This window comes from Nilaparvata lugens, chromosome 7 (assembly GCF_014356525.2).
Source record: "Nilaparvata lugens isolate BPH chromosome 7, ASM1435652v1, whole genome shotgun sequence".
In the NCBI taxonomy this organism is placed as follows: Eukaryota; Metazoa; Arthropoda; class Insecta; order Hemiptera; family Delphacidae; genus Nilaparvata; species Nilaparvata lugens.
In genome coordinates, this window is record NC_052510.1 from 32,187,506 (window position 1) to 32,259,594 (window position 72,089).

Genomic DNA, 72,089 nt, shown 5'->3' on the forward strand with positions numbered 1-72,089 from the left:
TCTTCTGAAATTTATAGCTGGTGTAAAGTATCAATTGAATCTTTTAATTCTAGAACCATCATATAGGCATAACTAAATAAAAACTAATTGACAATTATTATTGTTTTGCCAATTGGCATAGTTTAAACCTGGCATAAATGTCAAGTAAAAATTTAGATGATCTATATTATTTGCTAGAAAGAATTGAGCTATTTTTGCTCACCACAGATAAAATTATCATACTAAAAATTCAAGATTTTTAAACAACTGCTGAATTCTTGAAATAATAGTTTTAATTTATGTTTCTTACAGACATAAAATGTTTTTGAGCTTGGCAGAGTATATTAAATTACCATGGTAATTTGGTTGTAACCATCTTAGTTCTTTAAACAACCTTTCATCATACTATTTTTGTGGATCAAAATTGAAGTAATATGGAAATAGAAAGAAAAATAAAAGTCTCAGTATCCTTTTTGAATCATTTAAATAATGATTAATAATAGTGATTAAATAATTCAAAAAGGATACTGAGATTTTTATTTTCCTTTCTATTTCTATAAAAAGTAGCCCTATACAGAAAAGAGATGAATATGGTTTTTATTGTGTGTTTTTAATGTCAACTTACCAATGTACCGCATTGCAGGGTAATATTTCTGTTACATGAAATCATATGTAAATAAATGGAAATATGATTTCGTATTTTCATCTCTTTTCAAATGATTTTAGAAATATTACCATGTAATTGATAAGGTACCGGTTCAAAAGTATGGCTAATTCAACGTCTATTTATAGTTGAAAATAATGGTTGTCACAACGTGCTTTCAACGTCTATTTATGGTTGAAAATAATGGTTGTCACGACGTGCTTTCAACGTCTATTTATAGTTGAAAATAATGGTTGTTACAATGTTTTTTCAACTATTATTCAACGTTCAAAATAATGTGGAAACGGCGGACATTTTCTCGTGTTTTCAACGTTGAATTTAAACGTCTTTTCAACGTTAAGGTATTACGTGTTTCTAACTTTCTAGTTGAAAAATAACACACATAGTGAAAGATTATTCAATTGCTCTATCGATATCATACATGAGAATTGAATAATTTATTATTAAATATGTGAAATGAAATACAAGCGAATGAAAATTCATAATGATTCTAGTGATTCGAGCTGTGTGAAGTTGCATGGTGAAACCATGTTGAGTTGAGTTGTGTTTTTCTATTGTGAAAAACATTTCCAAATAAAAACAAATATTTACTCGGCAATTTTGATTGTTATTCAGGTTGTAGAAAAAAGTATACTGTGTATCCGTATCATCTCTAGAATACAAAACAGTACATCACCGTCACCGGATCACTGCACTTAGTTGTAAGCTCACATCAACGTACCGGTATATGACTCGCTAGCTTCATTCATTCCATCTGAGAAATATCATCACGAATTCTTGTTCCATCAAAGCGCAAGATTTGCATAATCCAGTGGCTGGTCACAGACAGCGCATCAAAACTGAATAGCTTCAGTCAGCATGAGAGGAGAGTTCTGAGCTCTGACCCTGAGCCAGCTTATTATGTTGATGAAGGTGGGGGCTTGCTGCTCTTTTCAGAGCGAGGCGGCATGTTCCAAAGTTATCTGCATGCAATGGCGGTTTGTATTCATGTTATTGATAGCCGAACTGAAATTCATCTCAAATTTAACTTCAACTGAAAGTTATGTACAACTGGTCAGTGTAGCAGGGAAATTGAACAGCTAGGATTTCCTCGCAACAATTTTTTTGTAGCCCAACTTCACCCGACTACTCCACTGTTATTCAAATGACTCGTTTGTTCCACAAAGCGCATACATATTCCACACTACTACCTGTTATGATTTATTCGCATATGGAAATGTGAGAGGGCTATCAGGGTTGGTTAGGATAATATTGTTGCAATATATCACACAGATGGAACCCTTCTACTATTATAAGCATAGAGAATGGTAGGGTTATAAACAGTCAAATAGTACAGTTAAGGTTCTGATACTACTTCAAATACGGTACTTATTGGCTGATAACTGCTCAAATACAGTTCATTGTTTTAATTACTTCAGTCACACATAATTCATAGAATACTTCTTCGTTTCAATATTTTGAAACAATAAAATACGATTCAATGTTTCAATCAGTGATACAAAAAAATAATATATCAATGGATGATAGTGGTTTATTTGATCAGCCAGGATAGCTTCTCTATTAAATGTGTTATTTTAAGGTTATGACAGAATATTCTTGCTCACGCAAGAACTTAGCTGTCATGGGCTAGTATAGACTTTGAACATTTGAAAATTTTTATGTACCACTTGTATATTCACTTGTTGAGTAGCTGTTTTCAAACTTTAATATTATTCTGTGAGTTGGACGAAAAAGCCAAATTCGCTCTTATATCCCGCCCTTTAAGGTTTTTGTGGAGCAGAACACAACTGACAAGAGTGCAGTTCATCCCATTCTGTCATGTGTCAATTAGGTCTTGTCACTAGCGAGAGATATTCAACCGCTCTGTCAATCAAATTGCCTGGAGATTAGAATAGACACATTTTGTACCACAATGTTGTACAATTTTCACCTGAACAAACTCCTCTCTCCAAATTCATTCAATTTCTCATATCTTTCATATAATTCAATAAATCTCATAATTATCTGACTATTGTATTGGCAAAATAATCTAATATAATGGAAGAAGAAACATAATATTATAGGGTCTTTCAGTAAAACGGTAAGATTTTAATAGGTGACTAATGGAATGGAATGAAATCTTTATTGACAAAAAAACATTATCCAATACAATATTATATTCTTTAATCACTTAACTATCCAAGAAAATTCATTCTTCTAATTCAATAGTCATGGATGTTAAGTGAAGATGTTAAGAATAGCTATTTTTTATCACAGCATCTGCTAAATGTCTTCCATTGAAATCTATATGTAATTCTCAATTTACAAGTTGTTCATGGAATTGTCCAGTATTCAATAAAATTCATACTTGTTGTTTTTGGGCTGGAAAGTTCAGATGTGGCTTGTTGCTCCGTAAACAGATTGCAACACTACAAGAGTTGCCATGAACGCTATGAATCCTTTGTTTCCAGATGGCGTAGTTTCCTGAGAAAAGGATAAACCAGTCTCCGCCCCGCACCGAAGAATTGACAACCTGTAACCTTATTCTAGATGGTTACTTTGAAGCAAGAATTTTTCTCCTCCCAGAACTATCGTAGCCCAAAAACAACGAGATCAGTATGAATTTGATAGAGTATGCTGCAAAATGTCATGGCAAAGTTGAGAATCATTGTATGGTATGGATTTCGATAGAGAATATTCATCAGATGCTATATTGAAAAAAATTTTTTCATCTATTGTTCAGTGAATGGCAATCTTTTTTCTTTACATTTATAACCATTGAATTGGAAAAGAAGATTTTCTCGAAGAATAAGTCCCTATTGGAATCTTACCGGTTCACTGAAAGACCCCACATTCATATATTTATAAATAATTGATCATTCATGAATTCTTCAATATTGTATCAATTAACCATCAATAAGCTCTATTAGAACATGGAATGACATAAGAAACAGCATGAATATCTCAGTACAGCCCAGTGTGGGCTTTTACTTCCTCCACAACATTACTTCCTCTCTGTCTCCAATCAATCTTCAACATCCTCTATAACTCATCCTTTATTAAATCATCTCTGATCTCATCTCCCAATCGAATTCTCGGACTGCTCCTTTTCCTTATCGAGTGAAGCTTCTCTTTAAGCACCATTTTTGGAATTCTGTTTCCATTTCTTCTGTAAACATGTCCGAACCATCTCAGTCTCTGTGCATTCATAAGCATACTATACTACATTCCCTTAGTATAAGTACTGTTTCAAGTTCAGCATTAGTTCTTCTTCTCCTTCTGTAACGGGAACATTCATTTTTCTAAGCACGTTTAATTCAAATACACTTATAGAACATAATGCATAATAATACAGTGAACTACTGATAGTTTTGCACTCTGTTCAGTGATCAGACAATCACTACAAATCAGTTAACTAGACTTTGACAGGGGAAAATTGGAATTAAGATCCTTGACAAATGTTCCATTGAAGATCATGTTCAGCCTCACAGAAAGCGGAACGGTATTTGAATTCAACGAAATTCTAGGAAGCCTTCAGTGCATACTTGAAAGCATACATTCGCCTCTACACAAAGGCCAGGATAAGGCCTCAAACCATAGAATGCAGTGGGATCAAGTTCAACGAGCATCATGCTACATCAAAACAGTTTGATAGGGAGCTACTAGGATTCATGACATTTGAAGTTTCAGCCTTAATGCCAAACATGAGAGCCTCAACCACACCCTTCCCACAATCCCACATGCCGCAACAGATCAAGAGTCGCACAACCATTCAACCATGTCAATGGATCGGTAGAAGTCTAGTTGGATGTATCAGCTGAAGCATCATCATTTCTCAATAACGCCAAAATGGACAGAAAAATGCTAATTCAAACGTGGTTATTTCTGTTATAGCTCCGCTGGGTCGAATGTACTTCTATGCTTTCAATCGACTATGACAATGTTTCGTTGTACATTACTTTCTCGAGTGACTATATTACAAAAATCTGGTGTGGCGCACTCACACAACTTTCCTTGCCATTATGAAAATTGATCACCTGACGCTAGTGCTCCCGCGCATCTCAAGTCTACTATTCAAAGATTTGAGCGAGCTGGTGACAGGGCAATAACGCTGGAGATACACGAGGTTTGCTACCTCTTCATAGTGAATCATTTAATAGAATCAACAGTTGCCAACAGTTTGCAATAATTGGATAATCACATTCTCTCGAATTTCGAGCTTATTTTCAATTTTAGGTGAAAATTTTACTGAACATTAATTGTAGAGATTCTCATGCTCAATCTTTTCCACTCAAAACTTTTTGTTTAAATTGTATCTGAAGCCTGATAATTGAGAATCTAAAATCAAACTTTGCATAGATGGGGCGGAACTCCTGAAATTTTCGGATCCTTATAGTGTAAGGACCTTAAGTTCCGTATTACAAGTCATTCCGTCAATTGGGAGATGAGATATAGTGTACACAGACGCACACACATTCATACACACACACACACACACACACACACACACACACACACACACACACACCACACACACACACACACACACACACACACACACACACACACACACAACACACACACACACTGTCACGATGTATATCGTAACTAGAGAAAGGAATTGAATTTAGGGCTCATTTATTTGACGCTCGGCTATCTTTCATAGAATCTGAGGGGTCAACGTTCAAGCCAGCCACTGGCCTACCGCTCAGCGGTGCTGCGCATCCTCTCTCCCCTCCCTCTCGGTCACTGAGGGAGGCTCGAGAAAGGCTAGCAGGAGGCAGTCGAGTTCGGAGAGCCAGGTCGAGCGGTCGAGAGAGGTGAGAAGGAAGCAGCGAGCAGCTAGCAACGTCACAGTACGTCTTGTACTAAAGTGAACTCCGATTTCTTCAGCGACCGGGAGTTGTGTTGAGGCTAAAGACGATTAGCCTCCAACACGGTGAACACCACTGCTCTACACTCGTTTGGGCGAGTGTTGAACGACATTTAACCTGTTTAGACGACGGGCTACCAGTTTCGACCAACGGCGACACGTCAGGTTTGGTCGAAACCTGACTCCCCATTGGTAGGCCACCAGTGGGACATCGAGGCGAGAAAGGACATCTGGGAAGGTGTGGAAAAACCTTTCCCGCAACTCCGCGGCCGATCCGGACCCCAGGAGGACAGCTGGTGCCCGGCAAGTGGGACTTAGGAAAGTCCAGAGTGCTGACCGCCGCAGCGCACTAATCCAGTGCGGGATCGAGAAAGGACATCTAGGAAGGTGTGGAAAAACCTTTCCCGCAACTCCGCGGCCGATCCGGACCCCAGGAGGACAGCTGGTGCCCGGCAAGTGGGACTTAGGAAAGTCCAGAGTGCTGGCCGCCGCAGCGCACCAATCCAGTGCGGGATCGAGGAAGGACATCTAGGAAGGTGTGGAAAAACCTTTCCCGCAACTCCGCGGCCGATCCGGACCCCAGGAGGACAGCTGGTGCCCGGCAAGTGGGACTTAGGAAAGTCCAGAGTGCTGGCCGCCGCAGCGCACTAATCCAGTGCGGGATCGAGAAAGGACATCTAGGAAGGTGTGGAAAAACCTTTCCCGCAACTCCGCGGCCGATCCGGACACCAGGAGGACAGCTGGTGCCCGGCAAGTGGGACTTAGGAAAGTCCAGAGTGCTGGCCGCCGCAGCGCACCAATCCAGTGCGGGATCGAGAAAGGACATCTAGGAAGGTGTGGAAAAACCTTTACCGCAACTCCGCGGCCGATCCGGACCCCAGGAGGACAGCTGGTGCCCGGCAAGTGGGACTTAGGAAAGTCCAGAGTGCTGGCCGCCGCAGCGCACTAATCCAGTGCGGGATCGAGAAAGGACATGAAAAAAATGAAAATGAAAATGAAATTTATTCTCCTTTTTCTTATACAAACAAAAAATTATAATATTTTATCTTAGAATTAAACTGACAGCAATTGTTTATAGGCGCTGCCAGTATCATATATTATAATTACATATTTCGAATATTATATAGTTGCTATTTCAAAAAGTCTAAGCAAAGTATTTTCGGCCATTGCGGTACAAATGTGCATATAATGTGCAACAACAGCTATAAAAATTTATTCAGAAAAACAAAGCAGAAGCGCAGTGTTGAATTTTGTAATATTAAAACAATACTATAACTTAATAAGAAAAATATGAGCTAAGTGGAAATATAAATCACAAAGTACAAAAAGTTTGGGAATTTATGGAGTATAAATACATGGCATTGTACCGGTAGCTGAAACAGTGTATGATTTTCAGGATAGAATTGAAAAAAAGTTTTCTATATCTTGATATTGGAATAGCCAGTCTTTAATTATTGTTGAGAATTCTTTCCAAGTTCTAGTTCTTCTACCAGCATGTGGTATAGCGTTGAAGAGTTTTGGGCCTAGGTATACAAAAGATTTAGAAAAGAAGCTAAAATTTATTCTTGGTAGTCTTGATACCAGGTCAAGTCTTCTTCTTTCAGAAAAGCTGGGCCTGAAAAATCCATCGTTTCCACTTCGCATAAAGAAAATTCTTAAGACTTTGAAAACAAAAAGATGGCGAATTGGGAGAATACGTAATCTCTTGTATAAAGGAAACGAATTCTCTCTTCGATTTTTGAATAGTATTAGTCTGATGAAATGTTTTTGCAATTTGTGTAGTGGACTAAAGTGCACTTTTGCAGCTCCACCCCAACATACAATGCCGTATTCTAATTTTGAATTTATTAAGGCATAATATACTGTGCGTAGTGTGTTTGTATCACACAGCTCTCTCAAGTGATAGAATTTACAAAGATAGGTATTGATACTTTTCTTGAGATTAGATATATGTGTTTTCCAATTTAAGGCTGAATCAATAAAAATACCAAGGTATTTAATCTCTTCGACCTGCTCTATAGGAGGACATTGGCATAATAAGTCATATGTACAGTTATTTAGATGGAAAATAATAGGTTGATTGTGAATTTTTGGTGCGCGCAAAGAGAAATTAATAAATTTGGTTTTTTCGACATTGATTGCTAATCTATTCCTAAGATACCATTGTTGAAGAAATTTACAGTCATGGTTTACTCTATTGTACAGTTCATCCCATGATTTCCCTGAACTAACTAATACCGTGTCATCTGCATAACAAAATATTTTTCCATTTAAATTGGCATCACATAGGTCGTTTACAAAAATTATAAAGAGAATAGAAGAAAGAACTGATCCCTGTGGAAGTCCTGAAGTTACTGTTGAAAAAGAACTACAGGTATTATTAATTTTTGTACATTGAACTCTATCATTTAAAAAAGATTTAAACCATTGTAGGGCCACGCCCCTTACCCCTGTAGATTCTAACTTATTTAATAGAAGACCATGCTCAACCGTATCAAAAGCTTTTTTTACATCTAAAAATAAAGCATTTACATTCAACCCATCGTTTACATTATTATATATAATTCTCATAAAGTCGACTAGTGCACGCTCAGTATCAAAACCTTCACGGAAGCCGTATTGGTTTTTACTAAAAAATTCATATCTATTCAGGAATTTCAATAATCTTGTTTTCATCAGTTTCTCTAATATTTTAGAAAAGATAGAGAGCAGCGCTATGGGTCTATAATTATTCAATAGTAATTTATCTCCACCTTTGAAAACTGGTACCACCACTGCTCTTTTCAAGACTTGTGGGAATACTCCTTGCGACAAACTAGCATTACACAGGTAACATAAAATAGGCAGTATAAAAGGAATAATGTGTTTCAAAATATCGCTTGTGAGTGAGTCATATCCTGTCGATCTTTTTGAGGGCATTAATCTAATCAGTTGGAGAATTTCTTCTTCCGTAGCAGGGTGTAAGAAGATAGAATTTTCAGAGATATTGTATTTAAAAACCCTATTGTAATCTTCTGGTGAGAATTGATGATTCGGGTCTATATTCCTAAGTAGGTCATCCCTGACATTATTGGGAACACTTATAAAATATTCATTAAACTCCTTGGCAATAGTCGGTGAATCAGTAACAACAGTATTGTTATTCATTGTATAGATACTTTCAAAAGTTTTATTCTTTCTTTTTCTACCTGTTATATCATTGATTATTCCCCACTGAGCAGCTTTGTTATTATGATTTTTCTCAAATAATTGACTGTAGTAGTTTATCTTTGTAGTTTTTATGTCGTCAGCTAACTTGAGTTTAAAGGCGTTAAAATAATTTTTTAGTTGCAAATCGAAAGGACGATTTTTAACTTTGTGGTATAGTTTATTTCTTTTTAGCAATCGCCTATGAATATTACTTGTTATCCAAGGACTAATATTTTTTGCTCTAGTTAAAGAATTGACATGCATAGTGACCACAGAACCACTCCTACATTCCTCTATGATTTTTAAGAATTCATTCCAAGCACTATCAACACTTGGTGCATTGTAAACTATTGACCAGTCACAAAGATTTAATTTATCATTAAATTTCATAAAGCATATTTTTTCATTTACCACTAACTGATCTCCATTTCTATCTTGCTGAGTACTATCTCTTATCTTTGATTTTTTAAACATGACGCCTAAAGTGCTGTGATCAGTAATGTCGGTTGTGAACAATGCACTTTGATACTCTAAAAGTGGACTGGATCTTACAAAGAGGTGATCAAGGCATGTTAACGATGCAGGTCTAGTTATTTCTCTTATACTACATGTATAACCCAATGAAGCTAGCAGATTCAAGTAATCATTTACATCATCGTTATCAACGAGAGTGTTCAGGTTTATATCTCCACAGAAAACTGAATTGATGCTGGAATTTTGTTCAAGCCAACTCTTGAGTTCATTTATGAATATACTTGGTGTGCTATTATGGTGCCGATAAGCGGCAAGAAGAACTATACAAAAATTTTCAAATTTAAAATTCAAAGAGATACAGTCAGCAGTTGTAAATTCGTTTTTCAGCTCAGTACAAGAGACCTCTTTATTAACATAAACCATTACACCACCTGATCTATTCAAGTAGTTACATTTATAAAAGCATTTATAGTGGTCTATCTTGTAAAGATCAATCTCATTATCTTTAATCCAAACTTCTGTAAGGATAATTATTTTAGGTTTTTCTGCAATATTTAACATAACTAAGAACTGGTCAAAATTCTTCCGTACACTCCTAATATTTTGAACGATAATTCCTAAACTATAGTAATTAGCCTCAGGCAAAAAGAAATCGGGTTGAAAATAATCAAATGTGATGTTAGTATTACCTAGATCTAGATTATCTTCTTCCATTAATCATAGGAGTGTAAAATGCAATTGATTATTATTTTAAATAAGTACACATTATGTGTAATGTAATACGCACGTATATAGTTGAATTCTAATAGAGCAGGCAATAATCTAATAATCTCATTCAACCAGGCATAGGAAAATAAAATTAATAATATCCTAAAAGTAAATAACATGAGAATAAATTTACAGTTCTTCATTAAAACCAAAATAATGCAGTGTAATAACAGTGGATCTCTATGAAAAATACCTGTAATGAGAATTGGGGATTTCTTAAACAAGTTTTTGTAACCCATCATGAGTAAAAATTCTAACTGCTTTGCTGTTGTGCTCCTTCCGAACGTAGATTTTTGCTTGCCGCACCCATACGAACTGGTAGCCTCGCTCCTTGGCCACAGCTTTGGTTGCCGCCAACAAAGTTTTATTTTCCCTCGTCAGATGCTCGTTGATATAGATGTTGGTTTTTGGTTGGAGGACAGGGTTGAGATCCGTAGAAGTAACATCTCGTTTTTTGCGGTATGCTTCCAGCCACTTTCTTCTCTGCATAGGGTTTGAGAACTGCACAATAATTGGTTGACACTTCTTAGCGTTAATTGACGGTACACGGTGCATAGAAAGTACACTTTCAATCGGAGAAGCAACTTCTAAAAGATTTCCCAACTTCTCGACGATATCGTCCACCTTTTCACCCTGTGTAACCGGTATACCATCGATCTGAATGTTCATACGCCTAGAATATTGTTCCATCTCGTTTATTTTATTTTCAAGAACTGAAACTCTTGTCTTCAAATTTGCATTATCCGCTTCAATACTAGCAAAGTTTTTAATAAGTTTCTTATTTTCGTTTTGAAGATCGGTTATGTTTTTTAACGCCTCGTCCAACAGCCCAGACATACCTGCCACATCACCTTGCAATTCCCTCATTTGTTTTGACAGAGAGCCGAATTTTTCATCAAATAATTGCTTCATGAAATCCTGGGTAACTGCACCACTAGTATCGTCCTTATTTTCCAATTTCTTATTAGCTTTACAGATGTCACATAACCAAGTTTCTTTACGAACGCCCATTTTCCTGTAGTTCTCACCAGTTTTTACACTACAACAAGATGGATGAAAAGTTCCATTACACACACCACTGCACTTCACAACTTCTTTTTCAGAAATTTCCTTATTACATGTACCGCAAGAAGCCATGTTCAGACGAATCTAATCATACGAAAAAACTTATGTTTAGAAAATAAAATTGATTTTGGTAGACTCAGTCGAAAATTAATTAGAAACTAGCCGTTCGAAATAACAGATAAGACGGAGCAGAGTAGCACGTCCGGCCGCTATCTCGTCCTGATAGCAACTCATGTTCTGGGAAGGTGTGGAAAAACCTTTCCCGCAACTCCGCGGCCGATCCGGACCCCAGGAGGACAGCTGGTGCCCGGCAAGTGGGACTTAGGAAAGTCCAGAGTGCTGGCCGCCGCAGCACACTAATCCAGTGCGGGATCGAGAAAGGACATCTAGGAAGGTGTGGAAAAACCTTTCCCGCAACTCCGCGGTCGATCCGGACCCCAGGAGGACAGCTGGTGCCCTGCAAGTGGGACTTAGGAAAGTCCGGAGCGCGAGCCGCCGCAGCGCACTGATCCAGTGCGGAACCGAAAGAGGACCTCTGGGAAGACCAGGGAAGGCCTTTACCAGAGCTCCGCGTCCAACCCGGACCCCGGGAAGACACCCGGTGCCCAAGGACTAAGACTTAGTCCCGACACGAAGCCCTTTCTCGCGACTGGCACCGCAAGGTTCCGATTCCCTTCATTCCGCGACCAACCCTGTTTGGCAGTGCGAAAGCACGGCCCCTCTTTCCTAAAAGAGGGAAACATTTCTCCAAAACACTCAAAACCCTGTTTCAACCCCCAACTCGAACGAGGGTGGTTGACGCCCCACCAAGACTCCCGTCCCCTGCCGCGGCCCTCCCCAGTCGCCGACTGAGTTTAGCCGGCCCAGAGCGACACTGGGAACTCTGATAGAGAAAGGTGTGGGCAATAATAGAACTCAGAAGATTGGCACACGAACGTGGGGCCCAAGGCAGGAGGAGTAGAACAGTGATGAGTGCTAGAGAGGAGAATAATTGCAGAGGCGAGGAAGGAGACAAGGAGGATACAGGAGACAACAGCAGTGATCCAAGAGTGGCCTGGATCTACAGGCTTCACAGGGATGAAGCAGTGAAATTCTCGGCTGCAGCAGGGCTACCTACAACTGGAACCATGGCAGAGCTCAGGAGAGCTCTTGTCGAAAACCACCGGAGGACAATGGTGGAGGCCGCCGGTCTAAACAGGATCGGTGGCGGAGCTGGCACATGTCAGGAAGAGGAAAGAGCTGCAGCTCTGTGGCCATCAATCGCGGAGGCCACTGCATGTTCCAGACTGGAAGAAATACCCAAGGAGACGTCTCCAGAGTTTGATGGAGACTCCAGCAACTCCTGGGTGTACAGAGTGCACGATCAGGGCTTGATTGATCTAATACTCGACTCAGTGCTGACAGAAGGCACAAGTACGAGCCTGAGGAGGGCTCTACTGGAGCAATGACAGCGGATTGTTGCGATGCTCCCCGTTCTGGATAATAGGGAGGAGGCGCTTCGTCGAGGAGCGCGAAGGCCAGCACCAGTTAGCGAGGAGGCAGAGCCTGCGCTGGTGAGGCCGGAGATGCCGGAGAGGCATAATAACATGCCTAGGCATGTGTTGAGGTCACCTGCCAGGTCAGCGGTGCCTGCTACATCCTGTATGGACCCGGGTGCCGTGTGTGACAAGGTTCGAGGGTGGCGGCTCTCATATGATGGGAGTGGAGATGCTCCAAGTTTTATGGAGCGGCTCGAGGAGCTGCAACAAGCATATGGCTTGTCTGGCAGACAGTTATTTCCAGCGCTACCTGAAATGTTAGCGGGGAAATGTTCCTTATGGATGAGGAATAGGAGAGAACAGTGGAGACACTGGGACGATTTCCTGAGAGACTTTCGGTCTCGTTACTATCCACCTACTTATGTGGAGGATCTTGAGAATGAAATTCTCGACAGGCGGCAGAAAGAAGGCGAGCTCATAGACGACTATGTTGAAGAGCTGCTAACGCTGATGAGGAGAAGAGGTGGTTTTTCAGAGAGTAGCCAGGTACAGAGATTGTACAAAAATCTTTTACCACGCTACAAGCTCTACATCAGGGAGGCTGAAGTGTACACCACCGACGACTTGCTACACTTAGCGAGGCAATATGAACGAATTAAATTCGAGGAGAAGAGTGCTCAACAGAGACAACGAGCTGTGAAGCAGGAGGAGGTGAGGAAGCAGACCAAGCCTCGACAGGAGACGACTACTACACAGCGCCGGAGTGAACAGCCTACAGAAGGACCCTTGTGTTGGCAGTGCAAGAAGGTGGGACACTGGAGATCAGAGTGTCCGGAGGTTTCACTCTGCTCAAAGTGCGGGAAGCCACGACTAAATTGTTCCTGTGAGAGAGAGCAGAAGAAGACTTCTGATAAAACAGCTGTGGTTAAAACAAGACTTCAAATCCGGCTAGAGCCGGAGCTCCAGGATGACAGCCGTCTCTTCACTACGGTGGAAATAGGAGACAGACAGTATCGTGCTCTTCTCGACACCGGAGCAGAGTCCAACTATATTAGCTCTAAAGCTTTTAATAGTTTGGAAGCAGTGGAACGAGAGCCTGTGCAGCGCGGCGCTGTTATGGCTAACGGAGCGGCTGCACGTCTGCGAGGTGGTGTTATAACCAACCTGAAAATTGGCAGAATATCCCTATCAACAACACTCACAATAATGGATGGGCTTTCTCCAGATGTTCTGCTTGGGATGGAGTTTCTTCGTGAGCACCGGGTGAAAATAGACCCCTATTCCCGGTCAGTGGAATGGGATCCTCATCTTGTCAAAGCACACATTGGAGACGATATTTCCACTCCAAAAGTGGGAAAAGAAGCTGTCAACTCGAGGCTGGCTACTGTTAAAACCCAGCCTGACATAGGGAGGCCAAGGAAGCCACCTGGAATTATTCCTGTGAAGAAGCAGGAGAAGAAGAAATTTCCTCAAGTCCAGGAACACGTAGGAGCTGTGTGGAAGGCTGGAAAAGAGGAATTTCTTTCTCAGAAAATTTCTCCAGCCCGTGGAAAGTTCATTTGCTGGCACTGTAAACGAGCTGGGCACTGGAGGTACAACTGTCCGGAAAAGCTGTACCGGAGGCAGAAGATGGAGGATAATTTTCAGCAAGGAGCTGGAAATAATCTTCGAGCAGTGCAGTCTAGAAGACTGCCGGTGCTGGAAACTACACAGGAAGTAGTTTCTGATATTGGAGACAAGAATTATAATGCCAACCGGTATTATAATTGGAAAAGGAGGACAAGGAAGGTGAACCCTGGACAGCTAGTCTACAGGAAGGAGTGTCACCTGTCCTCGGGTGCTAATCAGCTTGCCGCGAAGTTAGCGCCGGAATTTTCTGGCCCATATGAGGTCGAGGAAATGTTGAGTGCCGGTAAGAGGTTTACTGTGCACGAGAAGGGCACCAAGCTCCAGCCACACCTGCCCGAAGATGAGGAAGAGGATGGTGATGGAGCAGTTGCGGAAAAGGTGGACGGAATTCGAGCGGATGGACAGCAGGAGGCCGAGCGAGTCTATAGAGGGTCGCTGCCTATCCGGAGGATGGGATACCAGAGAGGTGTCACGCGCCGCCAATAAGGAGGTAAGAGGCGAGAAGGGGTGAATATCATAAGAGTTCAATCATATCACAGCTTTAGAGCTATTTTTGATTCATGAATTATCCCATTTAAAATGAGGAAATTAAATTTTGTTGTCAAAGACAAAATTGCATAGAAATCGAAGAAAATTAATTCAGAATTATTAGCACGAATTTATCAGCCGAATTTTGAAAATTAATACCATTAGCACGATTCCGAAAATAATGAAAATATTAATAGACTGACATAATTTATTGTTGTTGAAAGAAATTCGTCAATGATATATTGAAAGAGAGAGGAGGAAAAAGCATATTCCGTTTTATTTTTCCTATAAAATAGAGTCCTACTTAAACTAAATGGCAACTAAACCATTACAGTTTAATTATTATAATCAGTCATAAGCACTGGCTGAATTAGATGGAAAAAATTATTATTGTGGGATAAAAGTGAATTACGTTGCAATTAATTATTCATGTGGAATGAATAAATTGCGTTTGATTGTGAGTCGAGATGTACTACAATCGGGGGTTTTTTAGCTTCAGATTATGATTAACATTTTCTAATATTTCACTTGAAAATAAAGTCGGAGGACTTACTATAAATTGGAATAAAATAATTATTATTTCAATTGGAATTAATTCTATGTTGGATCGAAAAGTTGTTTGTGCTGTGCTGTGAAGATAAGATAAACGTTATCTCAACTGGCTAACTGCTATCGCCAAGCTTCTAGTCTGTAGAAGAGAATTACTTCTCCTTTTCAATAACAATTTATAAAATAGAATTCATGTGAATTCTAGTTTTTCCAGATATTCTATATTCTACGGTTATTGAGTCAGTCTGTGTTAGATAGTGCTATTGTTAGTTTGGAATTAGATCACGTCTCGAGAGTGAATCTAATTCTTACTCAGCCTACCATCATGAGTTATTATTGACGGTGCATTAATTCATTCAATTATTACTATTTGTGCTGATTGTTGTGATTATTTTTCGGAAAATCAATATTTACTGAGTGTGAATTGATTAACAGCTGTGGTGTCATTATACACGCCTTGTGTGAATAATTACTTTGAAAAAGTAAATTAAGATTTATTTCGGGGTGAAATAAGTCTTGAAGTGAGAAAGAGAGATTGAGCAATAAATGTTCACTGATTGTGAATTAATTAGCAGATTTTGTCTGTTATAATAAATACACTGTCATTCATTCTTAATTGAGACGCCGAGTAGTAAACATCGTTGTTTAGAGCTGCGGAACATAATAACAATTGTGTTGTGATTATTGCAAAAGTGAGTTATAGCTGATAGACTAGTGAATCCATCCGTTACGTTACGTATGAGATCACCGGTCAGGGCGCCATATGGATTAATTCCGGAATTCGAGGAAGTGGGAGAAGAGCAGGAGCAATCATCATCTTCAGGACAAGTCCAGGAGTCCCCTACAATGGAGAAACCAGCAGAGCAATCTACATCAAAGGTAATCAGCAATGAATTTTCAAAGGATTATGAACTTTTAAAGCAGATAAAGCACGAACTTAATCTATGGGCGGAAGCGGAATTTGAAAAAAGAAAAGTTCTGAGGGCTGATTTCGACAGATTTATTTCAATAACTAATGAATTGTCGGAAACAATCGTCAAACTAGAAACAAGGTCAGTGACAATTTCACAGCTAGCGGCAGGGCTCGGAAACACTAATAAGGGTATTCAGGAGTCCCTTAAAAATATAAATAAGGCGGTAGACACTATGAAACAAAGTGAAAGTAGGCCTATGTTAAGCTATGCTGATATGGTGCAGTTGCCAGGAAAATTGAAGGACAATAAAGTTGCAGGGAACAATGTTAGGAAACTACAACCACAGGAGCATATAGTTATGTTGCAGCCAGTCAAACCAGTCCTGAACGAAGTGGAAAACAGTAGAATTATTAAAAATGTATTGCGGGAGAATATCAAAAACAAAGACGATATTAGAGTTAAAAAGACCGTGAATGTTAGAGGAGGTGGCCTCATGATTTTTCTGAATTCGGAAGAGGACAAGAAGAAAATCATTGAAAATGAGGCGTTGAAGACTGGAAATATGAAAAATTTGAAAATAGTTGAACCACAGAATAGGAAGTCACGTTTAATAATTTACGATGTCCCTAGTGATTTAAGCAAAGAGGAACTAGCCGAGAGTATTTTCAACAAAAACTTTGCTATCTCTGAACTAGGAAAAGAATCATTTTTAAACGGATGTAAGCCTCTCTACAAGGTTGGACCAAAGAACAAGGAAGTAGTTCATTGGATCATTGAATGTGAGCCCGAGATAAGAAGAATTCTAATAAATAGGAAACGAGTCTTTGTCGACATGACTTCTTGCAGGTTAAATGACTTTATTTCGGTTCAACGGTGCTTCAAGTGCCAGTGCTTTGGTCACGTTTCAAAGTATTGCAAAAAAGAAAGTGAAGTCTGCGGTCACTGTGCTGAAGATCATAGTACTAAAGATTGTCCAAATACCGCCAAGGAAGCAATATGTAGCAATTGTAAGAAGAACAAAAAGCCATCAAATCATAAAGTTCACGATCCACAATGTCCTAGCCACCAGAAATCATTGCAGCAATTGATTGAAAAGACTAATTATGGGATTGTTTAAAAATATATATTGTTCTCAAAAAATAATAAATCAGACTGGAAATATTGTGATGGATATTAATGAAATTTTAGGTAATTTGAATTATACATGTAGAGTTCAACAAAGATCAAAAAGTAGGACATCACTCGTATTTAATTTTGGAGGTTACACTGACCTGATATTTCCTTCGCCAGCGTAAAAAACGGAAAAGTAAATATTTCCAAGGGCATTGCTACCATAGTAAATAGGAAATGTATGAGCATTGATTACTTCAATAGTCTAACTACTATATTTCCACAAACAAAGCAAATTGATGCGTCGGTGAAATTCGACGAGACATTGAAAATACTCAATTTGTTTTTATTGACAGATAATAGTAACTTGCTTTCCAATCTAGAAATATTACTATCTATGATCGATGAATGGGCTTCAGATAAACAAGCTCTGAACCTAGCTCCGCAGTGCAGGCTGGTTTGCTTGGCTGAATCGGACTAGGCGCTGAGACAGCAAATAATAGCAGCGTTGGTGGGAATGCGAGCGGCCGCAGTAACACCTCCCACCCAGCAATGGTCGGCGTAGTTACGCCTAGCGGACAGACGAAAGAACAAACCAGTCGGTTATTTGATCCCTCCAGCCAGGCTCAGCCAAGCAGCCGAGACAATAGAACAATGGAGTGACGGTCTTATTCGCGTTCATCAGCAGTTTTCTTTCTCACGACTATTTTTATTTTTGTGTGTCAATAATAACTCCAGTCACCAGTAAAAAGTTTCCAGAAACGTGGTGTACTACCATATTAATGACTTTTTATGATGATTTTTAATTATTTAAAAACATTGTTGACATTCTGAGCCTTTAGGCTAAACTTGGGGTCGCTGAGAACGAATCTGCAATCAGAATTTCTCTATCACCAAAAATAACGAAAAAAATCCAGCTGTTGATCTTCCGGCAACCGTTAACAGTCATCCTGCAATGCGGCCGAAACACTTCCAAGCCAGACACCCATCTCGAATGACAACAACGCCAAGCTGTAAGAAACCATCCTGCACTGCGGCGCTAGGTTTGACAGTTGGAATTGATTTTTTTTGGAACCATGGCTGATGTATCTTGTATTGATCTCTTAAGTACTGTCTTGGCAACAAAACATATTAAATATGTGTTTTACTACAAGGGTATAAATAATCTTACATTTTTTAATATTCCAGAAGAGAAAAACAATGAGAAACCATGTCCAACGGGATACTTACCTGAAAAACCACCCAAACATGAATTTATAAATAGTATGCTGGAGCTCAGAAATCTTCTGAGTCAACATGATCAGATAAATTCTATTATTTACTATGAAATTCTGACTAACATTACAAAAAAAAACTTATTGAGCTCTTATTCGTACCTAATAGAGATAAAGCGTAAAGAGATGAATATTTATGATAATAATCTAAGAACATTTCTATGGCCAACTAGGAAAAGTTATAGAATGGGCTTCTGCTTGGATAACGAAGGAACCTACGTGGAATTCAACGAGAGTAATAGAAGATTCTTAACAAAAGAAAAATACATTCTTGTTAGTAGAGATACACAACTCATGTTAAACGGTGAGCTGTATCAGAAAATATCATCAATTGACATTTCTGCTTCAAGTCTTCCTAATATTACGTGGATAGATGGTGTGCCAGGGTGTGGAAAGACGTTTGAAATACTGAACCAGCATAAACCAGGAATAGATTTAGTTCTCAGTCAAACAAGAGCAGGAATCAAAGACATCAGAGAGGCTGTCATTCATAAGTACGGTAAGGATTACTGTAGAAAGATAATAAGATCAGATTACAGAACCGTTTCATCTTTCATTATAAATGGAGTGGGCAAGAAATATCATCGTGTCTTTATAGATGAGGCTGTACTGATGCATGCTGGCTACATTGGTTTCATTGCGAAATTATCAGGATGCTCCGAAGTTTTCCTACTTGGTGATTCTAAACAGATTCCTTACATCGAGAGGAGTGGACTGAAAGTTAGATGGTCTCATCCTTCAGTTTTTTGTGAGCCCACACGGAAAGTGACTTTAACTAGAAGATGTCCGATCGATGTATGCTGCGCACTATCCAAATTCTATGGTAAAATTGAAACAACTAGTGGAACTCTTCGCTCAATTAGGAAGACCATCTTTAACGGCGGTCTTCCACAGCTTGATCCAGAAACACTTGTATTAACATACACGCAGAATGAGAAAAAAATTATTCAAGAGTTACTAGGTGACAGGATTGATAAAACAATAAAAATTCACACGATACACGAAGCACAAGGTCTTACTTATAGAAATGTTATTCTAGTGAGGACAAATTCAAAGGATCTAGAGATCTATAACAGTGAAAGTCATGTGATTGTAGCACTCAGTAGGCACACTCATAGTTTCAACTATCTAACAACAGCGGAGAATGATCTCATATCATTGCTTATAAAAAACACATTAAGCTTTGATGATAAATATATAATGAGATGGCAGAGGAAAATAGAGGAGAACAAGCATGGAGGGGTGCGTATGAATAAGCATGATGATGAGTAATAATACTAACAGAATGCTGGATCAAAAGAGATTATACACAGAAGCAACTGAAGGACTACAATATTTTTCACTCTTTGAATAATCGTACTCAAAATGATGGAGTAATTGTATATGCAAAGGAAAATCTCAATGTACAATCGGTAGAACTAAATATCAGACAGGCCAACGTTCTTCATCTACGACTTCAAACATCAAAGGAGAGATATAATATATTAGCAGTGTACAGATCACCTTCCTACGCCAGCATAACAGAGTTTTTAGAGGACTTTGAAACAGTGCTTGGTAGACTGAGAGGTCAACTTATTATTTGCGCAGGAGACTTCAACATTAATACGCTACAGCCACATCAGCATTATCAACTTGATGATTATTACGACTTATTGAGTGAACACGGTTTGAAGAACTGCATTAAAAAGGCTACCAGAGTAACCGCGGGAACGTCTTCTTGTTTGGATCATATGTTGACCAACTGTAAAAGTAAAATCCATCCAATCGTGTATCACTCGAGTATCACAGACCACTTCATTACAATTCTTGGACTGGAAGAACATCAGTTAGACAGAACAAATGGGGATGAACAGAGCTCAACTAACTGTCAACTCTCATCTAACTGTAAATCTGTCAACTTGAACGGCTTGAGGAGAGGACTGCGAGTGGAACAATGGACGGAGGTTTTTGAGTCAAATAACACAGACTCAGCTTACGAAAAGTTCCTAGAAATTCTACAAAAACATATGGAGAGCAATACACATCATTACAGACAAAAGAAGAGGATCAAGAGCATAAAACCATGGATAACACGAGGACTTATCTCAGCTATAAGAACAAGGGATTCTCTAAATAGAAGAAGGAAACTGGACCCAGAGAACGGAGAACTCGCTAACTACTACCGAAGATACAGAAATACACTGACGTCACTCATCCAAACTACAAAAGAAAATTATTTCAAGATGCAACTAAATGAAGCAAACAATGATGTAAGAAAGACATGGAAAATAATCAAGGATGCTACAGATTCAGATCAGAAAAAGGATATACAACTGAATGCTTTGAAAATAATGGTGACATAGTCACACTGAAAGATAATCCTAGAGAACTATTGAGTCATGTAAATAATTTCTTTGTTAATATTGGAGAGAGTATGGCTAACAAAATATCTGAGAGTCTGAATAAAAATATTAACGAAATTATAGCAGATAATGTACCAGAATTGCATGTACAGAGTAATATGTTTCTTTTCCCCATAGATGAAAAGGAAATAATAAACACAATTGATTCTTTACACATCAATAGTGCACCAGGCCTAGATGGATTAGATAACAGGACCTTGAAAGGAATAAAAGATTTAATTTCTAAGCCTTTAACTCATATTTTTAATCTGAGCTTGTTATATGGTACTTTTCCAAGAGCAATGAAGCAAATCTGTGTCAGACCTATACATAAAGCAGGCGATAAACTAATTATTAGTAATTATAGACCTATTTCACTGATTAGCAATGTATCAAAAATTTTAGAAAAACTAGTTAAATCAAGATTAATAAGCTTTTTAGAAATTAATAATATTCTTTCTCCTAACCAATTTGGCTTCCGCAAAGGTATAAGTACAGAATAGCTGTACTAGAATTATCAAAATTTGTAACTAGCAATTTAGAGGAAAAGAATAAATGTCTAGCAGTATTTTTAGATTTAGCAAAGGCCTTCGACTCTGTTTCCCATGACTTATTAATAAAAAAGCTTGAGGCAATAGGTATAAGAGGAGTGCCACTTGAATGGTTCAGATCCTACCTCAGCAATCGACAGCAAAAAACAAAGGTTGAGAACCATATGAGTGCAGAGGGTTCCATGAAGTTTGGAATACCTCAAGGAACAGTTTTAGGACCAATTTTGTATTCGATCTTTGCAAATGAGTTGTGCTCCATTCAAATTCAAGGTAGAGTTATAGCCTTTGCTGACGATACAGCACTCCTTTTTCAAGGAAAAAACTGGGAAGAAGTGTTCCAAACAGCAGAGATAGAACTCACAAAAATCACTAGTTGGTTAAGAAATAACTTATTGTCATTGAATTCAGAAAAAACAAAATTTTTAGCTTTTTCTTTAACAAATAGCACAAAACCACACATGACAACAATGAAGCTCCATAATTGTGATAGAAATTGTAACAATAATTGTAATTGCCCACTAATAGAACGCTCTGACAATATAAAGTATTTAGGAATAATAGTAGATGATTCATTGAAATGGAACAAACACATAACATATACAACTGCCAAAATAAGGAAGCTTATATACAAATTCTATCAATTAAGGCGTATCATAGACAAAGAAATGTTAAAAACTGTATACTTAACATTAGTTGAATCTCTTTTAAGGTACGGTCTGTTAGTTTGGGGTGCAGCTAACTTCAGTTTTATAGATCCATTATTTAAAACTCAAAAACGCATTTTGAAAATAATGGGAAACAGGGAAATCCAGTTTTCAACTGTAGAATTATTTATAGAAAATAGAGTACTCAGCGTTAGGCAATTGTATATATTGTTTATTAGGGTATATGAAAAAACATCAAAATAGGAACCATATCATAAATCATAGCCATAATACTAGAATAAGAGAACGTTACAATCAAGAAGTACCAAGAATGAATACAGCGTTTGGGCAAAGATCACTAGGATATTTAGGGCCTAACAATATCTAATAGAATACCATTAGAAATCAAAGGAGAGGAAAATTTCAATAGGTTCAAAAGAAAAATAGACATTGGTTATTCAGTATGGGATACAAAGTAGTGAGGAACTAATAGTAAGTAGGATTTAGATTTAAGCAGTATTCTTTTTAAATAAGGTAATTTATATGTAGAAAATAGTACCTCGGTTTAGTATCTTGTACTAGGTGATGCTTAGGGTAATAGATATAGTTTTAGATTTTTGGAATTTTTGTATTATCTGTTGTAGCATAAATTAGTATTAATTTGATGATAACCTCGACACATATATTATATAGTGAGGTATCATTTTTGTAAACACTGAATATTGTTATATTATTGAAAATATATGAAAAAAATATGTAATGTATGAATTTATGAATAAACTCCTCTGGATGTGTCGTCCAACATCCAGAGAAATTATTATATTATTATTATTATTATTATTATTATTTATATCCAATGGATGGTTACTTTGCATAAGTAATCATGTGATTGTTTCATTATTGAAATGAACAGTGAGAAGTGGAATATTGAGTTGAATCTATATTTTCGATTTATATTGTAGGTATAGTGAGAAGGCTGAGATCCTCATAACAGATCGAAAATGAATTATTATTTCGACCACTTTAATTGTGATATAGAATCGAAATATGTGGTGTAACATCACAACTAGTGGCTTCATGTCAACCATATAATTCAGTATTCCTCATCATATTATCATCTCTCATATTTTATTGTGACAATAAGTGCTATACACTGAACTAACTGAGAGTATCCATCACTCTGACACTTGGTAATTTTCCTGGACTCCAATCACTCTATACAACTTCTGCCTCCTGTGAAGTGTTACATTGTTGTGTATCACGTTTCTTCTTGAGGAGGGGGACTGCAACTTGAGTCTACCTCCTCGATGGGCTCCTGGTATTATTGGAGCTGTATCTCAGCTGACTATTGCTGAGACCACGACGAGTTCCTGGTCGTGGTGGAGATTCATCCCAGCTGTCTGATGCTGAAAAATTAGGCAGTGCGAGAGCACGGCCATGCAGGGCGAAAGCCCGGCACATGCAGTGCACAAGCACGGCGAAGCAAGGCAGTGCGAAAGCACGGCCATGCAGGGCAAAAGCCCGGCACTTGCAGTGCGCAAGCACGGCACGCAGTGCGCAAGCACGGCACGCAGTGCGCAAGCACGGCACGCAGTGCGCAAGCACGGCACGCAGTGCGCAAGCACGGCACGCAGAGTGAAAACACGGCACGCAGTGCGCAAGCACGGCACGCAGTGCGCAAGCACGGCATGCAGGGCGAAAGCCCGGCCCGCAGGGCGAAAGCCCGGCAAAGGTAGTGCGCGAGCTTGACCAAGGCAGTGTGGGAACACTGCAGCCAGATTGCGAGCTCGTCCGAACGTCGTGCGCAAGCATGACACATCGGTCAGTGAGTGTCTGGATTGTCATTACGCGGACGCACACCTTCGCGGTGTGGGAACACCGCGGCAGTGTGAAAACACGGCACGCAGTGCGCAAGCACGGCCTGCAGGGCGAAAGCCCGGCGATATGTTCCTGTGTTTTTGTGTTTCTGTGTTTTTGTGTTTTTTTTGTGTTTTGTGTGTTTTGTGTGCCCTGTGTTGTCCCTCCTGGCAGTGCGAGAGCACTGCGACTCTTACCTGCAGTGCGAAAGCACGGCGTCCTTTTGCAGTGTGAAAACATGGCGACTCGGCAGTGCGAAAGCACGGCGTCCATTTATGTACAGTGCGAAGCACGACACTTCCCGGCAGTGTCCTGCAAGTGTGACACGGCGTTCCCCGGCAGTGCGAAAGCACGGCGCTCTCACCTGCAGTGCGGAAGCACGGCGTCCTGGGCAGTGCGGAAGCACGGCGACTCGGCAGTGCGAAAGCACCGCGTCCTTATTTTTGCAGTGCGACAGCACGGCGACTCATTGCAGTGCAGAAGCACGGCGTTCCCCTTGCAATGCTACTTAGGTTCTCAGAACCTGTCTGAGGTGTTGTCCACCTCGTTTCTTGTGTTACCCGCCCCTCCTGGCAGTGCGAGAGCACCGCGACTCTCATCTGCAGTGCGGAAGCACGGCGTCCTCGGCAGTGTGGAAACACGGCAACTCTGCAGTGCTGGAGCACAGCGTCCTTATCGCGATGCGGAAGCATGGCGTTCCTGGCAGTGCGGAAGCACGGCGCCCCGGGCAGTGCGAAAGCACGGCGTTCCTTTTGCAGTGCGAAAGCACTGCGTCCTTATTTTTGCAGTGCGAGAGCACGGCGACTCATTGCAGTGCGGAAGCACGGCGTCCCCCATCGCAGTGCAGAAGCATTGCGGTCTCTTGCAGTGTGCAAACACGGCGTCCCCCATTGCAGTGCGGAAGCACGGCGGTCTTTTGCAGTGCGAAAGCACGGCGCTTCTTGCAGTGCGAAAGCACGGCGTCCCCCATCGCAGTGCGGAAGCACGGCGGTCTCTTGCAGTGTGCAAACACGGCGTCCCCCATTGCAGTGCGGAAGCACGGCGGTCTTTTGCAGTGCAAAAACACGGCGCTTCTTGCAGTGCGAAAGCATGGCGTCCCCCATCGCAGTGCGGAAGCATGGCGGTCTCTTGCAGTGTGCGAACACTGCGTCTCAACACAGTGCGAAAGAACGGCGCAGATCTTCAAGATCTTCTCTGAAGCTAGGCCTAGGATCCGGCCAGATAGCTTGCTCATTTCTTCGGATGGTGCCGACGCACCACCACCGGTTGGCGAGGAGCCAACCTGGCGCCCAGTTTGTGTTCGGTCTATGATGACCGGCGGAGAGGCGACAGAATGTACTCAGGCATTTGGGACATTCTGTCTGCCATTTACCCCTTCCATCCTCACCCCCCCTCTCCTCCCCCTCTCTTTCCCCCCCCCCTTCCCTTAGTAGGAACAGTGTGTCATGATGTATATCGTAACTAGAGAAAGGAATTGAATTTAGGGCTCATTTATTTGACGCTCAGCTATCTTTCATAGAATCTGAGGGGTCAACGTTCAAGCCAGCCACTGGCCTACCGCTCAGCGGTGCTGCGCATCCTCTCTCCCCTCCCTCTCGGTCACTGAGGGAGGCTCGAGAAAGGCTAGCAGGAGGCAGTCAAGTTCGGAGAGCCAGGTCGAGCGGTCGAGAGAGGTGAGAAGGAAGCAGCGAGCAGCTAGCAACGTCACAGTACGTCTTGTACTAAAGTGAACTCCGATTTCTTCAGCGACCGGGAGTTGTGTTGAGGCTAAAGACGATTAGCCTCCAACACGGTGAACTCCACTGCTCTACACTCGTTTGGGCGAGTGTTGAATGACATTTAACCTGTTTAGACGACGGGCTACCAGTTTCGACCAATGGCGACACGTCAGGTTTGGTCGAAACCTGACTCCCCATTGGTAGGCCACCAGTGGGACATCGAGGCGAGAAAGGACATCTGGGAAGGTTGGAAACATCCACACCTTTCCCGCAACTCCGCGGCCGATCCGGACCCCAGGAGGACAGCTGGTGCCCGGCAAGTGGGACTTAGGAAAGTCCAGAGTGCTGGCCGCCGCAGCGCACTAATCCAGTGCGGGATCGAGAAAGGACATCTAGGAAGGTGTGGAAAAACTTTCCCGCAACTCCGCGGCCGATCCGGACACCAGGAGGACAGCTGGTGCCCGGCAAGTGGGACTTAGGAAAGTCCAGAGTGCTGGCCGCCGCAGCGCACCAATCCAGTGCGGTATCGAGAAAGGACATCTAGGAAGGTGTAGAAAAACCTTTCCCGCAACTCCGCGGCCGATCCGGACCCCAGGAGGACAGCTGGTGCCCGGCAAGCGGGACTTAGGAAAGTCCAGAGTGCTGGCCGCCGCAGCACACTAATCCAGTGCGGGATCGAGAAAGGACATCTAGGAAGGTGTGGAAAAACCTTCCCGCAACTCCGCGGTCGATCCGGACCCCAGGAGGACAGCTGGTGCCCGGCAAGTGGGACTTAGGAAAGTCCGGAGCGCGAGCCGCCGCAGCGCACTGATCCAGTGCGGAACCGAAAGAGGACCTCTGGGAAGACCAGGGAAGGCCTTTACCAGAGCTCCACGTCCAACCCGGACCCCGGGAAGACACCGGTGCCCAAGGACTAAGACTTAGTCCGACACGAAGCCCTTTCTCGTGACTGGCACCGCAAGGTTCCTATTCCCTTCATTCCGCGACAACCCTGTTGGCAGTGCGAAAGCACGGCCCCTCTTTCCTAAAAGAGGGAAACATTTCTCCAAAACACTCAAAACCCTGTTTCAACCCCCTACTCGAACGAGGGTGGTTGACGGACGCCCCACCAAGACTCCCGTCCCCTGCCGCGGCCCTCCCCAGTCGCCGACTGAGTTTAGCCAGCCCAGAGCGACACTGGGTACTCTGATAGAGAAAGGTGTGGGCAATAATAGAACACACACACCACACACACCACACACACACACACACACCACACACACACACACACACCACACAACACACACCCACACAACACACACACCACACACCCACCCACACACACACCACACACCCACCACACACACACACACACACCACACACCACACACACACCACACACACCACACACCACACACACCACACACACACACACACACACACACAACACACACACACACACACCACACAACACACACACACACACACACACACACACACACCACACACACACACACACCACACACACACACACACACCACACACACACACAACACACACACACAACACACACACCCACCACACACACACACCACACACCCAACACACACAACACACACACACACACACACACACACCACACACACACACACACACAACACACACACACCACACACACACCACACACACACACACACACCACACACACACACACACACACACCACACACCACACCACACACACACACACACACACACACACACACACACACACACACACACACACACCACACACACAACACACACACACACACCACACACACACACACACAAACACACATACACTGTAACGTATCAAAATCGGATGGGTAAACAAAATCCCTATTTGGAAGAATTTTATAGGTCTGAAGTGGAATAATACTCAAGTATCGCCAAATGCGATAACCTATTAGAAGATTAGATAATATCAGGTATCACAGCTAAAATTAGAACAGCCGAATAGAAATAGAAGTTATTTGCTACCTATATTATATTATATAAAGTATTGGAAGATTTGAGGTTAGGCTCAAAATATCTACTAATCGGCGACATAATGATTGATCAACTCACATAATGTAAAATCTAGCCAGACACCTTGGCAGAAATTTATTGTAACTAAATGGTATGCAACTAGAGGACTTTAAAAAAGCACATGGCTAATTGTTATAAAGGGAGAAACAACTTATAAACCTTATAAAAATATACTATATGTAATAAATGTACTTAAACCACCAAATAAAAATAAATTAGAGTATTAAGGAAGTAGGAGGTTCATAGGCGCATGTATACCATAGTGAATTGCATGAACCAATCAAATTGTAGTAATTGATGGGTGCAATAGAGAGCCGATTCAAATGTATTATAAATATTCCTATGAATGATAAGATTTGTAAATTTTCACTATTCTGTTTATGTATTGGATATGGCCTGAGGAAATATAAAATATCATATATATGATATAGGTAATAATTTGATAGATTGGCACAAACTATTTGAACCTTTAAATGGCATAGTAACAAATTTTTTAAATTTATGTAAATTTGCAAGTTGGAAATGAAAATTGTAGAAATGAAAGTAGAACCTGCCCACTTGCCTGTGAGACACCACTATGGAAGGACACTAAAATTTGTAGAGCACAAAACCCTTTATTATATTGTACTTTTTAAAGACTTAAAGTTCAAATTCATTTATATTTTTCTATAAGACTTAGTGATGCTGCATTAAAGTGAAAGTGTTTCTGCTGCTTTACCAATAATATAATGTTCATGCTATGACCTAGTTAGTTACAATAATACTTGACATTATGATATAATTTTTTAAGTAATAAATAAGTTCAACAATAATACATACATTTTATTTTTTATTCGAAATTCTTGGTCCTTTATTGATAGTTTTTACTTTTTAGAAATAATATTATAGCTTGCATGAATCTGGCATGACATTTTAAAATACGTTGAATCAGTCAGCTGTGTTTGAGCTGCTTTAAAACATCTGATCAATAGTAAACAAAGTGTAACCTCAAAATTCAATGAGCGATTCATGAATGGTTCGTGCTTTATTTGCAGAATAATTATAATTTTATTAAATAATTCTTTAGAAAATATGCAGTACAGAATGGTACTCTTATCTGATATACAGTTACTGATAAGGAAGCTTTATCGCTCGGTCGCTAACTATTCCTTTAGCAAATTCTTTCATTTTAAGAAGGTTAATCACAATTCTTCTCTCTTCTCATGAGATTTATTTAAAAAATTCATCACACAAAAGCCCCCAGGATATTTTAAATAGGTAATTGGGAGATGAGTCGAAACAATGACTATTTGAAAAATCCGATATTGTGATGAATACACCATTTCATCTCCTTACTTCTACAAAAACTCCACACTTAACATTAAAAACAATATATCGTGCACTTTTGGCTACGAGAAAAAATAAATAATTGATTGTTTCCTTCCATTGGATACAATTGAAATACAATAATTAATGAGGTCTCTTTGGATCCTTCATTAAAACAACTCCACAACTTCCATTTATGGGTGGCTTATGAGCAGACCCATAACTATAACAAATATAACAAAATTTCACATATCATCCTCTTAGGATTCAAACAGTATTCGCAACAAATATAGATTTTCATCATTTTTCATTATTATTACAAGTTTTGACTCTTGGTTTTGGCTTTTACATAAATTGGGTGAGAATGTGATTAACTTCGGTGACTTGACAATTGTCTACCGCTTGATTCGAGCAATTCCTTTTTTACGCTTAGTACGTTGTATATAAACAGGGTTACACTTGAAGTGATTTTTGACTTTTATCAATGCTGGCTACAAATACTATGTTTTCAAGATTATTTCATTGATTTGAATTACAATTCATGTTCTTTTTAATGCAACAATAATAAATTTCATATTTGAAGGTAAGAATTTCGTTTTCCTTTTGAGCTTTTTAGAGATACATTCATACAATATATGTATCAAAATTTTTATGGTGTACCATTCATTTCATTCCCCAATACCACAGAGTACAAATCTCATATCTATTTATTAATTATCAGTATTAAATTATTAAGAGAGTTACCATCAATCTATCAGTAATAGGATAAACTGGTTTTCACAGCCATATACTGTATTGTTAATTAAATCTCTGGAAATAATACTTTCCAGAAATTTCTATAAATTGTTCAAAAGCAGTAAACTGCAGGAACTCCTGAGCGAGCCTATAAGGATTTTTATCGAAATTGTATTCTAAAAAACCACGACCAGACTTATATATTTTAAACTCTCATGCTTTACGATTGCAGCCAAGCCGAGGTAAATCGTTATTCATTAAAAAAATAACGTCAGATAAACATGTCACCCAATGTGAATGGCCACGGATGCGCCACAAAACATGTCGCATTCAATGTGGGACTGGTGATGAGAACAGAGCTCATTAAATCATTATTGAGAGTAAATCAAGACTATATATTGCTGATAACAACTAAAGACAAGTCTATGCATAATGAGATTTGTCATGAATGGACGATAGATAGTAAGAGTGTATTGGGGAAATCAGGCAAGAAAAAACTACTTTTTGGGAATCAATAGCTTTGAACAAAAAGAAATTATTTTATAAAATTTTTATTATTACTGTTGAAACTATATTTTAGAGAGAGCTATATCATTTTATGGGCCTAAACTGCTGAAATTTGTCTAGTCATTAATATTTTATATATAAGCCGGTTGGAGAATAATATAAACCACAGTCTGTAAGCTAGTCAGGAATCAATATTTCAATACATGAATAATTATTTATTATAAGAGCTTAAGTAATAAACACCTGACTTGTAATATCCATGTCACACTAAATACTTTGTTAGCCAAAACTTTCACTTTTTTACAAACTTTTGACACTTTATCCTTTTTAAAATGAGTCTCTTTTCGTCCGCGCAAAGTGAGGTAGCAGACACACTGCCGACAGCGGTAGTAACAGTGGTCGACGCTGAGGGGGGCGCAATGGAGTTCACCACCCAGATATCTCCAATCACCGCCAAGAATCCTGGGAACAGTAATAAATCATTAAATGTTTCCCAAGAAACAATAAGGAGGGTTATAGTAGATGATCAAGTCATTTTCTAACAGTTTAGAAAAAACAATGGCAATAGTAATGAAGGACTTAAAGGTGGAAATGAAGGAAATGCAGGAATCATTGAAGGATACGTCGGTAAGGATGGGTAAGGAAACTGTGGACACCATACCAGCGGTAGAATATAAGTTGGACACTATTGATAGCAAGGTAGAAAATCATAGGGAAGAGTTAAAGGTTATGATAGATTTGCAAAATGAAAATCAGGAAATAATTACAACCGACTTAGCAGCAAAAATAGATACAGTTACTTGTGAGTTAAACGGAAGAATAGATAACCTAACAGTACAAAACACCTCGCAAATTCAAAAAATAGCAACAAACATTAAAGCCAATTGTCAAAAAGAAATTCAAGAGCAAGTAGTAATTAAAACACAGGACATAAACTCGACAGTAAATAGGAACAATAGTCAACTTATTTCCATACATAAACAACAGAATAGTAAATCTACACAAATAGCTCACCTAAACTCTGATATCAATCAAAACAAAGTACTACTTAATTTATTGGAGACAGCCATTGAAGAACAGCAATTATTTTTATCTAAATTAAATGCCAAAGTTGTAGATAAAGAAACGGAAGCTACTAGTCATTGAAAACAGGCCCAAGAGCAGTTAGTACATCTCGAGAGTCAAGTACATCAATTTCCGCATGAGAATGTAGAGCCTATCCCCATAGCAACGTTTGATTTACTGCACAGTTTCAATGAATTAGGCTGTTTTGACAATACAAACCGCTATCTTCAACCTAAAGAATTTATAGATCAGATGAAATTGGTACAATCCCTAACACCCACCTCTTGGAGTATGTGGCATCTTCGGTTATCCAGCTTGTTAAGTGGTGAACCTCTGATTTTTCTCCAGATCCATAATCACAAATTCAGGACGTTAGACGAATTGAGTGCAGCTTTCCTGGAACAATACTGGAGTAAAAATAGACAAATGGATGCACTGGCCAATATCATTGCTTGTGAATATAATCCTAGGACACATGACACATACATCAATTTTGTTACTACAATTAAATTGAAAAATGCTCAGTTAGATGAGCCAATAAGTGATTCTGCTTTGGCAAATATAATCGTAAAAAAGCTACCTTTCCGAGTCAGAACAGCATTGGCTACACACCCAATAACTGGTTGCAAACATCTAATAGATCATTTATACAGCATACAATCTGTGATGGCAGTACCAATCACCGATCAGATCAATCGTATTCACAAATCCAATACAATTCAAATGCTAATCAGTATGCCAGGCAAGTTTATGAATAGGTACCATATGATCGCTCCCAACCTACTCCTCAATTTGAACACCACAATGATCAGAAACGAAATAATAACTGGAATAATAAAAGTTTTCAAAATCGTCCAACAAACCATTATCCACAGCAAGCCAATCGAGGAAATTATTATGATGGCCATGATTGATTGAACACTAATAATGGTTATATTCACAATAATTACAATAGAAGCTATAACCCACCACCACAACAAGCTAGCACAAATCACACCACCGAACATGCAACTATAATAAACCCACAACAAGAGCATACTGATCATAGAGGCAATATATCACCAAACATAGAGAAGACTACATCTAAACAATTACAAATATACAATAACCCCAATACAACCCACATGAGCTCAGAGAAAATAGATAAAGAAAATAAAGATACCTCAGCCATCACCCACCATGCAATTAAAACACACCACTAAAAACAGCCCATATTAAGTATCCTGTTCCCCGCCGAAGATCCATCACCGCAGGAAGAGCAACCCGCCACCGAGGAACACCAGAATGGAGGACAAGGGACCACCACCATGCATCTGCGCACAGAATCTATGCACCCGCATCATTGGACACCACTGAGGCAGACTAAGGACCCCAAGATGGAAGACCGAGAGGACGGCATTCGGGAGAAGAGGAGCGCCCATCGCAAGGCCCGGAGATGGAAGCACCCAAGAAGGACACCGGACAACCAACATCAGGATAGGGAGGACGGACTACAGGACCGGAGGAGCATGAATTGCAAGGCCCGGAGGCAGAAGCAACAAAGGAGGAACCACGTGTGTGCATACCGGCCGCATGCACATTTCAAACCCAAGGAGGACACCGGACTGACACCAGGATGGAGGACAGAGGATTGATGTCATGCATCCGCGGCACATACGCTTTAAGGGAGCTGCTCAGCGATGTGACCGGAAAAATGGGCCAAAGAAATGTGATAAAAATGGAGCTACTAGGAGGACTACTATCAATTCATGCGCGGATAATATTGAAATGGATTACTTATAGGGACTAATGAAGAATGGAAAGTGTCTAATAAGATCAAAGGAAATAATGAATTATACAAAGAAAGTGAAAGTACCTGGCTATTATATGATGAGAGGTTATATTATTAAAGAAATTATAAGTGTTCTGATTTATTGTATTGTATGGATTAACATGGCTGTGATATTAATGAAAGACTATGACGTGAATATGATGAAAAAGATTGTAAGTTATTGTGATTGGGAGTCCTATATTATTGAATTGTTATTATGATGATGAAGACTAATAATGAATTTAAGTGGAAAGTACCGGATGAAGATAATTGGAAGCTTTATATTATAAAGTTCTTTGTTGGTGTAGTTAGAATTGTAAACAATGCCACTAAAGTGAAAATATTGAGACTCAGTGAAAGAGAAATGAAACCCAATGGAATAAATAGAAATAATAAGGAAGAGAGCAGAACCAGATCAACGAATTGTTTGAAAATGTATACAAGATAGCAGGGTTCTAAATTTATGATGGATGAATTATCATCAGGACAGCCTCATCTATCAATAACAAACGGATAGCAGACAGATAACCTAACGGCCTACAGCAATAGCAACAAGCAGAAATGCAAGAAGATGCAAGAAACCCACGAAAGTTCTACATGCCATATCATGGAATTTGAAAGGTAATATGATAAGAAGTCAAATGAAAACATTATTATCAATGTATTACTGACCTGTCTTGATAAATTCAATATTGGTAGAACCTTGTGTCAACAAATCCGATTTTTGATTCCTTCCAACTGTTAGAGGCCTGGAACAAACGAAAGAACAATTTTTAAATATGTATTTTCTTACCCAGTGTAAAGCGGTTTTTTACACACCTCACATACGTAGAGTGAATCTTGTACTGAATCAACGGTGTTGAGGTTATAAATTTTGTAACTGCGTGCGTGGACGCTAAGCATACACCAGACTGATTGGTTCACTACAAGATTCAATACAATTGTCGTAATTGCAGGAGGCCTAAACACTTGCTCACCCTTGATTCTTCTTGTGACAGATTGTATGGTGATGAAATTTTTATAAGTAGTGTAGCAGTCGCTAAACACTGAATACTGAAGTCTTAAACTATTACCTGTGATGAAACATTTCTCCAAAACACTCAAAACCCTGTTTCAACACCCAACTCGAACGAGGGTGGTTGACGGACGCCCCACCAAGACTCCTGTCCCCTGCCGCGGCCCTCCCAGTCGCCGACTGAGTTTAGCCGGCCCAGAGCGACACTGGGAACTCTGATAGAGAAAGGTGTGGGCAATAATAGAACTCAGAACACACACACACCACACACACACACACAACACACACACACACACACACACACACACACACACACACACACACACACCACACACACACACACACACAACACACACACACACACACACACACACACACACACACACACACACACACACACCACACACACACACACACACCACACACACACACACACACACACACACACACACACCACACACACACACACACACACACCACACACACACACACAACACACACACACACACCACACACACACACACACACAACACACATACACTGTAACGTATCAAAATCGGATGGGTAAACAAAATCCCTATTTGGAAGAATTTTATAGGTCTGAAGTGGAATAATAGTCAAGTATCGCCAAATGCGATAACCTATTAGAAGATTAGATAATATCAGGTATCACAGCTAAAATTAGAACAGCCGAATAGAAATAGAAGTTATTTGCTACCTATATTATATTATATAAAGTATTGGAAGATTTGAGGTTAGGCTCATGTAAAATCTAGCCAGACACCTTGGCAGAAATTTATTGTAACTAAATGGTATGCAACTAGAGGACTTTAAAAAAGCACATGGCTAATTGTTATAAAGGGAGAAACAACTTATAAACCTTATAAAAATATACTATATGTAATAAATGTACTTAAACCACCAAATAAAAATAAATTAGAGTATTAACGAAGTAGGAGGTTCATAGGTACATGTATACCATAGTGAATTTGCATGAACCAATCAAAGTTTAGTAATTGATGGGTGGCAATAGAGAGCCGATTCAAATGTATTTATAAATATTCCTATGAATGATAAGATTTGTAAATTTTCACTATTCTGTTTATGTATTGGATATGGCCTGAGGAAATATAAAATATCATATATATGATATAGGTAATAATTTATAGATTGGCACAAACTATTTGAACCTTTAAATGGCATAGTAACAAATTTTTTAAATTTATGTAAATTTGCAAGTTGGAAATGAAAATTGTAGAAATGAAAGTAGAACCTGCCCACTTGCCTGTGAGACACCACTATGGAAGGACACTAAATTTGTAGAGCACAAAACCCTTTATTATATTGTACTTTTTAAAGACTTAAAGTTCAAATTCATTTATATTTTTCTATAAGACTTAGTGATGCTGCATTAAAGTGAAAGTGTTTCTGCTGCTTTACCAATAATATAATGTTCATGCTATGACCTAGTTAGTTACAATAATACTTGACATTATGATATAATTTTTCAAGTAATAAATAAGTTCAACAATAATACATACATTTTATTTTTTATTCGAAATTCTTGGTCCTTTATTGATAGTTTTTACTTTTTTAGAAATAATATTATAGCTTGCATGAATCTGGCATGACATTTTAAAATACGTTGAATCAGTCAGCTGTGTTTGAGCTGCTTTAAAACATCTGATCAATAGTAAACAAAGTGTAACCTCAAAATTCAATGAGCAATTCATGAATGGTTCGTGCTTTATTTGCAGAATAATTATAATTTTATTAAATAATTCTTTAGAAAATATGCAGTACAGAATGGTACTCCTATCTGATATACAGTTACTGATAAGGAAGCTTTATCGCTCGGTCGCTAACTATTCCTTTAGCAAATTCTTTCATTTTAAGAAGGTTAATCACAATTCTTCTCTCTTCTCATGAGATTTATTTAAAAATTCATCACACAAAAGCCCCCAGGATATTTTAAATAGGTAATTGGGAGATGAGTCGAAACAATGACTATTTGAAAAATCCGATATTGTGATGAATACACCATTTCATCTCCTTACTTCTACAAAAACTCCACACTTAACATTAAAAACAATATATCGTGCACTTTTGGCTACGAGAAAAAATAAATAATTGATTGTTTCTTCCATTGGATACAATTGAAATACAATAATTAATGAGGTCTCTTTGGATCCTTCATTAAAACAACTCCACAACTTCCATTTATGGGTGGCTTATGAGCAGACCCATAACTATAACAAATATAACAAAATTTCACATATCATCCTCTTAGGATTCAAACAGTATTTGCAACAAATATAGATTTTCATCATTTTTCATTATTATTACAAGTTTCGACTCTTGGTTTTGGCTTTTACATAAATTGGGTGGGAATGTGATTAACTTCGGTGACTTGTCAATTGTCTACCGCTTGATTCGAGCAATTCCTTTTTTACGCTTAGTACGTTGTATATAAACAGGGTTACACTTGAAGTGATTTTTGACTTTTATCAATGCTGGCTACAAATACTATGTTTTCAAGATTATTTCATTGATTTGAATTACAATTCATGATCTTTTTAATGCAACAATAATAAATTTCATATTTGAAGGTAAGAATTTCTTTTTCCTTTTGAGCTTTTTAGAGATACATTTATACAACATAGAACATGCACATTTCGTGTAATTTAACATAAATAATACATATTTTTGGTTGCGTTTTTTATTTATATTTTCACATTAAATAATAGATTATAATAATTTATAATGATATTGCTTTGATTCATTACAATTATCTGTGATCTCGCACACATTGGCTAGTATGATGAAAAAATTATCGAACAGGCTTTGGTTCTGAATAGATTTCTTGATCGATTCTGTATTTCGAGGTTATATTTACACATTTATTCAAATAAACTTTGTTTATTTTCTTTCCTCCTATTCACTATTAATTTCATCTGATTTCTAATTTACGAATATTTTCTGTTGATAATATAATTCTTGTTTCTGTTTTTCAGTTGTGTGGATTGTACCGGGCGATTTTTCCTGTGATGACTGTAACACAAGGTGGATGGCTTGATCAGGTTGGTAATTTTTAAAGTTGTTTTCAGTTTTATTTTCTTGACTTAAAGTTGATTTCAATTTCTTCTTTTGAAGTAGATTGATAGTATTTCCTTATTAGCTGAGATGCGGCGAAGTTTAGGTTATGTTGATTAGGCTGCAGTAGAAAGATACTAGTCTGCAAAGATATGATTCGATGGGTAGGCTGTGATTATGAAAAGTTTGATGATTGATATAATCCATGAACGTAGTTTCCAGTTAATTAAAACATTATTTTTTCCTTGAGCCCCCATCTAAATTAGATTTCGGTATTATTCAAGGTCCAATTCCGATTTGCAACTATCCGTTTTACTAAACTTTGCTTAAAACGAATGTGCCTACAGTGTAAATCAATTCTTACAAACGTATTTCCTCTTTGTCCGCCAGTAACATGCAGTTTGATCTTTTCAAACCTGACATGTCGGTGGTGTCTGTATGTTTTTCCAAATGATATTTTTCTTTCATGCATGCTGGTGTAAAGTCTGTTTGATTTTAACCGGACATGACTGCGGTGGTTGTAGGTCCTTCCTAATACTGTCTTCCTTTTTCCTTGCATTTTGGTATAAGATTTGAGGTAGGATTTCAGCCTTATATGACGGCGGTGTAGATAGATTCTTCTTGAGACCATTTTTCCTTTCTGCATGGCGGGGAGAAATTTGATATTCAATTTTAGCCTAACATGACGGCGGTGTAAATGAACTCTATTAGATGGTTTTCTTCTTTGACGTATTGCAATCCTTCTTGTTTGCTGTTTTGATTCATAGGTTTTTACTTTCACTTGTGATTTTGATTTGTTGTGGGTTTTTGTTTTATGTCTATTGTTTTGTGGATGATCTTCATGAGTACTGGGTTTATATGTTGCAGGTGCTTTCCTCAGTGGATGGGAGATATGGGCGGTCGGCGGTCCGGGCTGCTCTTCAACTTGGTTGGCAATGTCCTTGGACTCCTGATGTCCGGCGCGCGGGGGTACGGGCTGTTCCTCTACCTGATGTCATCCTCAGCTTGGCGGGTGATGTCGTCCGGGTTGTCTTGGCATTCTGCGGGGTGCAGTGTGACTTCAGTCTTGACATTCTCGGTAGGTTGGTCCTCCATACTCGTGTCACGTTTGCTTGCCTGTTTGACTTCCTCCTCAATTTGCCGTGTTACCGTCCTGCTTTCCTCTGCTGCTTCCTTCAACCTTTGTTCTGGTTTATCGAAACTCTGTTCATATACTTTCTTTAGTTCTTCATTTGCTTGTTTGGTTTCTTCAATCATATTGTTCAGTGTTTCATTTGCTTGTTTCTTTTCTTTCCTTGGTTCTTCACTTGCTTGCTTGTTTTCTTCCATCATATTGTTTAATGTTCCATTTATTTGTTCCTTTCCTTTAATTATATTGTTTAGTGTCTCATGCATTTGTTTTACTCCTCCTTCAAATCTTTTAATGCTTCATTTCTACTGAAGAACCTTGTCTTATTGCTTCCAGGATGATGCTCAGATCTTGCTGGGAAATGGGTACAAGGCGTTTGGTTGGCGGCAATGGTTCCTCCCACACAAACTCCTCCGTCTTTGAAGTCGCTGATGTGGGCTCCAGGATGCTGTGTGGTTCTTCCATGATTTACTGGATGGTATAATGATGCAAGTGTAGTGAAACGATCGTGAACATGTGATGTTATGTGAATGATTATAAATGAATGATCACAAGTTGAAATAGTGTAAAGAATTTGTTCAAATGAAAAAAATACAAAAGTGTGATTCAATAATGTGTTCAGTGATGAAGTGAATCAAATTAGCAATATCGTTAACATAAAGGATACACAATGGATAATTATGTGGTAACGCAGGTACGCCTATTATAATTTATTATTATAAATATTTTACTCTTATAATTTCTTGCCGCAATTATATATAGGGCTAGTATTCTTTGCAAAATTTTATATAAAAGCAGCAGTGTTCTGCTTGAATTATTCCCCAATATATCCGTGATTTAATTTTACTTCCCTCTTTATGCCTTAAAAAATTCTAAAAAATGTAAATAACTTCAATCCTCTTTTCCGTGAATTTTTTATTAATTGTTTTGATATAGACCTAATGTTCTTAAAATAATATGACCTTTCTTATGGTATTTCTTATACCTATGACTTTGGATATGACCAATTTTCGAATAACACAATAATGAAATTCTGAGTCCGATTCTTTCTCTAAAAATTCATCAATCGATAAATTTCTTTTGTTCAAAAATTGTGTATGGCACGTCTTGCTGTTTTATATAACTTAGTAAACAGTTGATATTAAATTTTAAGAAATTCACAACCATGAATTTTTCAAAAAAATTTCCTGTTGTCAGCGCTATAGTATACTGAGCAACTTAATAATCCTTGTAGTCGATTATCCACCTCTTCAATGCCTATCACTTTTGGGTGCCAAATCATGTAAGGCTTTTCCTGGGGGAGTCACTCTCACCTACAAGGATAAGTCGATACACATATAAAGAATCAGATGTGGAATGTAAATAGTCCCACGTTACTGGCCAAATCATGTAGTGCTGTTTTTAAATGCCACACGTTGGGTCGGCAAATCATGTAAAGCGGTTTTTTACTCGCCTCACATACGTAGAGTGAACCTTGCACTGAATCAACGGTGTCGAGGTTATAAATTTTATAACGGCGTGCGTGGACGCTAAGTGTACACCAGACTGATTGATTCACTACAAGATTCAATACAATTGTCAGAATCGTGGGAGGCCTAAACACTCACTCACCCTTGATTCTTCTTATGACAGATTGTATGGTGATGAAATTTTTATAAGTAGTGTAACGGTCGCTAAACACTATATAATTACATATTATACTATATAATTACTATATAATTACAAAACATTGGGGCGCCCAACGTGTGATGAATTTTTTAAATAAATCTCATGAGAAGCGAGAAAAATTGTGATTAACCTTCTTAGAATGAAAGAATTTGCTAAAGGAATAGTTAGCGACCGAGCAATAAAGCTTCCTTATCAGTAACTGTATATCAGATAAGAGTACCGTTCTGTACTGCATATTTTCCAAAGAATTATTTAATGAAATTATAATTATTCTGCAAATAAAGCATGAACCATTTATGAATTGCTCATTGAATTTTGAGGTTACACTTTGTTTACTATTGATCAGATGTTTTAAAGCAGCTCAAACACAGCTGACTGATTCAACGTATTTTAAAATGTCATGCCAGATTCATGCAAGCTATAATATTATTTCTAAAAAAGTGAAAACTATCAATAAAGGACCAAGAATTTCGAATAAAAAATAAAATGTATGTATTATTGTTGAACTTATTTATTACTTGAAAAATTATATCATAATGTCAAGTATTATTGTAACTAACTAGGTCATAGCATGAACATTATATTATTGGTAAAGCAGCAGAAATTAATTATAACAGTCTCAAACATAATAAGAATTGTATGAGAATATTCATTTATTAATTATTATTTCAACTGAACCACATGGTGATTGAATCTCTTTGGCAAGTCTAAGCCAATCATAGTGCATAGAAATAGCACCAAAAAGGTAATCATTTGAAAACAACATATGTTAATCTGCTATCAGACAACAAACCTGCCTTATCATATATGCTAGCACATGTACACTATATAAGAGGAACTATGTCTAGGAGATTAAGCAGTTTCAAGAATTATATAAATTGGATTATTATCATAATTAAAGGAATTATATTCTATTGCTTGCCACTGACGTCACGTCCACGTCACAATCGTTCTACCAATGGCAAATTTTCATGCAAATTTATTACACCGAAATTCTCTGAAAGAAAGTTCTAGCCAAGAAGCTGAGCAAAAGACTTCACTTCCCTTTTGAAATCCTCACCGTTCAGACCTCGTTAAAGTTACCAAGACCTATTCACAGAATTTTCGTTCGATTTTATATGTTTTATTTGTGAGCCAATATTTTAGGCTATTCTAATTGTTATTTGTAAATCTATTTTCATCAATCGATAAATCAAAAATTAAAAGTTAAATTATCCCTTAATTAATTTGGTGAAGGAGATATTTAAATTAAAATTCCCCACGTGCTGAGACCGAAGCCTGGACCCGCTGCCGATCAAACGATTTCGATCTAAAGAAGAAAACCATGACTGCCAAGGAGTTTCACGTGAGTTGTAAAATTTAAAGGGGCCCCAAGCTATGCTTCGAAAAGTATTACAGTGCAGAAAATATAAATTTTTCTTCGTTAAATTATTGGCCACGCCGACAAGCGCTTATTAGTCGTTAAGAGCCTAGAATTTATTTGATTTAGAATTTATAAGAACTTGTAGTTGATTAACTGTCCTCCACTGCCAGAACCACGACCCAGAGCAAATCTTTTAAAATATTTTATAATTTATTTTCACCATTTTTCACAAACTGTTAAATTTTATCAATTGTAAAATTCTGTTGAATCCTGCATGATGTCATGCAAGCACAAGAAAATTGCTAATCATTTTTGTCAATGTTAAACCACCTTCAATCTGTAAATCAAATTCTGAATCTGCACTGTGAAATCATATATTTTATTATAATATATTTCAATTTTGTTAATTCGTCTTCTGAGTTCGATTATTTCTTGAGCCTTTCAATTATTGTGTCTGATACGTTCTATACTATCAAGAACCGATTGAATACGATCATTGAAATAATTGAATTAAGCTGGATATTGGAACAGGTCTAAGTGGATGTAGTGAGTGGGGTCAGATCGAGATATTTATTCTTTGTCCTTACCTGCTCATATATCAGCTTTTATCTGTTACCAACCTCGACTTAGGAGCGAATACATCAACTGTACAGCAGATGCAGCCGGAGATCATATAATTTCCTACAATAGAGCTTAAAGCCCGACAAGACTCTGTTCTCGAAGTATATTCCGAACGATATCTGGTACTTGTACCCTATCTTAATCTTCGGAACTTATTAGAGACGCAGTCCTGTAAATTATCTACATCGGGATTTTTGCTTGACCTGTATGATTTTGTATGTTGTTTCATCACAGGTAATAGTTTTAAGACTTCAATATTCAGTGTTTAGCAACCGTTACACTACTTATAAAAATTTCATCACCATACAATCTGTCATAAGAAGAATCAAGGGTGAGCGAGTGTTTAGGCCTCCCGCGATTCCGACAATTGTATTGAATCTTGTAGTGAATCAATCAGTCTGGTGTACACTTAGCGTCCACGCACGTCGTTATAAAATTTATAACCTCGACACCGTTGATTCAGTGCAAGGTTCACTCTACGTATGTGAGGCGAGTAAAAAACCGCTTTACATGATTTGCCGACCCAACATGCAGCATTTAAAAACAGTACTACATGATTTGGCCAGTAACGTGGGACTATTTACATTCCACATCTGATTCTTTATATGTGTATCGACTTATCCTTGAAGGTGAGAGTGACTCCCCCAGGAACAGCCTTACATGATTTGGCGCCCCACGTTGGGCACCAAATCATGTAAAGCGGTTTTTTACACGCCTCACATACGTAGAGTGAATCTTGTACTGAATCAACGGTGTTGAGGTTATAAATTTTGTAACTGTGTGCGTGGACGCTAAGCATACACCAGACTGATTGGTTCACTACAAGATTCAATACAATTGTCGTAATCGCAGGAGGCCTAAACACTCGCTCACCCTTGATTCTTCTTGTGACAGATTGTATGGTGATGAAATTTTTATAAATAGTGTAGCGGTCGCTAAACACTGTATACTGAAGTCTTAAAACTATTACCTGTGATGAAACAACACATAAAATCATACAGGTCGAGCAAAAATCCCAATGTAGATCATTTACGGGACTGCGTCTCTAATAAGTTCCGAAGATTAAGATAGGGTGCAAGGACCAGATATCGTTCGGAATATATTTCGAGAACAGAGTCTTGTCGGGTTTTAAGCTCTATTGTAGGAAATTATATGATCTCCGGTTGCATCTGCTGTACAGTTGATGTATTCGCTCCTAAGTCGAGGTCGGTAACAGATAAAAGCTGATATATGAGCAGGTAAGGACAAAGAATAAATATCTCGATCTGACCCCACTCACTACATCCACTTAGACCTGTTCCAATATCCAGCTTAATTCAATTATTTCAATGATCGTATTCGATCGGTTCTTGATAATATAGAACGTATCAGACACAATAATTGACAGGCTTAAGAAATAATCGAACTCAGAAGACGAATTAATAAAATTAAAATATATTAAAATGAAATATATGATCTCACAGTGCAGATTCAGAATGTGATTTACAGATTGGAAGTAATTTAACATTAACAAAAGAGTTAGAAATGTTCTTGTGCTTGTATGACACCATGCATGATTCAACAGAATTTTACAATTGATAAGATTTAACAGTTTGTGAAAAAATGGTGAAAATAAATTGTAAAATATTTTTAAAAAATTGCTCAGGGTCTTGGTTCTGGCAGTGGAGGACAGTTAATCAACTACAAGTTCTTACAAATTCTAAATCAAATAAATTCTAGGCTCTTAACGACTAATAAGCGCTTGTCGGCGTGGCCAATAATTTAATGAAGAAAAATTTATATTTTCTGCACTGTAATATTTTTCGAAGCATAGATCGGGGCCCCTTTAAATTTTACAACTCACGTGAAACTCCTTGGCGGTCGTGGTTTTCTTCTTTAGATCAAAATCGTTTGATCGGCAGCGGGTCCAGGCTTCGGTCTCAGCACGTGGGGAATTTTAATTTAAATATCTCCTTCACCAAATTAATTAAGGGATAATTTTACTTAAAACTTTTGATTTATTGATTGATGGAAATAGATTTACAAATAACAATTAGAATAGCCTAAAATATTGGCTCACAAATGAAACATATAAAATCGAACGAAAATTCTATGAATAGGTCTTGGTAACTTTAACGAGGTCTGAACGGTGAGGATTTCAAAAGGGAAGTGAAGTCTTTTGCTCAGCTTCTTGGCTAGAACTTTCTTTCTGAGAATCTCGGTGTAATAAATTTGCATGAAAATTTGCCATTGGTAGAACGATTGTGACGTAGACGTGACGTCAGTGGCAAGCAATAGAATATAATTCCTTTAATTATGATAATAATCCAATTTATATAATTCTTAAAACTGCTTAATCTCCTAGACATAGTTCCTCTTATATAGTGTACATGTGCTAGCATATATGATAAGGCAGGTTTGTTGTCTGATAGTAGATTAACATGTGTTGTTTTCAAACGATCACCTTTTTGGTGCTATTTCTATGCACTATGATTGGCTTAGACTTGCCAAAGAGATTCAATCACCATGTGGTTCAGTTGAAATAATAATTAATAAATAAATATTCTTATACAATTTTTATTATGTCTGAGACTGTTATAATTAATTTCTGCTGTTTTTATCAATAATACAATGTTCATGCTATGACCTAGTTAGTTACAATAATACTTGACATTATAATATAATTTTTTAAGTAATAAATAAGTTCAACGATAATACATACATTTCATTTTTCATTCGAAATTCTTGGTCCTTTATTGATAGTTTTTACTTTTTTAGAGATAATATTATAGCTTGCATGAATCTGGCATGACATTTTACAATATGTTGAATCGGTCAGCTGTGTTTGAGCTGCTTTAAAACATCTGATCAATAGTAAACAAAGTGTAACCTCAAAATTCAATGAGTAATTCATAAATGGTTCGTGCTTTATTTGCAGAATAATTATAATTTCATTGAATAATTCTTTAGAAAATATGCAGTACAGAACGGTACTCTTATCTGATATACAGTTACTGATAAGGAAGCTTTATTGCTCGGTCGCTAACTACTCCTTTAGCAAATTCTTTCATTCTAAGAAGGGTAATCACAATTTTTCTCTCTTCTCATGAGGTCTATTTAAAAAATTCATCACACCAGCATCGCATAAAAAAGGGCACAAGAGGGGATATGAAGAATAAAATTTGTTAATTATCTGTAAAAGGAAAAAATGCAGCAGTCAGGTTAGTTATGAGATTCGACAGCAAATTCTGATGTAAGAAGTGGTAAGAAGTATGAAATCTGAAAATCGTAGACTAGCAATGCCCACTAAATCAAAGCACAAAGGGCCTGTTAAACATATGTTATATAAAGCGCCTGTTACACGCATGTCAATAAAAGAAATTGTTCCCAAAAAAGCTATTAATATATGTTATTTAATGTATCTATTAATGTTAATATATTTATTTATATGTTCCATACTATTATTACCATTATTTATACCATGTTGTTACCAAGAAACCTCAATTGAAACGAGTTACCATAAAAGCCTAAACCAATGTATAGCAAAAAGAAGAATTTGTACCTGATTTGAAGAACATTGTTAATATTAGAGACCTAGGAATTGTAATGAAGTATGAGCCCCAAAAATTGTTAATCAAAACTATTCTTGGAAGAAAATTATTGTATGGGAATCAGATGTTTATTGTATGAAGATAAGTTGGTACCACTGCAAGCAGAAGATTTGAAAGTATTGTATTATGTTGTAGAGGAGGAAATGTATTTAAGATGTTGTATTTGTGATATTTTTTGTGTTAATAAGGAGGAATTTGTTATTGTTTTGATGGTGATTTGAGGGGGGCATAAGCAGATAAGGTCTGTGAATTATTATGTTATTTGAAAGCGTATTTGATGGATATTTATAGTTTATGTAGTAAAAATATACTATATGTAATAAATGTACTTGAACCACCAAATAAAAATAAATTAGAGTATTAAGGAAGTAGGTGGTTCATGGGCACATGTATACCGTAGTGAATTTGCATGAACCAATCAAATTGTAGTAATCGATGGGCGGCAATAGAGAGCCGATTCAAATGTATTTATAAATATTTCTATAAATGATAAGATTTTGTAAATTTTTACTATTCAGTTTATGTATTGGATATGGCCTGAGGAAATATAAAATATCATATATATGATATAGGTAATAATTCAATAGATTGGCACAAACTATTTGAACCTTTAAATGGCGTAGCAACAAATTATTTAAATTTATGTAAATTTGCAAGTCAGAAATGAAAATTGTAGAAATGAAAGTAGAATCTGCCCACTTGCCTGCGAGACACCACTATGGAAGGACACTAAAATTTGTAGAGCACAAAACCCTTTATTATATTGTACTTTTTAAAGACTTAAAGTTTAAATCCATTTATTAATTTCTAAGACTTAGTCTTAAGAAGGTATAAGAAATATTTTATTGAATAAGAATAAGTCAATATTTACATATCCAAAGGTACACAAATTCAAATTCAAATTCAAATTCAAATTTATTCACACTCATAAATACATATACAGAAACCAAATAGAGTCTAGCTTGACAAATACAACAATAATCCATCTAAAATTTAATAATAGATTGTAAGTAATAGTATATAATATATAATATGATAATATATAATATAATATTAATGTGAACAATAACTGCTCACAAAGTGCTTCATTAAGCACTTGTCCGTGAGCAGGAGTTGAGGTTCAATTGGATATAGGAGGAGAAAAAAGCCTACACACACACACACACAAACACACACACATTCAATCACCATCATCAAGTAATTTTATTGATTGATTGTAGCATTTCCTCTCTTCAAATATACTTATATTATGAAATGTAGTTAAAACTGCGAAAAAATGGGAGGAAGAATCACCAGTATAATTTTTTTCAACATACTTCATGACAAGAGAGGGGAAAAAATGAAAAATGAAAGATGAGACATAACAGCGATAAATAGAACAATGTTTGCAGATCAAAGCTCAAAGCAAAGGTTAAACTTTAAAGGATACAGAAGTAACTACAGTAAAAAGACCATACTACACTGAAATTCATATTCAATAATGGATTAGATATTAGCACTATGTGTTTCTCAGCTTACTACTTTGAATAAGTCTTCTACTTCCAATGGTGAATGAAGCCATAGCCAACTCTTCGTTTGTTTTAGGAATTTCTTGAGATTCTGTAGCTTTCTAATCTCATCTGGGAGAATATTGAAGAATTTAGGTCCAAGGAATGAAAAGCATCTCTGGAAGGTAGTGCTGTTTGGTTTGGGGAGTCTGATTAGCATCCTTGTAGTTTGCCTAGTTATCTGCTGATTTAGTTCAAGATTCCCCATTTGATTCCTATCCCCACTCATTTTATAAAACAAAGATAAAACTTTCAGTACATACATGTATCTGAAAGGTAGAATTCCAAAAAACCTGAATATTGGGAAAGTATGCGTTCATCTATTAGCTCCAAACATTATTCTAACAATTGATTTTTGTAGGACAATAAGATTTTTAAAATGAGACATGAAGGTAGATGCATAACATGAGATTCCGTATTCCAGCCTACTATTGAAGAAAGAGAAATACATTACACGAAGAATATTTACAGGGAAGAATTGACACAGTTGATAGAAAGTCCTAACCAAGTATAAGAGGTACCCTTTTACTTTATTCACATGCAAATCCCAATTTAGACTTTGATCCAATATTAGCCCAAGATATTTAATAGAGTCAGATTGTTGAATTACCTCACAGTCACAACTCACAGATCTGCATCCGACCTGATGATACCTGACAGGATCAGTGAAACTAAATGGTGATGATAATGAAAAGTTTATATAGGAAGTCTTGCTCGCATTTAGTGCTAGTTTGTTACAGTTGAACCAGCATCGCAAATCAAACAAATCCAGCTGCATCATTTCATGCAGTTCTTCTTCATTTTTAGCAGAATACGCTAGGGCTGTGTCATCGGCAAAAGATGTAATTGATCAAAAAAATGTGTGGGAAAACAAATCATTTATGTAGACTAAAAACAATATAGGGCCCAAAACGGATCCTTGTGGAACGCCGTATTTAACTGTTGTCAGCTCACTATCACAACCCGAAATAGACACATACTGCTTTCTATCCATCAAGTATGATTTTAACCACATGTTGGTAACACCACGGACACCAGCAGCATGAAGCTTATTCAACAAGGTGTTGTGTTCAACTGTGTCGAAAGCCTTTCGGATGTCCAAGAATAGACCAGATGTTCTATTTTTATGTGGTGTGTTGATGCTGTGATAAATATCTGACATAAACTTATATAATGCCTGTTCTGTGTTCAAGCCATCCTGAAATCCAAATTGGTTTCTATTAAAATAGTTCACTTTATTGAAAAAGCTCATTAATCTTTTCTTAAAAAGTTTCTCTAGAATTTTTGAGAACACTGAAAGCAGTGAGATGGGTCTATAATTTGAAATTTCTCTATTCGATCCACTCTTAAAAATAGGTATTACCTTAGCTGTTTTTAGATTTGATGGGAAATGGCCATTCAAAAAGCTGGCATTAAAAATGTGACAAAGAACAGGAACAATAGCATAAGCTATAGATTTTATTAAACTGGAGGAAATATTATCAGGACCTGGAGATTTTCCATTTTTCAATTTATTTATTTCAGTTAGTAGTTCTTGAAAGCTAATAGGATTTAAGAAAAAAGAATTTTGGATAAAATCACTTTTAAATTTTCTATCATGATTTTCTCTCATGGATTCATCTGGGTCATGTATTGAAGAAACTATTTCATCAGATATATTTATGAAGTATTCATTGAATTTGTTAGCCAGAACGTTTCCATCTGTTATTAGATTATCTCCACAATGCAGATGGATCGACTTTCGTTTGGAAACTGATTTACTGCAATGATTATTTATAATTTCCCATTGTTTTTTTACAGGAAAGGTATTCAAGTTGGAATAAAATTTAATCTTTTGATTTTTTATTAATTTATTTATGTTATTTTTTGCAGCCAAGTACTTAGCTTCTAATCTCTCATTTTGGGGAGATTTTCTATGCGCTTTATAGAGTTTATCTCTATGCTTAATTGCGAGGCAGAGCCCATCTGTCATCCACGGTTTTAGACGCTTAACATTTTTGACAAGCCTCTGGCTTGAACGAGTGCACTGCTTTATATACGCCAGCAGTCCATCCATGAACACAGAAAACTTATCATCAACACTGTCGCAACCATATAAGTCAGACCAATTATGCTCCATCAACAAGTCCGTCAATTTTTTGACGTCGATGATATCTTTAACTATGGGAGTAGCATGACCGGTCCGGTCTCCAGACACAGACAATGAAGCCGATATAGCTCTATGATCAGTAATCAGCGATTCAATGACTGAACTCTGAATTATTTTCCTGTTAAACTTGGATTTATAAAAGATGTGATCAATGCAGCTTGAGCTAAGGTTTGTTACACGAGTATCTACATCTATCAGTGATTGGTAGCCATTGAAATGCATGATTTCCATGTAATCAAAAGCCCCAGCACTACTCAAGTAATTTATATTAATGTTAATGTCTCCAAGAATCATTGAGTCACCTTCACATCCTAGATTCTCCAGAAAATGGCTCAAACTATTCAGGAAAACATCTAATCCAACAGAGTGCCATCTGTACAAACTCAATAATCTAAATTTGAAGTTGGATTTTTTCAGAGTGAGTAAAATAGAATCGGCTCCATCAATCCGTGATTCATCTCGCGAACAAGCAAAACCTCTGCTAGACGAAACAAATATCATGATACCTGATGCTCTACTTATATCACTGCCAGTGGAGTAATTATCATATCCGTCAATACTATAAGGGTTCGCATCATTTATCGGTTGGAACCATGTTTCTGATAGGACAATTATATCAGGCTTCACTTTCCAACAGTTTATGTACAGTAAAAAGGAATCAAAGTTTCTGTTCAGACTACGAATATTTTGATACAAATTAAAGGAATATTAAATTTTAATCTTGTAATACAAACGCTCACTCAATCATTGATTCTATTTAATAATTTGTAATGATATAATGTAGCTCTTGTTCACTGGATAAATTGATTTATCTATTCCCATCAGAGGCCGAATCTTATACCCTGAGAGATACATATATTATTGAGAAATATACTGAAAAAACTGCAGAAATTAATATATTTATAATCTTTGATTTATCAATTTATTATTCTATGATTTTTGGAATAAGATATAAAGTGAGATTGCCTAAATCGACAAGCAACAGCAAGTCAATACCATAAGCTGCATACAAATAAATGTGTATTATCAATGAATTAAAAAAGCACATGGTAATATTTCGTGCTAAAGAGCTATAGAATAGTGTACTAGCCTGTGATATTTTATCTTGATATATTTGTTCTTATTTTGTTGTATATGTTTTGTTGCTCTATATATTTTCCATATTTATCTGACTTTAATATTATTCATACAATATAATATGTATCAAAATTTTTATGGTGTACCTTTTATTTTATTCCCCAATAACACAGAGTACAAATCTCATATCTATTTATTAATTATCAGTATTAAACTATTAAGAAAGTTACCATCCAATTTTATCAGTAATAGGATAAACTGGTTTTCACAGCCATAAACTGTATTGTAATTAAATCTCTGGAAATAATACTTTCCAGAAATTTCTATAAATTGTTCAAAAGCAGTAAACTGCAGGAACTCCTGAGCGAGCCTATAAGGATTTTTATCAAAATTGTATTCTAAAGAACCACGACCAGACTTATATATTTTAACTCTCATGCTTTACCGATTGTAGCCAAGCTGAGGCAAATCGTTATTCATTAAAAAATAACGACAGAGCACACACACACACACACACACACACACACACACACACACACACACACACACACACAACACACACACACACACACATACATACAGACCAATACCCAAAAACCACTTTTTTGGAGAAACCAGTTACTCTTCCATATTTTCGCTCTTTCAAGTCTTATAACATTTCAACAATTGATGAAACAAGAATGTGCTAATCACGAGAATGTAGAGCATTCAATTATCTCTCATTTCATGTATAATTCGACTATTTCACGCATTTCCATAGGACTGTTGCAGCAGTTTTAGTTTTGAGTGTCAATCTCAAGATTTGCAACAAGTGAATTTCTACGAATATCACACTATTCTGACATCATAAATTGGCAGTGTGCTTCAGTATGAACATTCATATTGAGTACCTATTAGAACGTCTGTGGAACAAAACACAGGGGGTGTTTTTAACTTCCTACCAAACAAAGAGCATTGATATCATTCACGAGGTATGTTGACATTCAACCAAGCTGCTCTATAGTGAGATTCACTCTATAATGTCAGCATTAGTTGAACGTGACGAGCTTCGATGTTATTTATTAGGTACGCTGACACACAACCAAGCAGCTTTACACTGAGACAGTGTCAGCATTAGTTTAAAGTGAAACATTGGTGCTATTCACTAGCAATACTGACTGTTGAAAGTGAACTACCCTTTAGAGTACCCAAGTCGGTCAGCATTAGTTGAATGGGAAGCATTGATGTTATTCATGAGGATTGCTGACAGAAGAAAGTGGATCTTCTCACAGTAAGTGGCTAGCCTCTTCAAGAGGCTTCAAGGGCCAAGAACATTTTCAGGCCAGTCTACAACAATCAATTAGTTACGGGAGCCTGCAACTGTGAATAGATTTTTTCGTTGGGGGTGAGTTCTTTCATGAAAGACTTACTATTTCGAATGCCTTCTTTTTCGAGGGGAAGTGGTCTGGTGGTAAAGTGGGGGAAGAGAGAGATTGCATTGCAAGCTTCACTACACTGAGCGCTATGAGTGTCAAACTCACACACACACACACACACACACACACACACACACACACACACACACACACACACACACACACACACATACATACAGACCAATACCCAAAAACCACTTTTTTGGACTCAGGGGACCTTGAAACGTATAGATTACCTATGGTAATAGGGCAAGGAAAGTAGAAATTAAAATATGAGTCGTTTATGGAAGTGAACAACTTTTCCAATGCGAAATATTATGACAACCACAAATAATTTACAACAAAAGGTTTTCCACTAACTCTCAATGATCAATGATCTAGGATGTATTGTAATGTCTAATAAATGATATAATGAGAATAATCTTGCATATTTTTTTCCTAGAATTTACAACAGTATCACACTTTTCGACTCATTAACGGCGAGCCAATCAAATCTTTGTAATATTCTCAATGATCTAATTATTTGTAAATATTTGTGCTAGTGAAAATAAATTTGAATTTGTTGAAAGCGATTCACTAAAATAATAATAATAATTCCATTGTACAAGAGACCTGCATTCTTTCATTACAGATACCATCCAAGTTATCCATTTTCAAATGATGTTGTGCTATGAGAGACCAAGTCTGATTTATTAAATGGAGAAAAGTGACATTATTCTTGTCTCTTTTTTCACTTAAAATTAAATTCGAAGCCAATACAAGTTTGAAAAAAATGAATAGACAAAAATAGATCAAATTAACGGTTCTACTGCAGCAATAATCAGTGACTCAAGAAAGTGGAACTTGGTCAAATTTATATTACTATCATGCATTACTGTCCATAATTTTATATGTTTGTAGGTCAGTAATGACATAGACAGAAGAAGGAAACTTAACATGTCAACACATTTTATACTTACTTCAATGGGAGGTAGATCTACCTTTGGAACATTCACTACGATGTCCTTTTACGATGACCAGCATTTCAAAAATAGTCCTTTCCCGGATTTAACACAAGGCTACAAGTCCCAAAGGTCAGAGAGCGAATGGTGATATGGAAGCCTGATTAAACTGATGCCCAGCCAAAGGTTTATTTTGTTTTTGGGTTATAAAGGGTGGTTTCATGATCTATTCGTCCTGTTTCTGAACTACTTTCAAGCAGATATGAAAGCGGTGCCTTTAAACAGGCCACATATTTGACAGTTTGGTTTGACCCCCAATAAGGGATGGGGGCCTCAGCCGTTGGCAGAAGCTTATCGGCATAAAGCAGGCGAACAAACTCAAAGGCTGGCCGGCTTGATAGGTGACGGCTAAACACAGTGATTAATGCTTCAGACTTATTCGGCTTGAACCAGCCGTGGTTGTGTGATGAGATGTATGGCGAATGAATGTCGATTATAATTACTCTTCGAGATTATCCCATCTCTGACCCATCTCATCTATGCTTTCATATGGGAAACTCATCCCTTGTCTGTGCTTCAACTGTCATGATCTTTAGAGAGTGCAAAATCAATGAATTTGTAATGCTTACACTAGTTCATTTGTAGCTTGTACAAATTAATCATAAAAATGGGAGTTCAACCCAAGTGAATGTGGAATTAGCTACATAGTTTCAAAACTTCAAAAGTACATGCTATAACTCGAACTATTATCATCATCATCTTACGTACAAGGATTAGATTAATGCCTGTTCCGACTTACAAACAGCTTAATAATATCTATATTTCAATTACAAAATTATGCTATAATATATACAAGTAGTGTATTCATTGCCATCTCTTCTGTGGCCTACCTATAGATCTTTTCCCTGCCGGTTTATAATTCAATATCTGTAGTGGACGCCTTTCTGCCGGCATTCTTTCCACATGGTCTTTCCACTGCTTCCGGTATTGTGTGACTTTTTCCAACAAGCTGTAAATTCCTAGCTCTGCTCGGAAATCATCGTTTCTGATGTGGTCCCTTCTATCGCAGCCCTTGGTTCTCCGGAGGAATCGCATCTCCGCCGCCTGCACTCTACTCTCTAGGGGTTTAGTTGTAACCCACGACTCACTTCCGTAGAGGAGGACTGGAGCAGCCATTATTCTATAAAATTCCATTATAGTTTCTCTCCGTGCTTGCTTCCCCAAGGTTCTGCTAATATTGCCACATACCACTTGAAATTTTTCAATCTTTTTCTCGATATCCTAATCTTCACTATAACTGATGTAGCATCCTAAATATGTATATTTCGACACTTGTTCTAGAACTTTGTTGTCAATCACAATTTTTGACTGGGTTGGATGTTTACCTGTGAAAGCCATAATTTTTGTCTTGTCTATTGATATTTTAAAATTGTACTCTTTACAAATTTCGTTAAGAACATAAACTGATTTTTGGAGGTCTATTTAACTGTCTTGAATAATCCACAAGTCATCAGCAAACAATAATGCATTCAGGTACTCGACATTTGTTAGTTTAATTCCTGAAGCTACTCTACATTTCCATTTTCTGAAAATGTGGTCCACATAAATATTGAATAAAGTTAATGATAAGCTGCACCCTTGTCCAACTCCTTGATTTATAATCATTTCGTCTAGTCGATCCTTACCTGTATTGATTACTATTTGCGTTTTATTGTAGAGCGATTCAATCACATTCACCAGGTGTAGAGGGTATCCTCTCTCTTTAAGAATGTCCCACAAACGGCATCGATTCACTCTGTCAAACGCTTTTTCAAAATCGATGAAAGCCATGTGCGTTTCAAGATTGAACTCTCTTCTCTTCTCTATTATTCTTTTTACTGAAAAAATGTTGTCTGAGCGAGAACGTCCTTTTCTGAAGCCACTTTGCTCTTCATTTGAAATGGCTTCTGCAATAAATTTTACTCTACCATTTATTATTTTAGAATAGATTTTGTACCAATAATTTAGTGAACTTATTCCCCTATAATTTTTGCAATTATTTCGCTTTTCTTTTTTGAAAAGAGAGATTACTTCTGCCTTTTTCCATTCTCCCAGGATTTCACATCTTTTCCAACACTTGTTTAGCAGATGCAAAAACCTCAGCTCTAAAAACAAACCACCATATTCAAAAAGTTCTCCATTCAGTCCATCCAAGCCAGCAGCTTTACGGTTTTTAATGCTCTGCAAAGCTTGAAGCAGTTCTTCCCTCGTTATGATGTCCACAGAATTGTTTGCAAGTGGATCTGAAGAAGCAGTGTTCGGGACATTTTCAGAAAACCATAACTCTTTATAATGACTCTTCCATTCAGTATCAGATATCATGTTCAATGATGCATCATCTTTTTCACATTACAGGAGACAATAGTCCAAGCGGGTCGAACAATTTAGCTGTATACGATAGTATGGATCGTTTTGTTGGCAGTTCAGCGAACGGTTTAACAGTGTAAGAGAAAGCATCTGATGCAGGATTCCAACGAAAACCAAGAACTTTTATTTTTTGAGTCGTATCAGAAAATGCGAGAGGGTTTTCCAACATCTCGTTGGGAAATTCTTCAATTACTTCTTGCATATTAGATGACCATTTTCTCAATAGGAGTTCTCCTTTAGACATAAGTTCATTCAGCTGTGATATGAGTAATTTCGCTTCACATAGGCTAGAGGCGCCAGATACAATATCATCAACATAAGTGTGTTGGCGAATCGCATTGACAGCTAATGGAAATTCATTTTCATAATCATGGGCTAATTGAAGAAGTGTTCTTTGAGCTGGAAAGCTGCTTGACGTCATTCCATACGTGACTGTGTTGAGTTCAAATTCTATCAGCTCTCCTTGGGGTGAACTACGATAGAATATGTGCTGAAATTTTCTATCTTCTTTTCTGATTGAAATTTGCCTGTACATCATTTTAATGTCGGATGTAATGGCTACTTTATGAGTTCTAAAACTCATTAATATGTGAGTAAGATCATGCTGTAATTTGGGCCCAACATGAAGTGATTTGTTCAGAACAGTTCCATTATTACAAGGCGCTGATGCATTAAAGACTACTCTCAATTTGGTTGTTGAACTGTCTTCTTTCTGAACACAGTGATGCGGGATAACATAATTAGATGAGTGTGAAGCTTAGGACATGTGTTCTAATTCCACGTACTGTCTCATGAAATCATGATATTGTTTATGAACATTTTCGTTTGATGCTAATCTTTTCTCTAGTGAGGCATATTTCTTCATTGAGGAGGTGCGGTTGTCACCCAATGACACATCTTTAGTTTTGAAAGGCAATGCGACTTCATAGCGACCAGACGGCCACCGAGTGGTGGTTTCTGTGTAGAGATTTTTGCAATATGCATGAGAAGGATTCTTTTCAACTTCTACTGAAACCTCTTCAGTCTCCCAAAATTTTTCAATCAACTGGTTGATTGGTTCAACATAGGTGAGCAAGCTTGTAGCCTTATTGACAGTTGAGACAGGTTCATTAGAATCAACTTTGCCAATGATAATATACCCAAATACTGTGCTCAATGCTCCAGGCGAATTGGGATATAATTTAGTAATTCCATGAGATTGAGCAGATAACGTTTGGAGAAAAGAGTCAGCTCCTAATATCAAGTCAACTTTATTAGAGATGTGAAACTTATCATCAGCCAGTTTCAAGTTTGAAAAATGTTCAAATACTTCAGGGTTCAATGAGACCATGGGTTGGTTACATGTGATGACTGATAAGACAGTGGCTTTAGTACTCAATCTAAATTCTGGTTTGAGCCTCGAGGATATAGTGAGATGAACTTCACCATGAGTTTTAGTAGTTTTAGAGCCAATACCGATGAGTTCTCGATCAGTGTAGCTAGTCTTCAAATTCAATTTATTCACTAACTCCTTAGTGACAGCTGTTATCTGTGAGCCTGAATCTATTATGGCTCGGGCAATGTGAGGCCGATTGAAATGATCAAATACTATGACATTAGCGGTACCCAACAGACAAGAGGATGTATCTGAGGTCGATAGGCTAGAAGTATTGCATACAGCACCAGGTGTAGGAGCGCTATCCTTCTGAGAACGCACATTAGTAGGCTCAGATGAGCTAGAATACCTCTTTTCATTATGCAATAATGTATGATGCTTGGATGAGAAACAAGTTTTACATACATTAGTAGATTTGCAGAACTCTCTTCTGTGAGAACATGCTAGACATAGGTTATTTTCTCGAACAAACTTGTAGCCTATCGTTCATCAACAGACATACTATAGAATTTTTTGCATACATAGATATTATGATCCATAGATTTACATACAATACACAGTGGTTTAGACTTGACATTCAGATTAGTAATCTTAGACTGAGTCTGATCATTTGCGACTAATGAAAATCTCTTAGGTTTATTTTCATATGAATGAGAAACTTTAGTTTCAACCTTACTGTTCATTTGAATTGCAATGGACGGTTGTACGAGTTCGTACGTGCGGCACTTAGCTGTAAGAAATTTCATTAAATCTTCATACGATGGGTTACTGTCAATAGCCTTATTCTCAAATTCAAGGCGAGTTCTTGTGTCTAAATGTTTCAAACACAAGGATAGCAAAATGAAGTCAGTTAAGTCAGGGAGCTTTTGTGCTTTCAAAGCAGAAACACAATTGCTGTGTACATCTAGAAATGTTCTCAAAGATGCATAATCAGATTTCGTGATTGCCTTAAATTCAAGCAATTGATCAACGTAATGAGCACACAATCTTCTTGGATTGGAGATTCTATCACATAGCAATTTGTGAGCTATAGGATAATTTTCATCAGAGAGCGATAAATTAGCTATCATCTGGGTTGTGGTACCTGAAATGCTGACTTTCAAATAATGAAACTTTTCAATATTGGATAATGAATCATTGTTGTGTATTAAAGCATCAAACATATTCATAAATTCCATCCAACTTTCTATTTCACCGTTAAATTTAATTAATTTGACTTGAGGGAGATGAATATTATTAGAACTGTTTCTACTCACAGTGTCAGTGGTTGATGGCCGACTACATTTTGCCGTGAATTTAGAGTACAAACTGTTGTAACGCTCTATCATGATATCATACTCCTGATCCAAGGAATCTGAATTGAGAGCAGTTTCTGTAATTTTGTCTTGTAAAGACTCGAAGGTTCTAAAATCATTTCTGACATCTTGGATAATAAAATCCGAGGGGACACCTGGTAGATTTGAGATTGCATGAAATATTTTATCAATAAGTCTTTTCCTTTTTACCAGCAGTATTTCCAAATCAGAGGAGCCTTGACTTTCAAGAGTGGCTTGTTGAGTAGTTTCATTCAATCTTGACTCTGATAGAGAGTTCTCAGCCTCACCGTGATTTGACATTGTAATATTATAAGAGATATTTGAGGTTATGGCATTTGTTTAGATTTACAGAGCCGAGAATTTGTTCCACTTCCCAGTGGTGTAGAGAGCACAGAGCTGTTTGTAAGGTGAGCAGTCTGTGATACACTTATTGTGAAGGTTAGATACTGTATCAAGATACTGAATGCGTATACAGTATTCGGTCTAATTCGGTCTTAACACGAAGATACTGTATCAGACAAGTTCCTGTTGCGTTGCTGGCGGGTGAGTGCGGATCTGCGCCTAGCGTAGACTGGGTGCGTAGAAATCCAACTGGTCTTCACGTGGTGTGGTGACTGCGTAGGCTGGTTGAGATTGCATGGTAGATCTGCGCAATAACTGAAGTTTGAATTCAAGGTGAATAATTCTTGAAGAACCATTGCGGTTGCAATAAAACATGCAGTTTATAACTTGTAGATTGTAGGATTGTCAAGCACAATGCCACAAACGATGAAAATGGCAGATGGCGTCACTCAATATGAACACGAAATTGAGGAAATCGAAATAAATTGAAAGTGAGAACTTCGAGAGATAAGAAGTTTTTGGCTTTTTGAGAGTTCAAACACTCAGCACAGAGCACACGAGTTCATACAGCTCTAGCGAACGAATTTTAAAACGAAACGCGAACTATAGGGAACCAGTTCATACACTAGAGAATAGTTTTTTCCTTATTTTTTCCATAGGCACTAGTACCGAAAATCCGCTGGTAGGACCAAGTTTGGTAATTCTATGAGAGCTAGGAGGACCGCGAAATTAAGAACTGGTTAAAGTATGATATAATTATGATCTGTGTGAAATAACAAAAAAGAGAGCTTTTCAGCTGTACTTACGAGAGATGTTTATGGGTCAGCCGAGTGCTGAAGACTGAGGTTGTGGAGGGAGAAGCCTTCTTCTCCAACAGCAATGATGGTGAAGCGGGGGAAGGGGAACTGCATGAACAATTCTGTCTTTCTTATCTCTCGAGTATTCTTAACACCTTGCTTTATTTATTTGTTATAAACTTGTATTTATAGGTTATTACGTTTGATTATTTACTTGAAGGTTACTAGTGATTGAAGACCATAAGTAGAGGGTGGTTGAATTACAACATATTCTTTTTTTGTTCAGCTTATAATTGAATTTATACATTCAATTATTTCGAACTATCCCATATTAGCATTTCGAGTTTTAAGAGGCACTTTGTTTGATTCATATAATCACTCCAGTTTCCTGGCTCTGCTAGGAATTGTGATTTATTTCAATGTTTCATTTATTACATGAATTATTGATTCCTGATTTATTTCAACGTTTCACTTATTAAGTGAATACTGAATTGTGATTTATTTCAATGTTTCATTTATTATGTGAATATTGATTCCTGATTTATTTCAACGTTTCACTTATTAAGTGAATACTGAATTGTGAATAATTTCAAGGTTCTACTTATTATGTGATTACTGAATTGGGATTTATTTCAACGTTCCACTTATTAAGTGAATACTGAATTGTGGTTTATTTCAAGTTCCACTTATTGGGTGAATATTGATTCCTGATTCATTTCAACGTTTCACTTATTATGTGAATACTGAATAGTGATTCATTTCAAGGTTCCACTTATTACGTGAATACTGAATTGTGATTTATTTCAAGGTTCCACTTATTATGTGATTACTGAATTGGGATTTATATCAACGTTTCACTTATTATGTGAATATTGGATTGTGATTCTTTACGTCATTTCATTGATTAGGAGATTACTTAATTATGATTGAGCTTGTCACATTTCATTTATTGAGTGAATATATTGAATTGTGATTTAGTTCGGCGTTTTATTTATTAGAGGAATAGTCAACTTTAAATTAGTTTGATGTTTTGTTTATAAAGTGAAACACCGTTTGTTAAGTGAATATTTAATTGAGTGTTTCATTCTTTCCAATTTGATAAATTGACGGTATTAGTGGAATATCGTTTAAGTGGGTTTCATTTTGAGTTACAGAATGGGTCCCCATTTATAGTTTGACATACCCATTTGGTTCTAACTGAGTTTGCGGTTTGATTAATTGCCAACATCTGAGTATTAATTGTATCTTGTTATTAAATTTGTAGCTTAACTACACTTTCATTTCTACACAGGGTTTTGTGAGATTTATTTATTTATTTGAGATCTTAAGTAGTTTTGTGATCAACTGACTTGATCTGAGTTTTGTTTGAATTCATTGATATTGAATTGAAGCTTCCTTGTACTTACAGTTACAGTTTACAAACATATTATTTTATACCTTGCTTTGATTGTTATTATTGGGCTTTAAACCCATTTTTGAAACAGTTTGTTTGCACTAAGACACTTTCCACTCATTTCGGTTTGGACGAATAGACCGCTCTTATTTGAGGTCTACTTTTCCTCTCTTTTCGGTTGTGGACGAATAAGACCGCTCCCACTCAAGGTTTCCTTTTCCTCTCGTTTCGGTTGTGGACAAATAGACCGTTCCCATTCGAGGCTTCCTTTTCCTCTCGTTCCAGTTGTGGACGAATAGACCGCTCCCATTCGAGGCCTCCTTTTCCTCTCGTTTCGGTTGTGGACGAATAGACCGCTCCCATTCGAGGTCTCTTTTTCCTCTCGTTTTGGTTGTGGACGAATAGACCGCTCCCACTCGAGGTCTCTTTTTCCTCTCGTTTCGGTTGTGGACGAATAGACCGATCCCGCTCGAGGCTTCCTTTTCCTCTCATTTCGGTTGTAGCCGAATAGACCGCTCCCGTTTGAGGCTTCCTGTTCCTCTCGTTTCGGTTGTGGACAAATGAACCGCTCCCATTTGAGGCTTCCTTTTCCTCTCGTTTCGGTTGAGGACGAATAGACCGCTCCCATTTGAGGCTTTCTTTTCCTCTCGTTTCGGTTGTGGACGAATAGACCGCTCCCGCTCGAGGCTTCCTTTTCCTCTCATTTCGGTTGTGGACGAATAGACCACTCCTGTTCGAGGCTTCCTTTTCCTCTCGTTTCAGTTGTGGACGAATAGACCGCTCCCGCTTGAGGTTTCCTTTTCCTCTCGTTTCGGTTGTGGATGAATAGACCGCTCCCGTTCGTGGCTTCCTTTTTACATCAGTGCAAGAAGTACACTGTTACCAACACAGACCTAGGTTGGTCCATTTATAATTACTCCTTGTTATTCAGTTCAAGTCAGTGGTATTTATTGGTTAGAGTTGAGTCCCATTCTTGAATAGCATATTGTCATTATCTTAGTTTGCTGGTTGTGGTTGAAAAGCCACTCCCAATTCCTGCTTCAGTGATTCCCCAGAATAAGATTCCATTCCACAAAATAGCCACATTTCTCTGGCCGGAGTTTGACAATGATGAGCACTTTGACCAAGAACTGGTTTTGTTCCTTTGGTCCCCAAAACAGAGCTGAGTCAACTCCATGCAAACATACACAGACACATATTACTCACCAGATCAACTAGTTCTATAGACCCCTGGAGTGTATCCAAACACCCTGAACTATCTGGCACGTGGTTAAAACAGGTTGTCCTGACACAAGCTGTGCTAACCAATCAACCACAAATAATCGAATTACACAAGGGAAATTCCACCCTTACAAGGTTGAGTCCAGTGATGTGGGGGCGCCACCTTGCTGCATCTGGACTCACAGGATTTTTATGAGGTTTACTCCCCTACACTAGTTGCTTCTACCACAGCTATTGAGTCTTGTCCACCCGGAAAAATTTGAAAATAAAAGAGGAAGAGATCGGTCAAGAAAGACCAGACAGAGAAAGAAAGAGAGAAAATAGAGAATGGCAAAAAGCTTAGTCAATGGAAAAAGCTGCCATTCTAGATATAAAAGTGTTCCAGAGCGAAAGAAGACGAAGTAGGGAGGTGGGAGGAGGACTCTGAAAATAGGAATCATGTCGCAGATAGCACAGTCTACATGTTTTACTGTGGCGACAGTCTAGATGGAGGTGACTGCTGATCTGACCATATTCGAACTATTAAAAAAAAAAAAATAAATAAACTCGAACTATTAAAAAAACTATTTGTTTCTTTGAAGCCCCAGACTTTCTCGAACACATTCAGATTACCTGAGTATTACAGGGAAAGTTATTGGAATGGAATCCATACTTCAAATTTAATTGGGAGAAATCTGGTAAATCAACCAGAGATCGTTCAGAAATTCAAGCTCTCAATACACATTCTAGAGAAATATCCTCTTCGAGACTAATGTAGGGTAGAATAATGTTGAATGCCTCTCATTGATTACTTTAATACATAGTTGTGACGTCTGATTGAAGACCAAACAGTCGACGGATTTTGACAATTTGTTCGGTAATAATATCGGCAACAGAATGAAAGCTTTCTCAAAAGTCGTGTCGATAATGAATTCTCGTACACGTGTTGAAAATTAATGTAAATTGCAGAATTGTTCAAGTAAAAAATTGGTAGCTGATAACCGCATTGAAATTGGTGGCGAATGCGAAAATCGTCAGGAATTGTACCTGAATAACAATATTTGCTTCAGTAAATGCCTAGCATCAAAATTATTGAAGCAGAAAACAGGTAATCGATTGTTGAAAAACAAAATTGAAACAAGACAACTTGATTCTATTTGTAGCCTATACATATCAAACAATTTTCTCTTTTATTTATTTACTCCCAAAATTCAAAGAAAAAAAATTCAATAAAGAATAATTTATAAAATTTTGTGTACGGATACGGGTAGTTTTTTCCAAAAACTCACATTATTTCTCATGTCCGTTTCAAGTGATCGAGAACGTAGCTGGACCATGTGTGGACGTGTACGCTTCACTCTAGCGGCTCTTTTCAAAAATTCCATTTTGAAATTTGATTAAATGTTGGAGAGTCTCAGTGTGGGAAGGTACGCGTTTCATTCGTATGCGCGGACTTTTTCACGTTGGAAAACTGGACTGTATCAATTTACGTGCTCCTTAATTGGTTTATCGATCCTCGCATGTTTGGTCACATCACGCTTCATCTGTCTCTGTCCCCACTTTTACAATATTCGTATCACTGGCGAATTACTTTGCTCCTTTCACTGCATTATCCAGTTACATAACCCATTTGATTGAAAATGATTCGTCTCATTAATATGTCCCAGATGAACGAGTTAACTATAGTTTATTAGGAAAAACCTAACGGATTGTTTGAGAAAAAGTAAGTTTATTACGTTTGGTTTCAGTTACATAACCCATTAAATTGAAAATGATTCGTCTCATTAATATGTCCCAGATGAACGAGTTGACTATAGTTTATTGGGAAAAACCTAACGGATTGTTTGAGAAAAAGTAAGTTCATTACGTTTGGTGGTGTTCTAGGTTTTTGGAAGGTAATGGTAATTTTCTATACAGTAGTATCCAGTTGAATAGAATATTGGTTATTATCATAGTTACACATTACAAAGTAGTAGGAGTGGTATCAAGGAGAAAAGCCTCATATTCTTTATACCAAGAAAGCCAATAATAGCATTATTCTTTCCTATCTCTCACTGATTGAAGTCTTTTCCTTTTTAGATTCAATTAAAATGTACGTTGTATATTCTATCCAAAGCAAAAAACCTATTCAATCCTTACAAGATTTGGGAATTTTATCAGAAGTATTTCACAGGACATGCAGCTTCGAATATAGGAATTGGTCATTTTGTGTATTGGAATATGGGCTCAAGTACACTCTACAATAAATTTTCCATTTTTCGACCGAATTTGACTTATGATGCATGATTTTGGACCGCCTTGACGAGCCGAGAAGAATGAAGTGTAGTACCATGGAATCTGAGCATTGTGTCAAAAGTTATAAGTGTTTGAAATTTTGATCCTTGAGGTGTCCTTAAGCGCGCCTCTCCACTAGGAAATACTGGAATGAAGTGCATCTAACGGGTGATTCTTATAGAACATAACCTCATGAACTTATGTCATTGTGCGAAATATCAATGTGAGGACAATGTAGTTGGTGATGATGGTTGAAGCTGAAAATTAGGTGTTTTCACAATACAAGGAGCATTGTTGTCAGGTGTACCTGGAAATCTGTATGAGAAATAGCGCTCTACATGATCTCAGATTGTAGAGCACAAAAATACGCCCAGAGGGATTTTAAATTATACTTTTAAATGGTAACAATCAGAAGATATTGATGATCAAAAAATAAAATTCATCAAAATTTATTTTTTCTTTAAATTTCACTCATTTTTGAAAAATCATAACTCAGTACTCATTGGAGATAGAGAGTTACGAATGATCTCATTTTATTCAGAATTTTATAATCTTGAAAAAAGGCCAGAGCAAATTTTTCTGTCCAATCACGATATTTGGCAGAAATAACTGAAAACTGGAAAATGAGCCGAAAATACGAGGTTTTTGGGCCACTCTGTATCTAGCACATGGAAATTTTGCAAGAAGAGATTGGTTCTGGACTTCTCTTATGTGCCCAAATAATATATTAAAAAATCAGAACTACAATATAAATTGCATGCACAAATGTATATAGTGACTGGACTATAGATTAAATATGTTTTTTGCTTTGGATAGAATATAAACCGTACATCATGCAAATTGCTTCTTACAAAAAACTGTCAGATTATACAATTATTTGAATACGATTCTAGATATATTTGCTGATAGTTTGCGCAATTTTAGTGAAGAATGTTATCAAGCTCTTAAATTATAAATGCTTAATCAATTATGCAGACCGTAAATATTTAAATTTTAAATTCTTCTTTTTTAAATAGACTTGCTACCTAATCTCTTTTTTTCAGTTAGTCTATTTGTTTTTCTTCCTTTTTTCTTCAGTCTATTTTCTATTTATGTCTTGTGATGTTTTCTATTTATAATGTTTGTTCCAAAAATTGTTATTACTATTTTTCATTCATTCTTTCTTTCTTATTAATTTAGTTTCTGTTTGTGTTGAATTGAATTGAAAAAATCTTTATTTATAAACATGTAAAAATACATATGAATAGTGTCACAGAATACTAAGGAGTATAGCCTAAATAGTAATTACAAACAAATGTCATACTTATAAAATATTATAAATATTCCTGTAACGAATACAGGAATAATCCTACCAAATGTTCCTTCAACTCAATACCAAACCTTCAACATCTTCCAAGATTTTCAAATCGTTTGGCAATTTTGAAAAAAAATGACCTTCCCCTGAAAACAGGTTTCCTATCAAATAGGTCTAATATACCTATGTCTTTCAACAATTCTGCCATAACGGGTAAAGTAGCTGTGAGTCTGATTTCTTATTTCTGTATTGGTCTTTCTAAAAAACATGATGACATCATATATATACTGCCCATACACTGTCAAAATCCCAAGCTGCGAGAAAAACAATCGTACTGAATCACATCTTTCAAGCTTAAGGATTATTCTGATAGCTCTCTTTTGCTGGTTAAGTATCTTGCCCAAATTATTTTTGGTTGTACTGCCATAGATGCATATTCCACATGCCAAAGGTGCATGAATTACAACATGGTATACCGACTTCAATGTCTGGACAATACAAACATTGGACATCTGCCTTAGAGCATAAAGATCAGAGGAAATCTTTTTCATAACATGGCAAACATGACTATCCCATGCGATATTACAGTCCACTAATAATCCCAAAAAACTTTGTACTCTCTTTTGTTGCTAAAATTTCATTATTCAATGCCACCCTAGGATATAGATTTTGGTTCCTACTCTGCTTTGTCATAAATGAGATAACTATTGATTTACTTGAGTTCAAATTAAGATTATAGCAATTCAGATGATTATTAATAGAGGCTATTCCAATAGCAGATGAGATTTCCACATCCTGAACTGATCTACCAGAGAATATTATATTTCCATCATCGGCATATAGACAGACAGACAGCTCTATCTTGGACCATCCTAGGCATACCTGTAACATATAGCACAGGAATATTAAAGGACCTGAGATAGATCCTTGGGGAACCCCATACTTCAAGCTTCTTAGGTCGGAGCAATAGGTATTTTTATATTTATATCTTGTGTAAACAATTGATTTTCAATGAGCCTTGTTTTGGCATAAAGCTGTAAGCCTCTATATGTTTTAATTTTTCTATTGATGTGAAGAAATAAATAAATAAAATATTCCACATTCCATAGGTTGACCTACATAGTATTCTGTAGTACTGTTTATTATTCTCAAACTATATGAAAATGACTAGCCTATTGATGATTTTCTAGTTTGATCCTGAAATCCACTGTAACTGAACTTTTCTGATCAAATTTGATGTGTTGGAAAAATCACATCCTCTCTATTATCGAAAACTTTCCGATACAATAATCAGCTCGTGGATTGATCTTGGATTCGTGCTCAAACCCTCTTCTTCATGATAAATAGCCTCATCCGTGGAATAGTGGAAAATTCCATCAATTCTTCGATATTTCAAACGAATATATCGAACCATGGAGACAATTCATATGCATTGTTTTATGATAGAACATAATTATGAAAAGATGAATCAGACTTCCTTCCCTTCGAAATTTACTGGGAAAATCATTGATAATTTTCTCCGTTCTTTTGTTGGATTTGACAGAAATTGCAATTGAATTTCAAATGAAGAATGAAAATCTTGAGGTTTTTTGGTCACTATATTAGTCTATGTGAGTCACAAAGTACAGAAGGTCAACTAATTGACCTATGTAAAAGACTAAACAGATGAATAGATTAATAATGATGATAATAATAATAATACATTGGCCTTTCTCAAATTTTACAATAACTGCATTACAAAAGAAATCAATTATAACATTTTATCGTCTGCATTTTTTCTCCATATTTATGAAGAAAAAGTTCATCTTTACGAATATTCTATGAATTAATCTTCGGTTATTTTATCTTAAGAAAACTATTTGATTATGTTGCACTTCAATTGCAAATGTGGCGCGACTCAAACCATGGACCAGGGGTGCCCACAAGGGGGGGAGCATGGCGCAATTTGCGCCATCAACATTTTGGGGGGGGGGATGATTTTTTTTATATTTTATGTCAACATTTTGAATCATGGCTAAAAAATCAAGGTATTGAATAGAGATATCCTAATGTAGTTAATTTTAATACTTTTTCCCACCTTTACAATGTTATATTTTGCTAAGTGTAACTCAATATAAAGCATGAAAAATACAATTGATAATATTTTGTATGCAGGAATTTTAGTAATTTTAAGCCTATGAGTTTGAAGGTGAATCTTTGACAAAAATAGATTATTACTTCATCATCCACTATTATTCTGATTTTCTTTGCTTAATTTTAATTTTAAATGGTCCTGTGTTTGAGTTTCCTTGCTGTTGCAACCTAATTTTCTTAAAAGCACAATTATAAGTTGAATTGTAATGTACATCTTAATCTAATAACTATTTTAATTTCGAATACGTTTCATGATGATATTAATGTCTATGAAGTGGGAATGCAATTATAAACAACATCGCAAACTCTAGGGAATTTGACAGAAGAAAAAACTTCTCTTGTCATAAACTTGTGAAAAGTATCAAATGAAGCCAATTTCAATCTTTCAAATTTACACCCTATTTACCACACAGTGATCAAGTAATTTTTGTAATGTTTCATTACTTTCTTCTGTTTTGTATAATAGTCCAGTCAAATGGTCGTTTTTTAGGAAACAGCCCGAAAGAATTTTTCGCGACGGTGCTATATATATTTTGGGGCGCTGAATTCTAATCTGAAATTTGCTGACACGCCAGAGGGCGGCTTCACCCCCAAAACTCCCAAAAAAACCCAAAATTTCGGACTTTTTTCAAGTTTTCCATTTAATCTCGAGAACCTTGAATTTTTCGAGAAAAAGGATTCTCTATATAATATTAAAGATGATAAAATTTCCAATGAATTGACTGGTCGCGCAGGACTACTTTTTGGAGTTTTTATCTGAAGTGTTCCACAAGATACGCAACGTTGCATATGCGAGACTGTGAGAATGGGGTAAATATCACAAATTTCTCGCACATTCAAAGTTGCGTATCTTGTGAAACACTTCAGATAAAAAATCCAAAAAGTAGTCCTGCGCGACCACTCAATTCATTGGAAATTTTATCATCTTTTATATTGTATAGAGAATGCTTTTTCTCGAAAAATTCAAGGTTCTCGAGATTAAATGGAAAACTTGAAAAAAAGTCCAAAATTTTGGGGGTGAAGTAGCGTGTCAGCAAATTTCAGATTAGAATTCAGGCCCCAAAATACATAAGGAACCATCGAAAAAAATTCTTTCGGGGCTGTTTCCTGAAAAACAACTATTTGACTGGACTATAACTTGTTATCCTATTATATTAAGCGAGCAATTTCTGTATATCTGTTTATATTTTTCTATTTTTATATCTGGCTATCTGGTTATATGGTTATTTATGTTCAACGGATCTCGGAAACGGGCTCTAACGATTTTCACGAAATTCGGAATATAGTAAGTTTATGATATCAAAATTCGATTGCACTAGTAGGTCTCATCCCTGAGAAAACTCCCTGAAGGACATTAGAAGGATAATTCATCCTTGGAAAAACAGATGATGATTTCGTCGTCTGTCGATAACAGGAGATGCGTGTGCCTGTGTGGGAGATCAGCTGTGTAATCAATAATTAGCTTACCGTATCTCGCGAGAAATCTAGAAATTTTAATTGACTCGATCAAAATACAGTAATCTGATTTGTTGACATGAGATAGTACACATCATAATATTCAAAGTTGATCATTATTTTACAGTTCTAAGTGATTAGTGAGTGTTATTTTGTCATTCAATTCGGTATGTAAACAATCTAAATTAGAAGTTTTATGTTTTCAAATATTTGGACTGAAAATTTCTCTTGAATTCAAGTGCATGAAACATAGCCTACTTTTTAGAATATTAAATTTTCCAACTATAAATTTTATAGTGTATAAATCAAAATTCGGGGAAGAAACAGTTTTGGGCTGAGCCTGTTAGTCCTTCCCAAATCATTTTAAAGAATTGAGTTCTGTTTATCAATGAATAAATAACGAGCAAAGCTCGGTGCTTCGATATTTGGTATTCATAGATAGAATTTAAAAAATGTACTACTTGTTCAGATGATATCTTTATTCCAAAAAACAAACCATTTAAAGATAAATTTTGTTCGTCTTGTGTTATTTACTCCTTTAATGTTAAAAAGTAAATAGGTACTACCAACAACACAACATCAGTGACAACCTGTTCAAATTTATGATAAATATCGATGCACCGAGCTCCGCTCTGGAGTACCTACAAAAAAGCATATAAAAATTATTACGAAAAAAGGAATTATAATAAATATTCATAGTTCATACAGAAAGGGTTTATCTAATCACAGTGGATTGAGATTAATTCCCAGAGGAATGCAAAAAATTTCTCTCACAAAAGCATGTTAAATTTCAATCCTGATTAATTTCACGTGAACCAAATCACAGAAGACCATCTCAAACAGATAGCTTATCTGATTGGTTCTACTGGAATTAATCAGGATTAAAATTTAACCGGCTTTTGTATAACTGCCACTAAGTACCTGATTGTACAAAAGTTCAACAGCTGAGTCATAATTTTGTCTCAGTCCCAAACAAACATATAAACATATAAACATCTAAACATCAAGATCAAAACATCTCAACAGAAATTTCTCGATTAATAGTATAGGATTTAGAATACCTAAACTTGCCGACATTACCTATATATTGTATGAATAAAATCGTTCCAAATTTGTATGAATGTTTAGGTACCAAAATTGCTATACAGTATTCTTTTGCAATAAAGAATTATCAATCATATTATTATTCAAATTTTTATAAGTAACCTTAACATTTAAAAAGCAAAGCCTCCCTTACTTATCTTTTAATATCCTACTGAAATATTTGTCATGTAGTTTTTCCTGATGTAATGTAGTACTTTCTAGTCCTCCCGAACAAGAACGGGTGCACTGCTAGTCTCAAAAATAATATCAAAAAGTTACTTTATTTCTATTTTAAAAGAGATACCGTAAGAAACGATGGTATAATATATTTTTACAATATTATGAAAACAGAAAGAATTCCTCACAAGACCAAAGGTGAATAATGTTCTTTGGAAGATTAGAATGTAAGATGTGAATTTTATTGTCATACACTGACTAATGTTAAAAACTAAAGGGTTGGAAATTGAGGTACTTTTGGGGGCATTACACTTGAATTGGGGGGGGGGCATGCGCCATTGCCCTTGGTGGGGGGGGGGGGCTGGGCACTCCTGCCATGGACCACATTCACATTTTTCTATCATGTGCAGTGCATGTTGTATCAGTTTACTGGAGGATTGCCCGCCCAGATTGCACCTGGCAGATGAAGAGGCTGTGCTCTGGCTGCAAGAGGTTCAATGGCATTTAATTTCAATCCTGGGCAGAACTGTGTTTGCTAATTGTTAGCTCTGTGTTTTTCTTTTAAACTTTTTAAATTGCGACGAATCCACATTGGTAGACTCTTTTCTATAAAGTTGTTTGTTAACTCGTTTCTTTAAATTGAACTGCTAACCTTGTTTTGTCGCCCTAACCTCTGCGACACCATAAGCTTATATTGAAAATAGTTATTCAATACTAATGAACATATTATAAAATCCTGTTTTAACAAATTGAGTTGAAAAAAAATAGAATTATTTAATAGAATTATAAAATGGAAATTTCAGATTACCTCAGATTTGCTAGAGCTATGACCTTCCACTTTTGCTTTTGGAAGTGCTTAATAAACAATTATAATATATATATATATATATATATATTATATATATATATATATATATATTATATATATATATATTATATATATTATATATATTATATATATATATATATATATATATATATATATATCGTAGTCGAGCAGTCGTTTCTAATTAATGGCTGCCACAAAAAATATAAGCGCGTATTCATCGATGAAGCTGTCCTTATGCACGCCGGCTTCGTGGGATTCGTCTCTGAGCTGACAGGCGCAGACGAGATAGTACTGGTTGGAGACTCAAAACAAATATCTTACATCGAGAGAAGTGGTTTACCAGCAGTCTGGAAAAATATTTCTGTTTTCGCGGATCCGGATTCTTATTACCAATCAGTAACCAACAGGTGTCCAATGGATGTGTGCTGTCTGTTGTCTAACTACTACAATGATATCTGCACTACAAATAACATTATTCGATCAATTAAACCAACAATAACTAACGGAGAACCTCACAACCTACAACCACAAACTTTAATCCTCACATTCACGCAATCAGAAAAACAAATGGTACTGGAAGCTGTTAAAAACAAGGCTCCCGCTGGCTCATTAACAATACTAACTATACATGAAGCTCAGGGTTTAACGTTTAGAGATGTTATCCTAGTGAGGAAAAATACTAAACCACTCAAGATTTACAATAGCATTCAGCACATAATAGTAGCACTTAGTAGGCATACCAACTCATTCAGATATTTAACAGTTGGGGAGCAAGATCTCATGCTGTCATTAACTCAAAAAATACAATCAGTTGAGGACAAGGATATCTACAATTGGCACACAAATAATTATAAACACAAAAACAAAAATGGCTGATTTGATGGAGGATTTGGATTTATTAGACATTGAAGACTTTTCGATTCCAAATTCACAAGATGTCAACAATACAATCCAACCTTTCAACTTGAAAATCATCAATTTCAACATCAGAAGCTACAATAAAAATTTTGAAGAATTTCTTATTCAACTGGAAGACCTGAACGTAGATTTCGACGTGATAGTCTTAACGGAATGCTGGATTGCTGGTGGTGTTTCCTTGAAATCAATTAATAATTATACCTGCCACAAAACAGAAAACAATATTCTACAGAATGATGGAGTAATAATCTATGTCAAATCAGACTACTTTGTCGAAATAAAAGAAATTGCAGTTAGGCAAGCCAACTGTTTGAATATGCATTTAAAAATTGGGAAAGATACTTTTGTTATAACAGCGTTATATAGATCTCCATCACACTTGGACTTAACAGAAT

The 72,089-nt window shown here is 37.0% G+C and overlaps 2 protein-coding genes across 3 annotated transcripts; one reads left to right on the forward strand and one right to left on the reverse strand.

Moving 5' to 3' along the window:
• Positions 1-10,142: 10,142 nt before the first annotated feature.
• Positions 10,143-10,937, reverse strand: LOC111046851. The gene has a single exon (XM_022332485.2). It carries the CDS (start codon positions 10,935-10,937, stop codon positions 10,143-10,145), a length of 795 nt encoding a protein of 264 aa, XP_022188177.1.
• Positions 10,938-36,938: 26,001 nt separating this feature from the next.
• Positions 36,939-39,105, forward strand: LOC120352371. 2 transcript variants are annotated; one of them, XM_039432567.1, is made up of 3 exons: positions 36,939-37,189; positions 38,070-38,280; positions 38,668-39,105. In XM_039432567.1, exons 1-3 carry the CDS (start codon positions 37,157-37,159, stop codon positions 38,670-38,672), a joined length of 249 nt encoding a protein of 82 aa, XP_039288501.1. In that variant the 5' UTR covers positions 36,939-37,156; the 3' UTR covers positions 38,673-39,105. The 2 variants fall into 2 exon arrangements, with proteins under 2 accessions (XP_039288501.1, XP_039288499.1); XM_039432565.1 differs by lacking the exon at positions 36,939-37,189 and having other exon boundaries at positions 37,292-38,280; positions 38,668-38,790.
• Positions 39,106-72,089: the final 32,984 nt, after the last annotated feature.

Coding starts and splice junctions, on each gene's coding strand:
- LOC111046851 (XM_022332485.2), bottom strand. CDS start 10,937: ATGGGCGTTCGTAAAGAAACTTGGTTATGTGACATCTGTAAAGCTAAT.
- LOC120352371 (XM_039432565.1), top strand. CDS start 38,017: ATGTCTATTGTTTTGTGGATGATCTTCATGAGTACTGGGTTTATATGT. Junction 38,281..38,667: donor CTTCAGTCTTGACATTCTCG/GTAGGTTGGTCC, acceptor TATTGCTTCCAG/GATGATGCTCAGATCTTGCT.